This window comes from Amphiura filiformis, chromosome 11, assembly GCF_039555335.1.
Source record: "Amphiura filiformis chromosome 11, Afil_fr2py, whole genome shotgun sequence".
In the NCBI taxonomy this organism is placed as follows: Eukaryota; Metazoa; Echinodermata; class Ophiuroidea; order Amphilepidida; family Amphiuridae; genus Amphiura; species Amphiura filiformis.
Window position 1 is genome coordinate 66,344,639 of NC_092638.1, and position 72,089 is coordinate 66,416,727.

General features: G+C 38.5%; 1 protein-coding gene and 1 long non-coding RNA gene across 2 annotated transcripts; one reads left to right on the plus strand and one right to left on the minus strand.

Moving 5' to 3' along the window:
- Window positions 1-21,718: 21,718 nt before the first annotated feature.
- Window positions 21,719-22,090, minus strand: LOC140163874 (uncharacterized). The gene has a single exon (XM_072187188.1). The coding sequence runs from the start codon at window positions 22,088-22,090 to the stop codon at window positions 21,719-21,721; it is 372 nt and encodes a 123-aa protein (XP_072043289.1).
- An 8,233-nt stretch (window positions 22,091-30,323) lies between these two features.
- LOC140164093 (uncharacterized) lies at window positions 30,324-40,119 on the plus strand. The gene is made up of 2 exons (XR_011860492.1): window positions 30,324-30,629; window positions 38,954-40,119. It is a non-coding gene; the product is annotated as an uncharacterized lncRNA (long non-coding RNA).
- Window positions 40,120-72,089: the final 31,970 nt, after the last annotated feature.

The following is a 72,089-nucleotide window of genomic DNA, read 5'->3' on the forward strand; positions in this document are numbered from 1 at the left end:
TATTTTGCCCCCCCCCGACCAAGAAAGCTGGCTACGCCCCTGCTCTCATGACATTCTGCCAAGAACAAACTCACTTCTTCTTCCACTTTTGTATTCCTGAAAAAATCCATGATCTATTAATAGACCATTCTGTAACATTACAACACTTCCTGTGTGTGATTCCCCATGTCATCTACTTTATATTCTTGGGGTTTCCCAGGATTAATTATACACCTTTCACATTACATGGTGCAATACACTGAACTGGGGATTTCCAAGTTCCCAACATAGATCTGACTTTGTTTACAGCGATTGGGAGGGTCCCAAAATGACTTAACACACCAACTCTTGCAAGTGCAAGGGGGTTTCCCGTCTCATGAAAATAATACTTTCAGCTTGTAAACAAAGTTAAATAATTAAATTAAATTACTCATTTACAAATGTTAAAGAGGCATGATCGGGTTTTTCACGTTCTCTTATATGTGACCGTACACCACGAATGAGCCGTAAATGTCCTCAATTGTATTCTGAGTTACAGTGTAAAATGGGAATGAAGGTCGTATTCATAGGTACCTCAATTTGGTGCTACGTGTACCTCATTTAATGAGATACACGTAGCACCAAATTGAAATACCTATGAATATGACCTTCATGCCCATTTTACACTGTAACTCAGAATACAATTGAGGACATTTACGGCTCATTCGTGGTGTACGGTCACATATACCATTAAAACAATCTGTTTCCTATATAATTTGATTGTATTGCGCCAGTAGTTTTGATATAAAAAGCGAAGACGTGTACAACAATGCTCTATAGACGAATCCAATTTCACGCATTCCTACACCTCAATATCCCACCTAAAATGTGAAATGAAGCGACCACAGCGGGGATTTTAATCTGCATTCCATCACCCGTGTTGCACGTAGACAAAAGAATGATGAACGTTTATAACAAAATACAATATAACATCGATTTTAAGCTATCCACCAATTGTGCAGTCACAACACCAGTTTGGTGCGGACGGGACCCAGTAATGGCCGTATAAATTCTGACTATCACTTGGCTGGTAGGATTCGTCTATATCCAACGATAATGTGTGATTTGCTTCACAGCGACGCCCTCAATTTTACTCGGATTCCTACTTTGTGCATAATTATAATGCCCAGTGGTGTACTAAAATACCACGTAAAAGACTAAGCCTGAAGTGCTTTAATAACAGTAAAATTTAAAACTTTTTATATTAAAACCGGGGAGACCCGCTTTTATTCAGAGTTCATCGATCGAATGCTTGCTAACATGTACCAGCAGTGGATGTCAGCTTATGTTTACACACGTCGAGCGCGATGCTCCGTGCAGTACTATATATTATATATAATACGATCGGCGAGCGTAGTACACACATTGTAGGCGCTGGAATGAAATCGCAATTTTCTTCGTTATACTTCATTTGTTTGGCTTGAAATTAAAAGGTGATAATGTGATCAGTTAAGGAGCAGCAGAAAAGAAGTAGTTCACAGCATCTTGCGAATGGTAGTGAGCTATAACATTGCTCAATTCATAGCGAGCGCGCGTGTAGAAGAATTCAAATATCACAGATATACTTTTGTAGGTCCTCTGGTTCTTGAGTTATGTTGTAAAGAGGGCTGAAACAACAACACTTTTGTAAAACGTACATAACTCGTTAACAACAATAAATTAAGCAAGTTTTCAAAGTATATGATTTGTAGAATGAACTTTTGCAAAACACCAAAGTGTTATTTTTCAATAACGAGTTTTTGGCTGCTTCGACCAACAATACCTCGTATACCCTTAAATAGGAATATATTCTTTATACAAATCATACATTATTGCTTTAATACGCCTGTGAAGCGGTTTCCGGTAAAGGTTTATCACGCCTACAGTGTCCTGCCAACTTTACATACAAATTGTGCAAATTGGTAGCCTACAATATTAGCAATTTTAGTGTTGAAATCGTGTTTTACTAGAAGTTGTGAATGTGCATGTGATCTTTGAGTGATGTTTACGATTATGCGCTGCGCGCATGAAACACGACCTCAAAGCGCGGTTAGCAGTCGGATGTAAACACGGGAAAATCTGGCCTTTCAGTTTATATAGCGCTAATTTTCTCAAAAGGAAAACGGGAAATGTGTTATTTTCCAGATATATTATGGTGAAATCTGTTCTGATTATATATATTCGATAGTTTAAAGGGGCATTTCGTGATCCACAGCCTCATCCCCCCACTTTTCTCAAAACAAGTTGAGATTTTTATATCACTGAAAACCTCGGGATACATAATGTGTATGTACAAAATATTTCTTGCAGATTAATTCGTTTAGCAAAGATATCGTGAAATTTGAATTTCGTTCTGGTGCACCAGAACGAAATTACAACGCATTGTCTATGGAGCAGTGTAATACACATTATCATGCATAACTCGCGAACGCAAAATCGGAATCAACTGAAATTTTGGGAATAGGTTTTTTAACTTATGGCCTAAAACAGGACCCCCCCCCCCCCACTCTGCATGTAAAATCTATGGAAAGCTTGTGGTCTGTACCCTTTATTCATTTTCAAGGTGAATGTTGACTGATTACCACAACCTAAATCTGTTTGCATAATTATGATTTTTTGACTCGATCAGTCTTACTTTGTGTAGAAACTTCTATAATTTTCTGGTCATTAGTGTGGTTGGAACTTCAATAGTATTGAAATATTTTAAATCTCTTCACGCGGGTGTCGACTGCAGACGACATGTTTCAATTTTTTTTTAATTCAAAAATTTCTGAAATGTAAATTTTTATGACCATATTTGGAATCAGCATGAAAAATACATTAAAATGAGTACAAACAAGCCTAGTATTGGTTCAGTAGTTCTTAAGATAGCTCTTGATATTTTGAGAAAATATTTCAAAACTTTTTCCTTTAAAGCGCATGGCTAGCATTATGCACGGATTTTAATTCTCACCGCACTGATTTTTATTATCACTGCACGAACGTGCCAGGAGACTCGCTAAAATAGCCTGACTGGCTTATCAGTGCAATTAACAAATTTCAAGTTGCTGGTATGGTAGGCGGAGTTTGCGGTACTAGGTACACGCCTTTTACCGGGTATTCGAACATATAAAGCGGCACGCAATTGGAACGTGGAATCATTCTGACTGACTGCTGACTACTTTGTATCAAGCAATTGGAGTCTGAACAACGTCTACACTTGTTAACGAAAAGGTAGGAGCTTTTTTACTTGGAAATCTTAAATTTGTAGTTTGAAACAAAAATAGCCAACGCAGTTTATATTAGGAGGATGGAAGTCAAAAGTAAAAGAGGCAATTACAAATATATAGCTAGAATAGTACACGGACTTGTGTATTTGAGGTATGGTATAGCGCGGGCACATTCAGATTAGGTGTAATCATCATAAGGAATATATTATTTTTCACGAGTAATCTGTTAACAAACTTAAGGAGTCGGTCACCCATCTTAGTATTTCATCAGATTGCATTCTACGAAGAATGTCTTTCTGATATCAAATATTTATGAAGATATACATTTTTCCCCAAAAGACCTTAATTTTTAGGTGCATGTATTATCTTTAACACGAAAGCCTCCAAAGGCCAACATTTTCATATGATGGACGGCTTTTCATCCCAGTTACATACACTTAAAGTACATATCATTAGATTAATTTTATAAAGTTGACTTCCAGGACTCTCGTTATTTGGAGGGCATTGTGAAAAATCTAAACATTTTGCCTTTGGAACCGAGGAATATCCGAGGGGGGGGGCAGTTCGAGGATATTCGATGGGCTAAGCAAATGCAGATGGCGTTTATTTACCGAAAAAGTCGCCGTTCGAATTATTCGAAAATAGTAGTTATTTGAATTATTGATAATAATAATTACATTATTTCACAGGTATACGTACTCGGTGAAAAACATCATGGATCGAAGAATCATTTTCGTCACCGTACTCGCCTTGGCACTCATCGCTATGTCTACTGCAGCGCCAATGGAAAAGAAAGGTAATCAGAGATCAATAAAGCAATAATCCCAATCGGCATTGGAAGTTTGCAATGCATTGTGGGACAGTTTATGCAGTTTTGGGACACTTTGCCCTCTGACCCATTGGGAAAATTCAGACAAATTGGTTTTTGTGCGTATAATATATAATCTAAAATGTTTACAAGAACGAAAACAAACCCAAAAAATATTATTATTGAATAAAATTAATTATTTTATTTAAAAATAGTTTTAATGATATCATTATGACAATAATAGATAAATTAATAATAATTATAGCAATTTTCCCGATATGTAAGCGGTCAAAGTGTCCCAAAACTGCTCTCAAAAACCGGAAGTTATAATGGCGATTGGGCTTATTTCCAGCAAGTTTTAAGAATGGACGCCTAACTCGTAAAATGACTATAACCATGATAACATAAAAAATAGTAATGTCTCATCACGTCCGTATAACGTAAATTAGTCAACATAATAGAGAAATTGCAATGTTCCAAACGCAGCACTTTGAACGTACGTTTTCACGTACGTTTTTACGTACGTTAATACGGTGTTAAATATTGCTAGTCTCGGTTCCAAACTGGATTGTGCTCATTCGTCACGAAAGAGAACAAGTCAGCTAGAATAAAGACTATAATATTTGATCTAATCTAATCTAGGTCGATAGAGGGCATAGTGGTTGAAAAAATAACAGTAAGCTGAGTTTCTGCCTAATTCAAACAGGCTGCTTTTGATTTTGACTAAAATTTTGACTTAACATGCTGATTAAACTTAATTGGTTTTTTGTGCTCCCCAAATATTATAGTTGCCCAAAACATATATTTTGGTAGATTAAAGATCACTACATCCATACATCATGACTTTACTATCAAAATGAGACTTTTTCGTCCTGAAAATTGGGCGCGTTGCATGGACTTAGACATGAGGTAAAATCAGCATATTTCAACGTAGCATCTGCGTTTTCTTCTACGTTGGAATCCAAAATGGGAAATCGCAATGTCATTTTTTGTACGCAAAGTATCACACACATTTCAATGGGCAATCTCTGCGTATGAAATTGCGTTTCATTACTCGTTGATGGTCGATAAACGTCCCAATAAATCGGACTTAGTCACCGGTCAGTTCTACAGCATAGATATCCATGGCTAACGATGGTTAACTATGGAAACATGTTAAAGGACATCAAGAAAATTTTCTAAGTTATTTATTTTGAGCTCTTTCGAGACGAGTAATGGATATATTCTGTAGATTTAGGTTTTGTCTGTGACTGCTAATGTGAGGCCGTCGTAGGTCAATCGTACGGGGCTCAAACTCGGTGGGTGGGTGTAGTTCTGTCCTGGCAAGAAGAAGTTTATGTTAATTCGTTAAGTCATCCGACCCCGGGGCCCCCTCCAAGGGGTCATTTGAGGTCAAATGACTAAAAACTGCCATATGGGCATGAAACTAGGTCCTACGGGACTCAAACTCGGTGGGTAGGTGGGTGTAGTTCTGTCCTGGCAAGAAGATGTTCATGTTCGTTAAGTCATCCGACCCCGGGGCCCCTCCCAGGGGTCATTTGAGGTAAAATGACTAAAACTGTCATATGGGCATGAAACTAGGTCGTACAGGGCTCAAACTCGGTGGGTGGGTGTAGTTCTGTCCTGTCAAGAAGATGTTTATGTTCGTTTTAAAGTCATCTGACACCGGGGTCCGCTCCCAGGGGTCATCTGAGGTCAAATGACTAAAAAGTGTCGTATGGGCATGAAACTTGGTAGGTACAGTCAACATTTAAAACAACATTTTTGAAGGTCATTTTGGGGTCATCCAAGGTCACCACGGGTCATCTGAGGTCAAATTAGTAAAAACTCATATATGGGCATGAAACTTGGTGGGTACAGTCAACATTTAGAGTTATAAGTTTAGATCATTTTGGGGTCATCCAAGGTCACCCAGGGGTCATCTGAGGTCAAATTACTAAAACTGTCGTATGGGCATGAAACTTGGTGGGTACAGTCAACATTTAGAGCCAAATTTTTGGAAGGTCATTTTGGGGTCGCCAGGGGTCATCTGAGGTCAAATTAGTAAAAACTGTCATATGGACATGTCACCATCAGCCTGGTGATCGCGCCCAGCCGAGAACCGCCAAATATGGTAACCGCCTAGTCTATTTTAAAACTGATGCATCAATGATTATGTTCATCATGTCATTATTGTATCATTCTCACATACATTAGGAAATGAATTTGGAGAATAGAGGCCTTGCATGTGACATATCATCCCGTAAATATGGCGGACTACTCAAATGCATTCAACAAAAGCATGATTGCAATCAAATAGGTTGATGACAACATTTGATTGAATGGACTGCACTCCGCCATAACTACGGTGAAGGACACCGGCTCAAATCCTTTGTTTGGAGTCAATCGATAATTTCATGCAGGGCCTCTATACTTTCTGTTAATAAAATACTATGCTGACCTCACACTCCAGTAATTTCAGATCATTGAGCTCAGTAATACATCAAAGAATGTCTTCCAATTCATGAAAACAAATAGATAATCTGCATATCGGATTAAAAGCTTGAGGCATTTCAATTGCAAGGCCCATTACTTATAGACGAATCCAAGTAGCCAAGTCATGGTCAGGATTTGGTCGGACATCTTTGGGTAGCCGCTAGCACCAACCTGGTGCTTTGAGCGTCCAATTGTGCAAATAAAAGCCGCCTAATACCTAGAGAAGATGCAAGGACGAGGAGGGTTAATAGAATAATAGCTAATAATATATATTGGAGATAATTCCGCAGGTAATCCCGTCGCATCTATTCATACTTATAGCCCTTTTGTTCGCAAGTACATCAATGCATAGATACCGCGTGTATTAATCCGATTATTATGTCACTTCAACAGCGAATAGACCATGCTGTGTGTTTTGTCGAAGGGAACTGTATTGTGTTATTCTTTTGTCTGCCTGTGTTTTCGCGGAAGGTGTAAAACGGGTGATGGAATGCAGTTTAAAATTTCCGCCAAGGCCGAATCATTTCACATTTTGAGTGCATTGTAGCCGACGGCTACCCAACTAAAGGCTGCTAGTCAGGTGTAGGAATGCGTGTATTTGGATTCGTCTATACACCAACAACAACATAGGCCTACAAGTGTATATAATGTAGCATGTGCACACATTATCATGTTGTGGATGGTGAATCAAGCTGCAGTGCCTACCCATTCCCAAATAAATACAGTGACAAACGGTGTTCACTCATGATTGACGTACTGTCATTATGTATGATTTAAATTCATAGGTTTTGGCAATTTGGGAGGGAGTGGGTTCAAAATGACCCCATAGGATTATACGGGGGTAAAAATTTCAAATTGCTCAAATACCCCTTTCAAATATATCAAATTATTAAAATAAATAAATAAATAAATAAATAAATAAATAAATAGATAAATGAATGAATGAATGAATGAATGAATGAATGAATGAATGAACGAACGAATGAACGAATGAATGAATGAATGAATGAATGAATAAATAAATAAATAAATAAATGAAAAAAAATTGAACAAATTGTAGCGTAGCATTAAAATCATAATAACCATTGCTGGCAGGCGGATTCGAACCAACGATATTGACATTACCAGTCTGATGCTCTAACACTGAGCTATGCCATCATCTAGTAATGAGGGTCGAGTTTTAGCGTATACAGTGTTTGTCTGTGAAAATGCCGCCTTGTGAAATAAATAAATATAACGTCTCAATTTTTAATTTAATTTTATTTGATAATTTTCTAACCTATATTTTCTTTAGAGCAGGGACAAATATTTCCCTTTTATCCAATTTGGCCGCTAAATAAGAATCTACTTCTTTTATTACTGATTTAATTCCGCGATTTGTTCCATTCAGCAATATCAAAGATTAATGTCAAGCATCTCACGACAGATATTTAGTTGGCTTAGTGGTTTTGCACAGTGCTTTTTAACCGGGAGGTACCGAGATCGATTCCCACCTCTGCCTGCAATTTTTTTTTCAAGACTGGGAAATAATAACTTGACATTCGCCGCTGACATTCGTACTGCAGAAGCGGAGTTGTAACTTGTTAAACTTTGCTCCTTCCGTAAAAGGGTACATTATTTTGGCACTACATTATTTCTTTTTTTCCACATTGCTGGTAGGCCCCTATTAAATATCAAATGGTCATAATTGGCGGTCACTTCAAATCATCGCCAACTGAACGAGGATCAGGAATGTACTCTCATTGTTAATTGTTGGTTAATCCACCACTTGAACAGGACTTAACCAAAGCAAACAAAGACTTAAGCTTTTTACGAATGCTATACATAAGTATAAGCTTATTATCCTCTTCAACAATAGGATTAAAGATTGGTGCTTGACTGGAATTACGTGCTAGTGTCATTGGTTATTGTTAAAAGGCAATAAGGTGTGTAATTGCAATATTTCCTCTGAATAGGAACGACTCTCTACATCGAACCATGGATGCTGGTGGTTCGAATTAAGCCCGATCCTGACTCCACTTCGCAGCGGTATGCGATGCTGCGATGCTTTTCAAACATCTCAGCATCCCGCGATGAAATTAAAATGTACAGGTGGAGTCAGTATCGGGCTTTAGGAATAAAAACCCAACGCTTGAGAATTCAACAATATAATAATAATGGTAGCTCTATTATAATACACATTAATGATAAAATTCCAAAATATAATACGTTTTCTGTCTTTGCTTGTCACGTGGTAGCGATTATATTTTTAAATAAGTTTCAAATGAATAACAAGACAAGTGGCCGAGTGGTCTAAGGCGCTAGGCTCATAGAGTACTAAGCGTTGCGCCGTGAGTTCGAACCCCGCCTCTGCCAAACTTTAAAAGAAGTAAATTAAAATTTGACTTTTTTTAATTTCATATTTGGGAAATGTGACTGGGAGAATTTATGTATGGTGTGGAGTGGTGTGATAGGGCATGTACTTTAACTGGCCGGCGCGGTCCGGTGACTAAGTCTTTATTGGGCGTTTTATCGGCAGTCAACGAGTAATGTAAATTTAGTCCATTTTTAGCACATCGCTGTACCTTTATTATAATGATTTGTTTCAAACAAAAATGATCATAATAATAATTAGACTTTCCTTCGTATGTTCATTATATTTGACTGTCTTTAACATCTGAAATGGACAAATTTTGTGCATTTTCAACGATGTATCTACGTCGATTTCGCACGTGGAATATCTTCAAAAATAGCAAAATACGTGACCTCGCCTCGATACAGGAGAGTGGTTTTGAATAGATCGACGTACGTCCCATGTCTACGTTTGGAAATCGCAATGTCTCTATTAAGTTCTGAGTTTTAGGATTGGTGTTGGTTTTGGTCACGTGGTTTCCTATTATATCCTATCCAAGCTCTTGACTGACGTTATTCATGATACCTTTGTCTGTACCCTTTGTTAAAAACTTAAGATTGGTAGAAAGCAGTTTCAGTTCTCATTTCAGTTTATTACATAATCGTGTGACCGCAGAATCTCTTGGTTTGAAGTCACCTGATCAAAATATACAAAAGAAGTCGTTAACATGTGTATACATCACTTGAGTGTCTATTCTTTTGAAATCTCAGGAGGAAATATTTCGATGGTCTGTATTTTTTCACAGGGAAATAATCCTAGGATTATTTGACCATCTAAACCAAACTTTCAAAATGTAGATTGACTTGTTCGATTTCTCTGCTCGTTAATATGCCACTACGAATATTTAGAGATTCTGCAGTCACACGATTATGTAACAAATTAAAGCCATAATGTGTGATTTGCTTCACAGCGACGCCCTCAATTTTACTCGGATTTCCCATTTTGCACAATTATAATGCCCAGTGGTATACTAAAATACCACGTGCCCGAAGTGCTTCAATAACAGTAAAATTTAACTTTTTGTATTAAACCGGGTCGACCCGGTTTTATTCAGAGTTCAACGATCGAGTACTTGCTAACATGTACGCGTGGATGTCAGCTTGTATGTACACACGTCGAGCGCGATGCTCCGCGCAGTTACATGTAATACGATCGGTGAGCGTAGTACACGCATTGTAGGCGTTGGAATGAATCGCAAATTTCTTCGTTATACCTTATTTGTTTGGCTTGAAATTAAAAGGGGATAATGTGATCAGTGAAAACAAACATTTAAGAATCTATTCTTTATGCAAATCACACATTATTGCTTTAACTGAAATGAATACCGACACTGCTATCTACAAGTTTTATGTTTCTAACAAAGGGTTCAGACAAAGGTATCAGTAATAACGTCAATCAAGAGCTTAGTCAGGATAATAGGAAACCACATGACGAAAACCAATCCTAAAGCTCATAACTTGAAACGACCGAATGTGTGTGTGGCCAAAACGATAATGTCAAAATAAATACAGAAATATTTTCTTAAATAATGTCTGCACCGGCAGGTACACCTTTTAATAACTGGTTGTTTTATTTATTTTTTGTGTGCTGTCAGACAGTGTCAAAAGAATATTCGTGAGTGCTCCCGGGGTAACAGGAGATTAGTCTGCCGTTATCATGTTCCCGCTTCAACAACATGAACAATGGCGTAACTTTGGGGGGGTAAGTTCGCCTTTATTGATCATGGTCCCGCTTCAAATAGACATACTCGGAATATTAAGCGTGAAAATACACGTAGTGTTGCGTGTAGAAACCCCGACACACCGACATCGCCTGGCTAATAATTACTTTCTCTGCAGAGATACTAAAATCAATACCCGGGATCGATACAAGAGAATGTCCTATGCACGAGTTTGATATGAGACGAAAATCTTTGGATACCAGGGTAGAAAATGATGAATATCTCCCGTAAATGATTTCGTATAAAGAAACCATATATGGTTCCTTGCACTTGAATATATATTTTTAACAGATATGATAGTCGTTAGCTTGCGTCTTGAGATAGAAGCTTGCGTCTTGAGTCAAAAACTGACAATAATTCTGATTTATATGTGCCGAATTATATAGCGCAGTGTATAGGCCAATCGTGAAGGAAGTCTAAAAGCATATGACCTATAGCGTACATGTACCATGCTCGACTCGGCGAGGTCAGTCACCGGCCTAATCGGGGCTATTGTCAGTAGCCTTAGTCAGATGTCCTTCGGCCCATTCTGCGACTCAAAACTATTAAACAGGTCGATACATAATGGCCATGCGTGGCGGTGGATTCAACCTACCATGGCGATTTCTGCCATGAAGATATCGGGGCGATGACACTGTGCCCGGTGGATATAAATCCTGCTACACCGGTATAACTATGCCTGAATAAATGATTGGTTCTCAAAGAATAAGCGTGAAACTACATGTAGGGGTGCGTGTAGAGACCCCGGATCGGACCCCGGTCACTGTACATCCTGCTACACTGGTCATCATTATAATCATGATAAACGCCTAAATAATTGGTTGGTTCTCAAAAAATACCGTTTGTTTAGGGTTATTTAAATATATTTATGCATTCATTTTTTTTTTTTACATATTTGTTATTTTTTAGCTGACAAGGATACCGTGATATTTGAAGCCAAACGAATGTACAGAGGTGACGCATGGAAAGGATGTCATTCTCAATCCCTATGTGAAAGCACACTCGGCATGAGGTGCATCAGTACGTATCAGTGTGCATCCGATAATTGCGTTTGTGCTTTTATCACCAATGTATACTCCGAGGAGTAGATGAAACTCATCATAAAAAAACCCATCAGCAAGCTTTAAAGGACTATTAACATAATGACTGCTAAATGGTAGAATGGATGTGGTGTAGTTCTAGCTGTAAGACCTGTAAAGCAGTGATGATATTATTGGCAAACATTACTCACAATAATGGAAAGTGTACCTATCTAGCGTTACCGCCGCGCCATCACTGTATTAGTATATCAACAGACATTACTTCTATTAATTGATAATAATTGAAATAACGGGTAATTGACAATTAATACAATAACATAATAAAATAAATAAAAAAGGTCTAAATCAATATGAAGCCTGTATGAAGGGCCGGATTTATCATTGGGCCAGATTTGGGGGCCCCAAAAATTGCCCTGTGCGTCTTCCTTTTTAGCCCAAAAACACCATGTTTTTGGCCAAAATTGTACAATTTTGCCCGCTTCACGCGCACTGGCCAGGTATATAGCAAAATTCACCTTCATTTTGGGCTAAAATAGTCTGAAATTGAGAATTTTTCACGGGCTTCGCGCGCAAATGGCCTAGCTAAATATTTGTTCATCTCTCTCTTGAAATTGTAATGCTCCCGCCGACACCGTCGATCTATACCTAAACGAAAACTTGACCAGTTTAGTGCACATGCCTTCCTCACGGTGAGTTTGGGGCCTCCAAATTTTGGCCTGGCCCAGGCCCCCATAAAGGTAAGTCCGGCCCTGCCTGTATAGTGTGTTTATTTAGAGTGGACTGTCTACTATACTATATGGTATTTTATGACTCACTTGTTAGCCATCCAAAAATAGCTGTTATGTTGTTAAACATTATTTTATATCTCAGCAATCAGTTTTACAACTCGTATCTCCAAAACTGGAAGTTGACATTGCCTACATTTTTGTAATTCTTGTGAGAATACTTGGGTCAATCCAATTTACAGGGTCACAATAACCCAAATATAAATAACATTTGCATGAGCCCAATCGTAAAATATGTCTTGACCTCAGTCAATAGGGACCCAAATAATAAAGACATACATTTACAGGGGCTCTCTATCTATTTCTGTGTGTGTCAGGTGGCGCTTTGTAGCGCTGCTGTGGTCTTCACAAGAGTACGCCATCTTACTCGATCTGATGCCAAGTGCGTTACACCTTGCATTCTTTGGTTAGAAAACAGCTTCACGTCATTTGTCCAAGATGTTGGTGGAGGTCCTCTTCCTCGCCGGCATTCCATAGCCCCATGTTTTTCTATACCTTCGTGTTTCCTGACAATATGGCCAAAGTACTTCAGCTTTCTCTCCATTATACTGTTTCTGATGGTTAGACTTGTATCAATCTTGAGGAATTTGTTCTCCTGTCTTTCCATGTCACTTGTTGTAGAAGCCTCCTGTAACACCACATCTCAAAAGCATCTACTCTTTTCCTATCATTCTTGGTCATAGCCCAAGACTCGCATCCGTAAGTAGCAATGGAAAACATAGTTGCACGAAGTAGGCGTACCTTGAGGTCAATGGATAGGCCTCTGCTTTTCCATATGCTTGACATGCCCTGCACAGTTGTCCTTGCAATAGCCAGTCTTCTCTTCAGGGGCATTAAGGTAAATAAAGCCATATAAAATTGAATCTTGCCGATGATTAAAGAAGGAAGGAAATTCAACGTAAAATTAGCTATGTTCGCAGTTTACGGTCTTTTCCAATAGTGTTCGAGGAAAAGGCGGAGAGCCTTCTTCTTTTTCTCTTTTTTTTTAATGTGAGTTTCTGAGCTCCTTAGAGTACCACACAAAGACTTGGAAGTGATCATTGCATACAATAGGAAACGTAGATGTCATTTCATATCCTTTATATTTTATGTAACTATTTAGTTACAAACAACCAAGAACACGTGATTTTCGTCTTTAAATCATGCGCCATTTTAATTTTGAGAATTAGTGTATGGTTGTTGATGATACACACTATGGACCACAATGGCCTCATCCCAATGCCATAGTTCAATAACCTCAATTAAATAATCATAGAGCAAAATCTGACCTCAATTGCAGAGTATGAGTTTGTGTACCCACTTTCCAAAGGTTGTTCAATGAATGTGCAACTAAAGACCCCAGTAGATAAAGTAGTCAAGTGCCATTTTGACGAAATTGAGTTATTGGCAGATTATAAGTCACTGGGGGTCAAACATTTTTTCCTGAAAATTTGGGTCGATTTGACCCCTTCCAAGTAGGGGTCACGTGAGGGGTCAAGTGGGGTCAAAATTTCAAAATGGTCCGATTTGTTTCAAATTGGTCCCAAATTACTCCGTAGGGTATAAGGATTACAAAAATATATAATTTGCCATATCTAACGTGCTTAGTTTAGCAGTTAGGGTTAAGGCCAATCAAAGGTCAAACGAGGTCAAATTTTCAACAACAACCGATTTGCATAAATGATACACCAAATTGTTCCTCTCGATATGGGCATTTTAAAAATGTATACTTTTAACTATTATTAACTTTCAATTTTGTGAAAAATGCAATTGTATAAATCTGACCCATGGTTTTAGTGGAAAAAGTAGTCAAGTACAAAATACTGATTATTGATTATAGAAAATCAATAAATGACAAATCGTTGAATAATAGCTCCATTAAGTACAGTTTGTGGTCAATAGACACAATTCATAACTTTAAACCCACTTTTCTCGAAACTGTTATTTTGGCACTTAACTACTTTATCCACTAAGGTCTTTACTGTATTGGGGTTAAAGAAATTTGCCCTGATAGATGAGCAATGCTCATTGAGCATGTGTGGATCCTAGTGAGATAGAAATTATTTCTTCATATAATTTGCAATCTCACAATGGGTATTTATAGCACTTTCTCTGGCCTTGGTCATATAAAATGAAGCACCAAGTGAATGTCAACTTTGACATTTTAATCTTTAGAATATTGAATATTCGCTACTTGCAGTTCCGCCATTATGCACTATGTGCGGGAGAGCCTCGAACTGGCAGCATACATGAAAGGAAGAATTATGTAACCTTACACAGAACGTTATGACTAGTTCAATTCCCATTCATGTATGCTGCCAGTTCGAGGCTCTCCCGCACATAGTGCATAATGGCGGAACCTGCAAGTAGCGAATACCTAGACTTTGGAACGAAGGATGGATCTATGATTAGCTCAGGTCGTTTGGACGTAAACGCGTGCGTGAAAAATCTTCAAAAAATCACAATTATTTGATATCAGAAGGACATTCTTCGTATTCAGAATGCAACTCGATATGTCTGATGTGCTCTCATGTCCAGTGGGGGTCCTTTTTGACATGGGGGGGGGTTGGGTTTGGAAAAATTTCTTGAAGTATAATGGATCCAGCACCATTTGGTTACAGAATAAGTCAATGGAAGCTAAACTAATGAAATTTGGTGCAAAACTTGAATAAATTCGCGCGAAGCGCGCAAAAATTTGCACTTTGGGGGCTAAAATGGCCAAATATGAGGTTACTTTGGTCAGAAACACACATACAGGCGTCAACATTGGGGGATGATTGTATGGACCATCTCCCCTGACAAAACATTGGTGGATTTATCCCCCCATCCCCCGGGATCTACGCCTATGCTAATGTCCCACAAAAAATGCTGCCCAAACATACCTCACCTCTTAAGTGGAGGTGGATACTACGAGAGATGTGGTGTTAACTTATTGCCTGCTTTTGTATGTAATTTGCGGTGTGTATTTTATGTCAAATTTGGTTTAAAAATAATTGCACGTATTTTCTCTATGCAAAGATACCCTCATCTTTGTGGTCGGTTGATGAATACAAAAATTTTAAAACGGTAAAGGGACTTTATTTTCAGATTATTTTGAGGAATGTTTGATATTCATGCATGGTATGTGAACTCCTTTTCAATCTTTGAAGTAGCCAAACCTCTTCCATGGACAGAGTAAAAAACGGGTACATTTCTTTAAAAGAGCATATCTTCAAAAGTTGTGAGCCGATTGAAATATTTTTTCGGTCTATTAAAGCTAATGAATGAAGGTTTCTTTACGTGCCAAAATGTATTTGATTAACTTTCCAAAAATAGGAAAAAAGAGGGCGTAATGAGGGTTCTTTTTTTTTTTTCTGGGACACCCTGTATTTGGGAAAAATGAACGAAAAAGGGGAAAAGATGAAGAAAAAAGTCAATTGGTACCCCCGGGATTTGAACCTTAGACCCATCACGAGCCAGGTATATACAAGATCACCGACCGGTAGGCACGGGGGTTTGGACCGGCAAACGAACCCGTGCGTTTATATGACTTAGGATGATTGCGTACTAACATCACGTGTTATGCATGCATGCGCAGCGGTTTTCCTTGTAAGATTTTTTCGTGCTTTGGGTTAAGGGAAGGGGTATGAACGTTTGGACAGTATTTATTTTGGGACATTAGAGCACATCAGACATATCGAATTGAATTCTGAATACGAAGAATGTCCTTCTGATATCAAATAATTTTGATTTTTGAAATTCGCAATTTAATACACATTTTATGGCAAATCATTAAAATTGATATTTTGATATTTAACAGTACTCGAAGTAAACTTTACAAATCTGATGATTTATACTTAAAGTGTATGTAGGTGGGATGAAAAGCCGATGATCAATTGAAAATTTTGACCTTTCGTATTGAAGATATGGATTTTTTTTCTCAAAACACCAAAAAAAATTAGGTCTTTTGGGGAAAAAATCCATATCTTCAATATGAAAGGTCAAAATTTTCAATTGACCGTCGGCTTTTCCTCCCAACTACGTACACTTTAAGAATATATCATTAGATTTATATAATTTACTTATCAAATTTTTATAATTTGTCATAAAATTTGTATTATATTGTGATTTTCAAAAATGAAAATTATTTGATATCAGAAAGACATGCTTCGTATTCAGAATGCAATTCGATAGGTCTGAGGTGCTCTCATGTCCCACAAAAAATACTGTCGAAACGCAATAAACGCTCATTCTAGATCCCTTAAAGCACACTTTATTGTAGAAATTTGACTACTAGTATTCATATGTGACTATTACAAACGAATGTTAAAATCTGTTTAATATTTACAACAACATCCAAAATTTGGGTTTAAAAAGACAAAGCAACCGACGTTTGTCGTATTGCAAATGAAGTTGTTCTGGTATCAGTTTTGTAGTTCTATACCGTGTCAAAGGGCAAAGGGTGTACAGTAGACGCAAAATATTTCATCTGCATGAATTACAGCTCCGCGCGCGTATTATCTTTTGACTGAAATATTACCATTTCGTAAGCAAAATTAGTGCTATAGTTTGTTCTGTTTGTTTAGGGGTGGGTGGGTTTGGGTTTGTTTTCTTTCCCTGATATTAGAGATTTCAATTCTTTTTTACAACTACTATGTACAATTGATTATGTGTTGTTTTCTTATGAATAATGATTCCTCTTCATGATTTTGTTGTTTATTATGTCCATGCAACTATTGGGTTGATATGTGTCTGTCATTTCCCAACTTTTTGGCTGCCCGTGCTTCTTGCCATGTGCATTCACTTTCTTCTGGACACAGGTCATCTCCATGTATTTTTATTTTAAATAACTTCCATGGTGTGTGATTTGATTTTTTTAATTGTGTGAACAGCAGTTGAAGAGCAGGGGGCTGGTGGTTTTTCTCTTTGTACTAGTGACGTCAGTTTTCCGGAAATTTTCTGTTATTTTTAAAATTTTTACCTTCAATTTCATTATTTCAGGAATTCTATTCCTGTTCGGTTGTTTTGGTTTAGTATCTTTTCGGGACATTTTCATGCATTCAACAGGAGTACAGTGAATAAAAAAAATAGTGCTTAGTAAAGTTGGGTATAGATTAACTAAAAATAGATATTCCTATTCTTACCACATGTGGTATTATAATTTTTATAATTATATATTGCTCATATTTGAAAATTAGTTTTTATTTTTTTCAGTAGCCCGTTTAGTTGTGTTAGAAATAAAGCCACATCTAAATTATGGTGGTCTATGGAGATGTTAGTGGTTACGTTAAGGGATGTGAAGAGAGCGAACCGTGTGGTTTGGATTCCAGAGGGTGGGTGTCTGTAAGAGGCACAGCCATCAGAAAATGAATAACTGAGATCGCGCGCCAAATAAACTTACTGCCAGGGCCGTTCCGACCATTAGGTCAGTTAAGGCGGTCGCCTAGGGCGGCAAACGCTAAGGGGCGCAAAAAAGGGCAAAAAGAAAAGGGAAGAAAAAATGAGGGCGGATAAAAAGAAAAATGGGTGAAAAAATAAAAGGGGGCGAAAAGAGAAACAAAAAACAGGGCGAAAAAGGAAAAGGGGAACTGAGAAAAAGAAACTTTTTGGTATGCTTTGGTGGGGCGGCAGGGAGAGGCTTTGCCTAGGTAGCACTGATCAATATGCATGTTTACAATGTTCAAACACCCCTTACTGTAAATAGATTATCCCATTAAAAGTTTCAAGTGATTATGAATATTCGCCTGGACCCAGATATCCTGCTGTAAATCGGTCAGAATTGAATAAAAGTAGACAAGGAAAAATATTTTTTCATCGCTTTACTAAAAATTTCTGTTAGGTCTCACAGTGTTTAGCAACTTTTCTTTCATGACTTTTTGCCAAAGTGAAAATGTTTAGGAAATAAATCATAACAAGAAATGTCTTTAAAAAGACAACGCCATGGATGAAGATCATGTTTCATAATTTTGCATTGCAAGTACTTGGAAAGCTATTCAATTTGAATGTTTGGCACAACTAACCGGGTGCGAAATATTGGCATTTATTGGTAAATACCACCAATGACATACTAGGAAAATGTGTGCTAAATTGGTCTACATTTAATTCATACTTGTAACAAACGGCTCAATTGAAATCACATCCTCTGAGTTTTACATCAATCCAACAATCTATATTCAGATAACCTTAAGAATGTTTGCTGCTTAATTAAGGGATTTCATATCAACCAAATTTCATGACAATCCAACTATCTATTATCAGTAACTGTTAACCTTGATATGACCTTGATGGTTTTGACCCTTAGGGCCTAATTGTGATTACATGCACCACGTTTTATGAAAATCAGACTATCGATGCTCTGTTGACATCAAATGCGCTCGACACCACTTTGAACATTCTGACAATCCAACACAATATATACTTAGTCGACCTCAAATGACCTTTAACAATTTTGGGCAGAATTGTTATCCACAATCTGACAATCTATACTCAATTCACCTCGGATGACCTTGACCTGACCTTCAACATTTTCCGCTTACTAACCCACCATGTCCATAACAATCTAACTCCTTCGAATTCCTCTCAAATCTTTTATTCATATAAACTGCAAATTTCTGTCCTTTTACCTTTTCTGTGTTTTACTATTTACCAATATTTAGTATAAAATCCATTAAAAGCATGGTAATTAATTTTAGATATATTTATTCGCAATGTATAGTTTACTGGTAGTTACAATCACATTATAAGGCTACTAACAGTCAATTTTGAGTTTCCCGTCACATAATTTCTGAAAACAAGTGAGGTAACTTTTTCATTATTCATTATTTTTCTGCCTTTCATTATATGACCAACACGTATGTAAAATGTGTTGTTATTTGCCACTCACTCACTTGAAGATGGATGTTTAGCCCTAATGAGATTCAAAAGTATATTAAAAATAGTCACAATAATGAATTCAAGTGAGGGTCAGAAAATGAAGTGAGGGCGGTGACGGGAAACTCAAAATCGACTTTCATTGGCCTAATCAAAAAACTGATTACTCAAGCCCAGGGATTCCCGGTTGCTCTACATGTACCAAAAATGTATAAAACCAAAGCCACTATCTACCCCAATTACTGGTACCCCCCCCCCGCCTCGACGACTAGTGTCACTCCCAACATCAATTAGTGTTGGTAGTAGGCACCTGCACTATATATACCCAGCTCTGGTCAGATCAGGGAATGGTCAGATAATGCTCATTATTAATGTTTAATTAGTGGACACACTTTACTTGTCAATGCTTGTTGACAGCTTATCAGTAGTCGGATCAGCAGGGGTGCAATTCCGGGGTGCAATTGTATCCTTTTTCATAGAGCAAAATTGTTCAAAATGTTTATTGTCGAATGGTTCCTAAAAACCTTATTTGTGAACGGATTTTAATCGTTAACAAAGCAAAATGTATGTTTAATATATTAATTATTTCATTAATAGCAATTTACTAAGTTTCCATCCATAAATAACCACAGAGCATTATCTGTTTACAAAATAAGTGTTTATTTTCAATTAGCCATCTTATCAGTAAAACTGATAGGAGGCCAAATTATAGTCAAAAAACAGATTCTTTGTCTGGTAGTCCCGGCAACCCAGTCTGTATGTGGCTCAGTTGTAAACATACACAACATAAACCGGCTGTGAAGGAGCCTATATGCACGTAAACAACTTTCTAGTACCTGACCCTTGACCTATGGCGTTCACTCCAACTTGGGGTTGAGTGGTGCCATCTGCTTCATGATATCCTGCCACTTCCTTCTGTCTTGAGCTAGCCTGCTAGCGCTGACCAAGGAGCTGATGTGTACTTTATTACAGTCGGCTTTCAGGCAGTCACTCCATCTTTTTGGTGGTCTCCCTCTTGGGCGTTTGCCATGGATATGTGCCTCAAATGCTAGTTTTGGAAAACGTGATGGTGGCATTCTCTGTATATGGCCGAAGTACCGGAGCCTTTTTGTTGAGATTCTGTCCAGGATGGTAAATTCCATGTCGAGGGTTTTGCGAATGGTGGTGTTTCGGATCTTGTCGAGGCGTGACACTCCCATTATTTTGCGAAGGCACATCATTTCAAATGTTGAAAGTCTGTTTTCATCTTCCTTCCTTAGTGTCCAAGTTTCCGCTCCATACAATAGTATTGAGAGCGTAAGTACCTTATAGAGCTCGATCTTTGTGCTTCTCTGGGTGTCTTTGGCGCTCCAAATCTTATGGAGTTTTTGAACAGTCCCTATGGCTTTCCCAATGCGTAATTTTACGTCCTCGGTGCAGGATCCAGATTGACAGATCTTCCCTCCTAGGTATGTAAACTCCTCAACTTGGGCTAGTGGTGTTCCATTGATATTTATATTTATTTGTGTGTTCTTTTTGGTGATTGCCTGTACTTCAGTTTTTCCTATGTTGATTTTCAGACCCAGTGTTGTACTACTCTCATGCACAAGGTTTACCAGAGTTTGTAGGTCTTTTTCACTCCCAGCTACAAGTGCGATGTCATCCGCGAAGCGTAGGTTATTGATAAGCTGTCCCTGAATGTTTACTCCTATATTTGTGTCATGAAGCGCATATAACATGACCAGCTCAAGAAGGATGTTAAAAAGCTGAGGTGATATCACGCACCCTTGACGCACTCCAACTGCAGTAGTAAACCATTCTGTTAACTCTCCATTAACTCTTACAGCGCTTTCTGATTTCCGGTAGAGTGCTTCTAGCAGCTTTATGATTTTGTTGGGGAATCCAAAGAATCCCAGTGCCTGCCACAGGCCCTCCTGCCACACAGAATCAAAAGCCTTTTCGAAGTCAATGTAACAGCAAAAGAGTCCTTTGTCCTTTTCTAGGTGTTTTTCCATTACTTGTCTCAAGGTGAACAGTTGATCAATTGTTGACCGGCCTGGTCTAAACCCCGCTTGGGCTTCTGATAAAATTTCTTCAACCCTTTTCATGATACGTCTTTGAAGAATTAATGTGAGTACTTTGCATGAGTGACTAAGTAGGCTGATTCCTCTGTAATTGCCACAGTCTAGCTTGTCCTTTTTCTTGTAAATGGGGGTGATTTATTTATTTTATTTATTTATTTATAACATTCGGCCGAAGCCAGGCTAAACCCAATAGTGCTCAGAGGCTACTAAATTCAAGGGATGCCTCCAGATATGACGGGACAGGGATATGGGAAGAGGTCCGATTTTTAGAAGCAGGAGGAAAACCGGAGCACCCGGAGAAAAACCTGCGAGGACGAGCATGGATCGGCAACCAAACTCACATGTGGCACCGCGGGGAATTGAACCCGGGCCACAGTGGTGAGAAGCGAGTGAGAAGACCACTACACTAACCCGCCCTCCCTGATGATTGCCTTTCGCCAGTCGCTGGGGAACTCTTCTTCGTCCCATATTTTCTTACACAGTTTGTGAATAATATCCACTCCTCTGTCTCCTGCTGCTTTGAGTTCTTCACCAGTAATACTGTCATAGCCCGGTGCTTTTCCATCGGAAAGCTTCCTTATTGAGCTGACAATCTCGTCACGCAGGATATCTGGTTCCACAGCAGAGGTTGGCATTTGGGGAATATTATTTGTGAATTCTTTGTCAACAGGGTTCTGTCTGTTGTACAGGTCTTGGAAGTTCTCTTTCCATCTTTCTTTGACATCATTTGCTTCAGAGAGTATTTCTCCCTCCTTGCTTTTCACTGTTTGCATTTTGGTGGTTGCTTTCTTTGTAATTTTCTTGATTGTTGAGTAGACTTCTTTGGATTTTGCAGCTTGATGTGCTTGATCTACCTTGATGCATAGGTCTTTAAGCCACTTGTCACGCACGGTTGTTCGATGTATATAGAATTGGCTTCATTATTAAGAAAATGCAAACTATAGATGGCGCTATTTATCATAAATCATATTTCTTAATTTGCAAGGGATAGGTAATCAATACTGCCATTCAAACAGATGGAATAGGTGAAACAAGCAACAAAGAAATTTTATAAACATATTTCATCAAAAAAATAAAAGGAATTATTTTTATTAAAAACCTGAAAGAGTAATTTCCAGTATCTAAATAGCGCCACCAATCTTGTCATAAATAGATACATTTATATCCGAAAAAGCTTTAAATAATGCTGTGAAAGTGAATAATGTTGTAAATAAGGGGAAAGTAAAGTTGAAAATGACTCAAAAGCATCTGTATACATTAGTATGAAACGGTTTTAAGCTGTTTAAGCCTAAAAATTGTGTTGTACATGATGTCTTGTTTGAAAAACTAATAAATGATCACATCAAACAACCGTGCACGGCATCCTTTGGTTTTTCTCTTAATTTCACGATTTAGGAAGTTATATCTGCTTCGTTTGGTTGGATCAGTAAGTTTCTCTTGTTTGACTTTGCTTCTTTCCTGGGCAAGCTGGATAACTTCTTCGCTTATCCAAGGTTTTTCCTTTTGGCTCTTTTGTATCCAAGTATTTCCCCTGATGTTTCGCTGAAGGCGTTTTTAATTTCTGTCCACATGCTTTCTAGTACATGTATAATAAAATCCGTTTTTGAGTATAATAAAGAAAGTCATGCATTGGCAACATGAAGGAAATACCTATTGCTAACTTGGTAAAATGCATACTCGTAGCCCAATCTTGTACATCATAGCACCCAGTTTGGGTTTGTAGTTTCGAAATGTTGCAATTAAACATTAGTTCTTTCAAATATGAAACGCTAAAACACAAAATAATCTAGAACAAACAATCATTATATTTAGAAAGATATAGCAAACTTTCCATGATAGAGATTGGACCCAAGACAAAGAACACCCAAATTAGGTTACAATTCAGAATTAAGCCATGGCTGAAAAAAACGGGTCTCTAAGTTAATTGGACAGACAGTAATAAGAGGCACATTCATTGAGCAGGGATACTGCTGCAGCGCCGAGAGGCGCTTTCACAGATCTCTCTAATACCATAGTCATTGCTGCTGATTCAGGCCATGATATGTTATCAACTTTTTACTGATGGAAGTGTTTTGCCTCTAGAACATCACTATGGGCAAGACAGACAGAAATAGATGGCTATTTTTCTGTATTTTGTGCCTGTTTTGGGTAACATTTCTGTATTATTATGAGCCTACATGGACAGTATACAGAGTATCATGCAGTTACCTGTTGATTGATCTGCCTACTCAACCAAGTCAGCCTGGAAACATCTTATTGACTACAACTTACTACCAGTGGGGTGATCATTATTATCATCTTGATCATCCACTTATCATCGTACCAAGTGGAAGTGATTATCCTCCACTACCAGTGACCAATCAATTTATTTTCAATATGGAGTGTGATCAGCCCTCATCCAAATCATCTCAATCAAAGAAGAAAGGCAAGTGCGTAGAAAGTTAGGACGTAAATGGCGCAAGACCGGATCTGATGAGGATAAGCGAGCTTATCTTGATCAAAAGAATGCTGTTAATAATCTTATTGATTCTGAGAAAGCTAAATTCTACCAGAACAAATTTGCCAATAGCGATGTCAAGGGTATGTTTCAGAATGTAAAAACCCTTCTCAACCAAAATACGCGTACCCTCCCTTCCTCAGACTCCACTGTGCAACCAGTTTGCCACTTTCTTTAATGATAAGGTCATCACAATCAGAGAATGTCTTGATTTGCATCCTGGTACCCAATCTCAATATGTTGACTACCGCACTGAACACGAGTTCAGTGATTTCATCTCTGAGGAAGCTGTTTGCAAACTTGTCAATGCTTCCTCCACCAGTACTTGTATCCTTGATCCAATCCCTACTTGGTTGATGAAAGACCACATTGAGCGTTTTATTCCATCAATTACTCATATCATTAATGTGTCTCTCTCATCTGGTATTTTCCCAGAACCTCTTGGCAAAGCTGTTATATCTCCTATCATTAAGAAATCTTCTCATGATCATGATGAACTTAAAAATTACAGGCCGGTATCAAATGTGTCTTTTATATCCAAACTCATTGAAAAGGTTGTAACTCAGCAAATAACAAATCATATCAATGACTGTAATTTAGGTGAAATCTGTCAATCGGCATACAAAGCCAACACAAGTACTGAAACCGCTTTGTGAAAAGTGATGTGTTGAATGCCGTAGACAGAGGGGAAGTAGTCCTTCTTGCACTTTTAGATCTGTCTGCGGCATTCGATACCATCGACCACGGTATCGATCATGCTCAAACGTTTACAGGATAGAATTGGTTTGTCTGGTAATGTATTGCAATGGGTTCGTACATATCTTAATTGTAGAAGTAGTCGTGTATTTATTGATGGTTGTTTTTCCAATTCAAGTCCTCTTGTATTTGGTGTTCCACAGGGTTCTGTGATTGGGCCAATGATGTTTGTTATTTATACCTTGCCAGGGGGGGACATAATTCGTAAACATAATGTCTCATTTCATAATATGCAGACGATACACAATTGTATGTTTCCTTTTGTCCTAACATCCCGGGTGCTGCTGAGAAGGCGTTACAAACACTTGAAGCCTGTATCCACGAACTGCAAAACTGGATGAATATAAATAAACTCAAACTGAACAGTGACAAAACGGAATTTTTCATCCCATTATCGCCTTCAAAATCTTCCAAATCTTGAACTCAAAGTTGGCCAAAGCATTATAAAACCATCTCCAAATGTTCGTAACCTCGGGGTGATTTTGACAGTCATATGTCTATGACAAAACAGGTGAACTCCATTGTTTCCTCTGTCAACCTCCAGCTTCGCAACATCAGACGAATACAGCATCATTTGGATACGGACACTAAACATCATGTTGTCCGGGCCCTTATACTTTCGGGTTTGGACTATGGTAACAGCCTTCTCTATGACCTCAAGTCTCAAGATCTTCGCCGCCTCCGTTCCTAGACGTACTGATCCAAAACCTCTCATGAACAATCTTCATTGGCTTCCGATTAGCAACCGCATCCAATTCAAACTCTGTCTTCTGATTTATAAGTGCCTGACTGACTCTGCTCCGCGATACCTCATCGATTCAATTAGTCTTAAGCCAACACCCTGTTACAAGATCTGCCCTGGACAGAACTCTACTAAACATTCCCATGTGCAAGTTAACCTGTGGTGATAAGTATAAATAACCAGCTGCTGGAACGTCCATCTGGAACAGCCTGCCACGGAACATACGGGAAGCTTCTTCTCTCACACAATTCAAAAAGCTGCTGAAAACTCACTTGTACAATTTGTAGTATGTTTCATTTTGTCTTTACATTGACTTTTCTTGTTTTCCACTGGCTGGTTATTGTTTGTTGTTGGTAATATAGTTTTGTGCGTTTAGATCAATTTTTTTGCATAAGCGCCTTAAAACACCTTTATGTATGTATGTATGTATGTATGTATGTATGTATGTATGTAATCATGGTATAGGCCTAAAAATGAATTTTCAATTAAAAGCTTCAGCATAAATACCAATTAAGTAATCCGTATTTTTTTGGTCGGCGTTCTAAAATGTGTTTTGAAAACGAACTGTCTGGTTGACATGTTGACATTTCAGAGCACTTGAAAACATAAAGCAGAAGATTAAAAAGAATTTGGTCCTGGATAGGAAGTCGATGCAATTGAATGAGAAGGTTGGAGGTACCACTTGAGCAAGAAACAGAGAATATCAAACGCACAGCACGATTTTGCAGCTTCTGCAGTATATTTCTTTCACCTTGAGTGACACCATGGAGGATGGCATTGCCATAATCAAATAAGATGTGCCTTTTTAAAAGCATCGCCGCAACGACGCGAAGCCCGACCTCTTTACGAACAGTAGCAACTTCGTCATCGCGAAGCTGTCCCTTTGTCAACAAGAACACCGATTGCGTGAAGAGTCAGGTAATCAACATATAGATGAATCAAGGTGTCTCATTTTTCAAGCGCGCAAAACGACACAAAGCTCGACCTCTGTACGAACTGTGGTAACTTCGAAACCGAGAAGCAGCGCCTTTGTCCATAAGAACATTGACATGGCGAAGATTAAGAAGTGGACCATGAATATGGGGAATCAAACTGTCCCCCTTCAAGCAACGTCAAACATAACTGTTTATAATTGAAAATCAAGCTAGGGGGTTGCAACAAATGTGGCGGGACGGCCGAAAAAGGGATGACGAACAAACAGGACGAACCTTTGTTTTCGTTGAACTGTCTCAATGTGTATTTTAAAATGAAACCTGGTTAGACTGGAATTTGATTATGAAAGTCAGGTGGCCGGGTTGACACCAGTTCCTAGTTCCTTAACAGGAACACGAAAAGTTTTGTATTGAGACGTGGGCAAGTCGTGGGGGCAGAACCCCACCTTTGATACCTTTTACAAACAGAAGTGCATCTAAATAATTCTTCAAGTAGGTCGTTCCAATTTAACTTCAACAGTATTTTATTTACTTATTTCCAGACTACAACATACAAGACTCGGTCACACCCCTATCCTATACTTTAGCTTCCTACTCCTACCACTACCTCTGCAATACTATACAGCTAGCACCCTCTCTCATCTGCACAGCAAGGACGAGAATATCAAATAGGAAAAATGACACTTGCAAACAAATGGCACGCATGTATTGGCAAGGTATCATCATAATCTTTATCAAATATTATAAAACACAACTAATTTTTGCCAAATGAAAATTTGGGCAGCATGGCTCCGCTTAGCGCATGCTAAAAGTAACGACACTTGCAAACACATGGCAAGCATGTACTGGCAAGGTATCATCATAAAATGTATCAAATATCATATAAAACACAACTACTTTTTGCCAAATGAAAATTTGGGCAGCATGGCTCCGCTTAGCGCATGCTAATAGTAACGACACTTGCAAACACATGGCAAGCATGTACTGGCAAGGTATCATCATAAAATGTATCAAATATCATATAAAACACAACTACTTTTGGCCAACTGAAAATTTGGGCAGCATGGCTCCGGTCAGCGCATGCTAATGGTAACGACACTTGCAAACACATGGCAAGCATGTATTGGCAAGGTATCATCATAACATTGATCAAATATCATCTAAAACAACTACTTTTTGCCAAATGAAAATTTAGGTGCTGACCGGATTTTCAATAATACATAAAAAATGTCACACATGCGGTATGCATCTTTATGTATCATCACCATTTTAAAATTACAACATAATAAGACAATATGATTCCAACAGACTGTGTTATAACAAAATATAATATACAAACCATTAGGCCCCCATCATCAGGCCTCGATCCGGTTGGTCACTCCTCTGTACTACAAATAATAACTCGCCAAAATAATATCCTCTCTAATACCACAGTACTCCTCAGACTTAGTTGATGTATCTCTAAGGAATACTACTCTATATTAGTTGACACTCCACACAGGATTAACCCCGGGAGCTCGCAGGTGCCGGCGTTAATCCCTACTACTCCATATTAGTTGATACTCCACTCAGGATTAACCCCGGGAACCGCAGGGCCGGCGTTAATCCATACTACTCCATATTAGTTGATAATCCACTCAGGATTAACCCCGGGAACCGCAGGGCCGGCGTTAATCCCTACTACTCCATGATAATCCACTCAGGATTAACTCCGGGAACCGCAGGGCCGGCGTTAATCCCTACTACTCCATATTAATTGATAATCCACTCAGGATTAACTCCGGGAACCGCAGGGCCAGCGTTAATCCCTACTACTCCATATTAGTTGATAATCCACTCAGGATTAACTCCGGGAACCGCAGGGCCAGCGTTAATCCCTACTACTCCATATTAATTGATAATCCACTCAGGATTAACTCCGGGAACCGCAGGGCCGGCGTTAATCCATACTACTCCATATTAGTTGATAATCCACTCAGGATTAACCCCGGGAACCGCAGGGCCGGCGTTAATCCCTACTACTCCATGATAATCCACTCAGGATTAACTCCGGGAACCGCAGGGCCGGCGTTAATCCCTACTACTCCATATTAATTGATAATCCACTCAGGATTAACTCCGGGAACCGCAGGGCCAGCGTTAATCCCTACTACTCCATATTAGTTGATAATCCACTCAGGATTAACTCCGGGAACCGCAGGGCCAGCGTTAATCCCTACTACTCCATATTAATTGATAATCCACTCAGGATTAACTCCGGGAACCGCAGGGCCAGCGTTAATCCCTACTACTCCATATTAGTTGATAATCCACTCAGGATTAACTCCGGGAACCGCAGGGCCAGCGTTAATCCCTACTACTCCATATTAGTTGATAATCCACTCAGGATTAACCCCGGGAACCGCAGGGCCGGCGTTAATCCCTACTACTCCATATTAGTTGCTACTCCACTCAGGATTAACTCCGGGAACCGCAGGGCCAGCGTTAATCCCTACTACTCCATATTAGTTGATAATCCACTCAGGATTAACCCCGGGAACCGCAGGGCCGGCGTTAATCCATACTACTCCATATTAGTTGCTACTCCACTCAGGATTAACCCCGGGAACCGCAGGGCCAGCGTTAATCCATACTACTCCATATTAGTTGCTACTCCACTCAGGATTAACCCCGGGAACCGCAGGGCCGGCGTTAATCCCTACTACTCCATATTAGTTGATAATCCACTCAGGATTAACTCCGGGAACCGCAGGGCCGGCGTTAATCCCTACTACTCCATATTAGTTGATAATCCACTCAGGATTAACTCCGGGAACCGCAGGGCCGGCGTTAATCCCTACTACTCCATATTAATTGATACTCAGGCCTGTAGGCCTATGTATATCTTACTAAAAGCAAACACATGCACAAAGTCCGTTGGAATCAATAAAATAAAATAAAATAAAAAAATAATAAATACTGCCCATCACTTACCACGTCTTTCCGTGAACGCTTAATATTCACATAAATAGATATATAAATATTTAAATATACCTTTTCACACAATGCATAGGCCTAAATAAAATCATAGGCCCTGTACATGACAATCTCATAATAAAAACCTAACTATTTTGAAGTAGCATTTGGGTGTGACTTGTACATAAATACTATGATCTAAATGTTAAATCCTCTATGATTTGAAACAATTTGTAATTTCGTTACAAGACTACTTTTGGTTGAGGCCTATGTTTGTATATTAGATAATAAGCATGAATAATGTCAAAGGTCAGGCAACATTGCAAACACATAATAATTTGTGAAAAGTGAGAGAGAGAGAGAGAGTGTGAGTATTATTTTCCAAACGAAAATATCACAACGCGAAAATATAATGACCCCTATTAATTATGCACAACATGTCACGTCTAAAATAATTAATTAAATTCAAGATCCGAAAATATAAAACGGTGAACCCCCGTATTGACGCAATTAGCACATGTACATTGTATATGCACTCCCAGTAATGCACCTGTACTGTACACGCACCTTTGACCTCGAAGACATAAACCTGCACGTAATCCAAATCGCCGAGTAAGCAAGTACACAGTAATGGAAACCATATTTAATTACACAAATAAAATAATTCACAACACCAAACTAATCCAGCTCTTTCTCACTTCCCACTTTACCTAGAAAGCTGAATTGCACACCACAATAAGGGCAAAGGTATGCTGTCTTGTTTAGGACCTACGATTATAAAATACTATAATGACAAATCATAATTTTGGAGGTGCATTTGAAACCATAAACGACAAGAAATTCGGATGCAGGCGCTATGCATACCGCATACACGTGCGAAACAACATGACCAATCACTCAACTTACGTATGATGAAAATCGTCCAAAACACATTTTAAAATTAATCTCACGATCTCAAAACCACCTCAATGCGTTCTATACACAATATCCTAACGTAATTTGGAACGATTTAATTCCGAAACAATTTTAATACTCTAAAAATAATGAAATTAAAACATGACTAAGAAAAACTGTATATAATTACCTACACAGCAAGGACGAGAATGACATGCGGGAGCCTAGTCTCGGTACCAGCCGGTTTGTGCTCCTCCGTCCCTAAACAAACCGTCTGGCGACAGCCTGAAATTGACAATCGCTGATTGGTTAATGAATTTTAATGAATATTCAAAAGCGTAGATATAAAAACATTTTCAATTGGCTGAGCAGAGTCACGTGAACGGAACCAGGAAGCGACTCACAACAGGGACTTCCGGGTTCAGTCATGTGCGGAGAATGTAAACAACGTTGGTGTATGCTGTGGAGTTGTGGAAATTCGAGTAGAACTACAATATGGATTGAATCTGTATGCCAGTTTTGAGTGCTGTAATAAAGTGAGTATATTAAAAATGGTCCCGGGTAAGCTAAAGTAAGCTAGTAACAGCCAAATCAGTCAACGAGTTCAAGAAATGGTGTTGACACGGCACACCGTCATCATCCCTATATCTTCGTGTTAAAAATTGCCGTGATAGTACGATGAATCCTCACGTTTTTCAACAACTACGCATGGTGATTTTATTCGAGATAGGCCGTGCAACTCAGGCTAAGCATACAATTTGAGATTTTGAGCGCCTGCCACACTGTTTCTATTCTATGTTTTACGATTTTCGCATGATCAATATATGGCTGGCCGTAACCGCCACAACGTGGAGCTGCTACGCGTAGCTTACTTTTCGCTTCGCGGAGCTAAATTGACCAATCATGTTAGATCTTTTCATTACGCGGAGCCAGTGGATGCATCCTCGTTCCAGAGAGAGAAAACTCTTGCCAAAATTAATGTTTACTATGGGGATTTTAAATGAATCGATTGTAAATAAACCACGACCAGTTGTACAATACCATTGTTTGATTAGTGTATAGTCAATGTTACCTTGCATGCATGTGTCATGTGTGTGGCGTGTTTGTTTGTTTGTTTGTCTACTGTGTCAGGCCAGGATCACTGACACCCACGGTACTGATACTCTCATACTATCACGGTGATCATATTGTTGAATGTTGTTGACTTAAAATAATCATGATGCAGTCATGTCTACAGTAGAACTCACCACGACCTTTGAAGGACTTAAACCCTATTAAAAGCTATTAAACCAAGATAACACTCAATGAAAACGGCTCAACTATGTTACATCAGATCTTCTCTGGTTAAATACACACTGCACTTGTGTCTGTTTTACCTGTGCAATGAGCAATGAGCTGGTATTATAGTTTCAGTTGGGTGAACGATTATAAAGCGAACGTAAGGTAACAATACTGTGGGCTTTTGTTTACGAAATGAGACAATAGTCTGCTTATTGTTAACCAGCGTTCTTGAAAATGAGAAGCTTAATGACTTAACACGGTTTAGAAATAATTTCTTCATATTTTTTGGTACAAAAGTACCAATATTTCCAAACACCTAAATTAGCTAAAAATTTAGGACATGTTACAAAACTATATTTTCTAGAATTTCAGAGAATACTTTAAATATTGGTCGATTATTTTTTACACAGTAGTGACGTCAACTAGGCAATGGCCTATACTTCTAACATACACTATTTGTAGAGGTCACGCGTCAATGGTGAGCGCACTGAGTATTGTGTATAGGAAAACGGACAGTAACTACAGTATGTCACAAGTGTTTCATAGCATAGGTCCTACAGCGATAATCTTTCTGGGTTTGGAATGTCTCCCTCTATATATAATATCCCAGGAACAACCCATGGCGCTGAGTTTATACTTACTGGTCGCTTAAGATTATTGCGATTTCAACTGCGAGACAGGACTAGAAGCTTTTGTTATTGTAGGAAAGTGCTTTTACTTGATTGATTGCTAATCAATAACTCACAGCTTGGCGACTGATTGTAGATCACTATAAATCGGATGTACTGTTGACCCCGCAGTTACGGTTAAGAATAATAGACATACACCGGTTAGTCCATGCTGAGCCAAATAAAAAAATCATTTGTTGTACGCCCACCTCCTTCCTCACTTTCTGGGATCAGTCTATATTTTTTCATTTTTCAATTTTCATATTACATTAAAAGGTTTCAATACATGAGTGAAATGTTAATGCGTATAAACAAGATTATTAGTCAGCATGAATCACTTGCTAGTGTTTTTGTGGAACTCTAAGGGATCTTACCCCTCATTAATGATGGTTTCGTCGTTTTCATGGCATATGCTGAAATGCCCGAAAACGGCTAGCAATGTCAATTTTACATGAAAACTGCTTTATTTGGTCAATTCAGCAAAAAAAAAAAAATCAATCAACAGCCCCTCCCTCCTCACTTTTCCAACTGGGATGCGAAACGGATTAAAAAATTTATGTGGCCATATAGCCGGGTGCTATGTTGGTATGTTATCAGACCAAAAGGATGTATGCTACGTGTCGGATGTATGTACTGTACTTCTTTTGTCGTGTTACAATAATCGTGATAAAAAGTCCCGAACATTTCTTTTAAAATTAGAGATAACACGCATTCTGCTGTTTTGCTTTTTTGAACAAGAACTATTGTGTGAGCAAAATAACACGGACAGTTTTTTCTTTCGGGTGGTAGAATTGGTTGTAAATTGACAGATTTGCCGAGGTTTTTTGGAACTTTTGTTTCCATAAAAATGTTACTAGAAAATGCCAAAAATATCACATTTTGGCCAGTAAATTTTAATTTTTTCTGCCTATAAATTAGTTCCGACTTTAAAGTAAACATATATATGGGACATATCATATTTCATTGAGGTGTTCTATGAATGCAACCTTCGCAAAGATCATGGTGCGTCACAACAAATTCCCAAAAATATGGCCACTTGCATGATTTATTTAGGTATTTACGTTTAAAACGATCCCTGCAGCATAGTCTTTACCCAAGACGAAACTTTAATGTGTGCGCTGAATTTATGCGTGACCCTATCATAATTATAGGGTGCTTGCACGGAAGGTCATTCGTTCAAATCATCCTCCAGACACGCTCCAGAAGACATGCAAATGCATGGAGTACAATACCAATTGCCTGTTTAACTGGTATTGATCAAAGTAATTCTTTTGTACTCCATGCATTTGCATATCTTCTGGAGCGTGTCTGGATGATGATTTGAACTAATGACTTTTCGTGCAAGCACTCTATATTCGGGATCACAGCGGCCTTCGCCGTCCAGCCAAAGTGTTTTTAAAATGCATAAAAACAACTTGGTTTTAATGCTAATTATTGCATGTTCCAAGGAAGTCTGATTATCATTATAAAATAGCCGAGTGGGCGGGTTTTCGCTGAAATATTTTGTGTGTAAAAACTGCAGCATTCTATTTATAAAGGAATATATGAATTCGTGATACCCAATTGTGGTACAGTTGGTGTTGTTTAGCAGGGGGAGAATTTTATTTCAATTTTATATACGTCAAAATATTTTTTGAATTTACTGAAAATAAACGCTCAAAAAATGATGAAAAATCTAATGTAATTTTTACATAGAACCCCGATAAAGATTACTGTGTCGTTTTTATGGTAATCTAATCTTCTATTTTCTAAAAAACATCTTGGGGTTCTATGTGAAAATCTTGAATAAACTGGGGAAAACCCAACGTCTATACTCCGGGGACTATAGGCCTACAAGAAAATGGCAGATTCCTATAGGCCTACATTGTACGGACCGATATATCAATACCATGATGCACGATGCAGTCAAAGTTGATATTATCTATTGTGCTCAGCACAATACACGCCGGGAATACACGTATTGTTGTATTTCTATTCTATACCCAGAAATGTTGGAGTTGCTATATGTTTAAAATTCAATATGGCTACCAGCAACTCATGTGGTCCAATGGATTAGCGCGCTGGACTTGGCGATACTGTATGCAGCTGCGGCGTATGTTCGAGTCCCACCTCTGCCAAACTGAAATTCACTTTTTTTTTTCACTTTCATATTTGGGAAATGGGACTGGGCGAATTTATGTGTGATTCGGGATCATATTCTTTAGGATAGGTGCTTTTAAATCGGAAAGATAATATGACAAGTTTTGAGTTGAAATGCCAATAGGCCATTTTTTTCCCGGGAATTTTCTAAATCCGGGTGGTGTCGCGTAAGCCGGAAATTAATCTTTTCTAAAACAAGAGAGACTTGTGCCAGTCTAGGAAGTGTTCATAAATACTTTGGTGGGGAGGGATGGTTGGAAAAGTTGGAACCTCGTACGTCAAATTTTTTTGATCGCCCCCTAAAAAAAGGTGGATTTTTATATTCCCCCTTTGTATGGTCTAAAATTTTTTTGAGCCCCCCTTCATGTCCGAAAAAAGAAACCAAAAATATACATCACTAACAGTAGCATAGATTTCTTTTTGGGGTTGGAGAAAATTTCTTAAAGTCTAGTGAATGCAGCACCTTTTGCCGACAAAATAAGTTTATGGTACAAATGCGCGAAGGGCGCAAAAAATTGCTATATTGAAGCTAAACTGGTGAAATATAGTACAAAACCTGAATTAATTTGCGCGAAGCGCAAAAATTGGCACTTTTAGTTTAAAATTAATAATAATAACAATAATAATAATATTAAATAAATATTAAAACTTTAAAACTTAATGTTATAAAGTTAAAATATTCCCACTTTTATGTTAAATCATTGGCCATTTATTTATATAGCCTATAGTATAAAGATACCACATAATCTACATTTTAATGTGAAAGTCTGAAAGACCATAGTTGAACCAGAGAAGGTGAGATTTTGAACATATATAGTTCAAAATTTAATAAAACAATATAAAATAATAACAATACTATTCAATGTTGCTACACTAAATATATGAAAATAAATAAAACGTATTACTAAAATGATTTTCGAGATCATTCGCAAACGGTTAGAAAAGGTTGTCAGAAAATGTTTAAATGTCGGGTTATATAAAGGGTATACAGACGATATATAAAACGTTTTTCATAACATTCAAAAATATTCTAACATTATGTTATTTAAGTGTTGACAAAATATTTCACAAAAGAAATGTTTGGAAATTTTTATTAAAAATAACATTTTGAAAACATTTTAAAAATATTGTTGTTGTGTGTTTTCATAACAAAACATTTTAAAACGTTTTAATGACTTTGATATAATCCGACATTTAAAGGGCATTTCGTGATCCACAGCATCATCTCCCCCACTTTTTTTCAAAAAAAAGTTGAGACTTTACATAATGTTTATGTACAAAAAAATTCTTGCAGATTAATTCGTTTAGCAAAGATATGAATTTCATTCTGGTATACCAGAACGAAATTACAACACAGTCTATGGAGCAGTATAATCATGCATAACTCGCAAACGCAAAATTGGAATCAACTGAAATTTTGGGAATAAGCTTTTTTCGTGGATATCTATACTGAAAATTGTCATAAAAAGAGGATCATCAGTGCTATGATCACGAAATACTCCTTTAATGTTATTAAAAGGTTTTTACCCAAACCAAAACCCAAAATACAACCTGCTTCCAACGTTTTAAAAATTAATGTTTTGTGTTCGCTGGGTTAGGGCCTACTACAAAAATGTATTTGTATACATTGGAAAACACTTCAGATTTATTGTCCTGCTTTTTTAACCAAAAATAAAATAAAATAATAATAATAATAATTTCATTGTAGGCTGAAAAAGTTTCTCTCTCAGCCTATACCAACCGCGTGCAGTTAGGCCTATATGGCGTTTTAATTGAATTTAGGGCCTACAAATATCGCAAAGCGCATTTTAATATAACATTTTTCTGCTAAATTGGATTGGTAGGCTATTGTTTTGTTAAAATAATTACACAAAAACAAATGATACGAGAAGCAATATTGTATAAATAAAGACAAAATGACAAACGTTTTCAACTGAGTGTTTTTAAGTTATTTGACAAGTTTATAATATTCATCATGTTCATGCTGTTTGTGTGGCCTATAAGATGTTGCGAAATGATATATAGGCCTAGGCCTATATTTAACATGTTAAATTAGGCCTATGATAAAAAAATGTTTATAATTTCTTTAATTTAAAACAAAATCCTATACATTATAGTATATAATATTATCATCGTTTAATTATAATTATTATTTCGTTGTTATTTTTTAAATCGTAATCATAAAGAATAAATTAAGTCATGACATCCTGCTGCTGAATCATACTATCAGATATCTGACTTTTGCAGTTCTGAGTTTGATCATGCTAATTATCGATTATCATGTCATCATTTTTGAGAGCTATTCAGCTATGATAGGCCTACATGTATGTTTCCAGTGCGTAAATTCTTATCCATGACAATCGTCGAACGATTTTACTTTGTATGAACTTTGAACTTTATTAAATCCTATGGTACCGGTATCTGATTTGTTGAGCCAGTCCCATAATCGTTGCTATGCATTGTTATAATGCAGGCAGACGCAAAACTGCTGATAGCCTATAATGTTGGCAACGTCGAATTTGCGACGGCGTTTTACAATATACTTTAATACAATCACCACCATGCGTACACATTCTCAGAATCACGTATTGACTTTATCCCTTTTTACATCAAGCGCACGTCCTTTTTCAGGTTGGATAGTAGCTGGATTTTGATTGGTTCACATGCCATGAGGTCATCGCGAGATGGCGTGTTTCTCACAAGAAGCCTAAAAAGTTTATTACGGGACGCTAAAGACGTGATGTATGGCCTACTACTAGTATATAAAGTAAATCCGAACTGGTTTGCAGTTTGCTGAAGGTCGAATTCCGCAGGGACACCGCGCAAGTTATACAAATTAGCTCCCGGCGATACACTGCAGATCGCAGAACCCCTGCGCAGAACTGTGTGCATAGTTTACCACCACTCTGCCTAGCTATATAGTTATGTACAATACTGTATTAGTTTCTTATGAGTGCATGTCCATCTTAATAATAAGTCAGTTCGTACTTTTCATAAACTACTTTTTGAATCATAACTTTCGTGACCGATGATATCTTGCAACTACGTGACGCTCGTCTGGCAAATTCTTAATGAATAAATTCGCTTCACGTAATGAGTAAGTCGTACCGGTACTTAATTAGTCAGTTTTACCTCCGAGTAATGAAAAACTCTAACATGATCATGATTGGTCAATTTGGCTCCACGGAGCAAAAAGTCAGCTACGCGTATATCCAGCTCCACGTTGTGGCGGTTGCGGCCTACCATATCAGTATCCCATATGGTATTTCTATTGCAAGAAAATTTTATTTGTTGTCAGGTTTTATCTTAAATACACTAACTGGAAATTAAATACACTAATTAGTGAGGACCGATATTTTGCTGTGGATATGTTTAACTGCAATTTGCGGGTAAAAAAATTGAAATCCTGAGTAAAAATTTTGATCATATTCAACTCTTTGAGAAAAAATTTATATAAAAGAATGCATGTAAAATCCAGCTGCAATACAATGTACATTATTGACACACTATCACCCTCTTTATCTACGGCAATAATAGAATATCGATTTCAATCGAATTGAATACGATGCTCAGTTTTGAGTTTGTAGTTGACTACTAAGCGACCTAAGCGATCGATTGCTAGCCAATCAGATATAACTCCCGGGTATAACTCCTTTTCTTGCGTTCGGTGAAATACCAGTCGCCCGTCGCTCACCAACGGAGTATTAAATTTATATTTATCGAATAGGAAGTCGACACTGTGCACGGTTCTCTCCAAGTGGTACAACAAGTACACACATGGAATTGGACCCGATTGGCAGCAGAAGTCTTCTAACTCCTACTCATTTATTAGATTATGCAGTGTAATTTAGGTGTTTAAGGTGTTTAAGGTGGGCATTTTATAGCCTCCATCAGAGCCCAAGAAGACAGTTGAATAAGTTACGACACGTAATGATGAAATAGCTATACGTACGTTTAATACGTACAATGTATGCAAAGCTGCACTTTGTTCGAGCAAATTCGTGGCTAGTGTTTCTCGAGCAAGCTGCACTGTTTGAATAGTGTAGTAAGCCCGGGGTAGATTGTTGGTATTACTAAATCAAGTCAGTAACAAATTCCCCCGGCCAAATTCCCTTTTATTTTTACAGTACAAACTTAATTAAAAGGTCATTCCGTGATCCACAGCCTCATCCGGATCCCTCACTTTTCTCAAAAAATTAAATGTACCGGTACCAAATATTTCTTGCAGATTAATTCCTTTAGCAAAAATATCATCAAATTTGAATTGTGGCCTATGGAGCAGTGTACATAATCATTTATAATATGTAGCCTGAGGTTTCCAGTGGTATAAAAATCTCAACCTTTTTTTGAAAAAAGTGGGGCCATGAGGCTATGGATTGTCATGAAATGCCCTTTTAACTAATTTAATATCAGTAATTGGTATGCCAGTGCAACATAGCTCACAGTGAATGAAGCTTAGTGACTGGCATCGGGGCCAGCACTGATCAGAATCGTTAAGCCTTCTCAACTGGCGGCGTGCTCGCCACTTGTGGCGCTTGGAGACAGTCGAAGTGGCGCACGAAGTAGCGCACAGTAATTTTAATAATTTTTTCACATAAATCTTGAACAAAAAAGGGGGAAATACCCAATCTGGCCCTTTGAAAAACCTTAAAATCCATGAGCTTTTGGGGGCGCTGCCCCCTGGAACCCCCGATAAGGCATCACTGCACCTTACCAACTTGTTCGATGTGAAACAATAAAATATTTTATTCTATTTCTTTTAAAATTTACAGAAAGATTGACCAAGGCCTGGAAACTCAGTCACCTGGTTGTCGATATAAGGACCCACATTCAGCATATTGTGATAAACATTCCTCTGCAAGTCTGTTTAGCGGTGTACTGCAGTGCCATGTGTGATAACAAGCACTCCACAAGTAACTTTTTGATTACCGGTAATACATTCCAATCAAGAAATTAAATCTAAGCAGTGGGCTGTGACAACAAGTGTTTAAGGATTAATATTATGAAGAGAAGACCACTTCCAATAATCAAGTGAACAATTTTACTGTCAGCCTTTGGGCCAAGAGAAAGGAGATGCGTAATCCAATTTCAACTGGACACAGAGCGACCGTTTAAACAAACAAGCTTAGTAACAGTACCAGATTCCTGCACAGGTACACCATCGCCAAAGGTACTTGGCTGGTACTGTGCAGTACCAGGGAGTACTACCAGTGTAGGACCAGTGCAGTACCACTGCTGGTAGATCCTGTGCAGTAGCAGTATTGGTACTGTGTAGGTACTTTGTGTGTACCAGCCTGGTACCTTGGCAATGATGTACCTACCTGTGCCCGTAGAAATGGCCCAGTCAAGGACACATTTTGAAAAATTGGTGCACCTTCGGTATGTAATTGGTAAAAATAAAAGTCACAGCAAAACAATCTGGCTATCATTACGGTGGCATCTGCAAGTTTTTTTAAGTGGTGGAGGATAGGTCTGGATTCCCAAATTTTTCAAAATGTGTCCTTGACTGGGCCATTTCTCCTGACTTTTCAGCAATAGTGGGGGTATGGTCCCCCCCTTTGCGCACGCCACTGTCGTTACATCTGTTTACAGCTCCAAGTTATTTCTATTATTGTCAGGGAAATCCAAGTATTTTGAAACACTCCCAACTTACTTAGTCGAGTCATGTGGCAATAGATGGCCTTATGGTCAGCGAACTGAGCTAGTTTTACATGAAATGTATAATTTCTTATGACTACAATCACTCTAAGTAGAACCATCAATCATGCTATATAAAAGGAACATTTTATTAAACCTCTTTACATAGTATCTGAAGATTTGCTTACTTTATTGAAGAAAAATTTGGTAACTTTTAACACAAACATTGTACATTACAGATGATGTTAACAATCATGACTTTGTTGTGAACAATGAAAAGAATAATAAATTACAAACATAATTATTTGCTTTGCTTGAATTTTCTTCAGTGTTAAATTTGATATCAAATAATTTTGATTTTTTGAAATTCGCAATGTAATACACATTATATGGCAAATGATTAAAATTGATATTTTTATATTTAACAGTACTCGAAGTAAACTTTATAAATCTGATGATTTATACTTATAGTGTATGTAGGTGGGATGAAAAGCCTGCGATCAATTGGAAATTTTTACCTTTCGTATTGAAGATATGGATTTCCCCAAAACACCAAAAAAAATTATGTCTTTTGCGGGGAAAAATCCATATCTTCAATATGAAAGGTCAAAATTTTCAATTGATCGACACCTTTTTCTACCAGCTACATACACTTTAAGAATATATCATTTGATTTATAAAATTTACTTCGAGGACTGTTATATATCAAAAATGTGAAAATGTCAAAATATTAATTTGTCATAAAATTTCTATTACTATGATATCATGAATTTCAAAAATGAAAATTATGTCTGATGTGCTCTCATGTCCCACAAAAATGGCTTTCATTCCAGTTTATGTGTACGAGCCAAAAAGGACCAAGGTTAATAAATGTTGGGCACCATGAATGATCAAGTAGATGTAATGCCCCACATTTGATAACACTGGTCTCTAATTGTTTTACATGTCATTACCACTCTAATAAAGAATAGTTTTACCAAGAATGGCTTGTTACCTGGACAACACTAGGTATTAAGGTTGGTCTTAACCCTGGAATAATGGAAACTTTTGAGCCCCATAACTGCTAAATTGTTGGTCTGAGGTATATAAAAGTATACAAATTTAGAATAAAATAAAAAATAAATAAATTTTGGATTTATATAGCACTCTTTCCTAGGTCTTACTATTTTAGAGGATTTTAATCCTCTAAATTTTTTTTATTTTTAATTTAATTTTTTTTTTTTTAAAGCACTGTAATTTCGCTGCCATGGTGAATCATCACAATCAGATCGCATCAACTAGGCCACAGCCGTTTGCAGCGCAAACCTATCAGCACTTCCACCAATTATATGTGCAGCTCCCCAAATTCCATTGGGTGAAGAATGGCAAAAAATTGACAAATCCATCTGTGAGGTCAAATTTGTGAAAAAATGCTCAGTTTTGAACAAAACGTTTTTTCATCCAAATTATTTGGGAAATGTAACAATTTTTTTTAATTTTCAAAAACTAGATATAGATATCTAGGACCCTTGAAAAAAAATGGAATTTTGACCAACTTTGAGAAATGTTCACCAAAAAAAGGTTGAAAAATGCTAAATTTTGCTCAAAAATAATTTTTAAAAGCCTGACTTTCAGGGAGAATTTCGCCCAAATTTCAAATATTTTTGGTGAAGTTGAAAAAAAAAAAGTCCTAGATATATCTATTTTTTTTAAATTAAAAAAATAAAAATTTTATGAGGTTCAAAAGTTTCCATAATTCTGCAGGGTTAAGACCACCCCTACGTCATACTCATGACCACTTCTACTTCCTTTGTTACATAGTTACAGAGTCATTCCAGGTGATGCAACATTTTCTTTTAATAATAAACAATTTGAAATCAAGCTGTGAGATCAGTTTCATCAAAACTGTAGCATTTGTTGATTACTATCACCATTACTGCATAGGCGGAAATTTTCACTAGGTTTTTATTTTTGCTGTTAATTTCAGAAGCGTAAATTTTATAGCTTGCAAAAATATTTTTGAACCATATGTTGTAATAACCAAAACTTGAATACAAGAAACCGCAAAACAGTTCAAATCATGAAAAAAAAGTATACCGCTAAAATAACCTGCTTTGCAGTATACAGGGCGTCTCTGAAGAACTGTACCGTTGGAAATTGAATTTGTGTTCCTATTCATGCATCATAATTTGACTTGTGGAAACGATTACATTTTGAGGTGTAATTTTCAAATTGTTGTCATTCCAGACCCGATGGGTCAATTTTTAAAATTCAAAAAAATATGTGGCAGATGCTTTACCAAGCAACATCATTTTTGTTGTGGCATTATATATTACGGTTCTCACAAATTAAATTTTCTGACTGCACAGCTCTTTCAAAGACCCTGTATCATATCGGTTTCCTGTGTTATGATCTTGGCGCAATTATTCCCTTGTTTATGCAATCTTTTGTGTAATTCTGGAGCCCTAAATATTTTTTGTTCTGTTTTTCTTCACAATTCATTTATTGTACAGGTCTAACCTTTATCATTGGAGTTCTTTTGAAGCATCAAACAGGGAAACAGTGCAATGTTTCACAAATTAGTCACAAAGATAGCCAGACTTCGACATGTCATTAACTTAATTCAACCGTACTGATTTTGTTCTCAATTGCTGAATGCTGGTACTTTACATCCATTAACTGCATTATAATGTTATGTGAGAAGTTTGTGACAAATCCGTAGGTTGAATAATCCATTGAGCTCCAACAAGAATAGTTCCCTCCGTTGATTCAAAAATTAATTTTCATGCTTGTAATAGCATCTGGATGATTAATGTCTACATTGTACAGTTATTGCATGGATGAAATCTACCAGCATGAATATTCAACAGATGAATTTGCTGAATGAAAGAAGATTTGAACATTACAAGCTTCTTATTTCAGTGTCCAACACTTAACTTTGCTATGGAAGTACTCACAATGAAACACACCCATTTTTAGAAGTCATGGCATATTGAAATATACATGGCATGTACTGGTACATGGTAGTGTTACTGGTCTCTATACCAAGATCCTAATAATCTTCATTTTGTTATATAGATAAACTAAAGCCATATTAAAGCAAGAAAGCTTGAGCTGTGGATTAAAATGGACTTGATACTGAAATACAGTAAAGCAATGGAAGAAACCCCTGTTCTATGGGCTGACTGACTGACCCGAACAGTTCTGTGTCCTTTTGCTGTTGGCACTATTCTAAATAAAGAAGAAAAAAAAGCCGAGTTGACCTAGCGCATGTTTCTACTTACCGGTACTTGTAAGTATCAGGTCAATTGTCACAGAAATCCCACATTCATCTCTAATCTCCATTAATGTTGATATCTTGGTCAACTGCAAACTAAATACAAATGACAAGCATTGATGAGTGATGAGTAAAAAAAGATAATTACTGATGATACATATCTCAAGATAATTTGTTATCAATTATCTTAAGATATAAATTTATTATCTCAAGATATTTTATCTGGACAAAAATATATAGAGTACGGTATATGTAATATGTAATTTTTTAGAGTTATTTATCTTGAGATAATTATCTCAGGATAAATGATTATCTCAGGATAATTGATTATCTCGAGATAATTGATTGTCTCAAGATAATTGATTATCTGAAGATAAGTGATAAGGTGATTATATAAGATAATATATGATCTCCAGATAAAAAATATTTTCTTGAAATAATTCATTATCTCGAGATAATTTATTATTTTGAGATAATTTACCTTATTATCTCAAAATAATTTATCATCTCAAGATAATTTATTATCAAGATTATTTATTATATCAAGATAACTTTAATATCTTAAGAAAATATATATTATTTCAAGATAACTTACCATCTCGCCTTTTTGCCTAGTAAAATTGTGAATTGATGACCTTAATTTTTTAACCAGAACAATTAAAGCTCAAGAATCTAAAAAGTGAGTGGGGGAGGATAAAATTTTTCCTCAACATTTTTTTGTCATCGTTTATTTTTCATTAGTTACTTTACATAAAAATATTGTATAACAGCCCAAGTTGGTAAAAACCACACACTTTAATTTTTATATGACTCTTGTATTAAATTTGCCTATGGTTTTGCCGGCAACAGTCAATTTTTGCCGACAAAATTAAGAATTATTAGGGGGTGTCACACCCCATTATACTCGATACTCCCCCAGCTACAGCTGCGACCGCCCTGCATGCATATTGGATGTGTGCAAAACAAATGTGCAGAATTCATGCTGCATGATTACACATAGTACAGGGAACTCTGCAGCATGCAATTGATACGTCATGCCGATAAATGATATGCGTCTGTTTTGCCCGGCTGTTTTGCACTGTCATGACTGTTTTTATTTTTGCGTTGCGAACTAGATCATACGTACTGCACTCACTGTTCATGTGTTCTGCATGTTCTGTATAAGCTTTCTGAATGTCCTGTACATACTAATCATGTTTTAAATAAATTTTATACATGCATGTCATGAATCAATCATCATGTTGACTCGACGTACTCACTACTGACTCTACTCTACTGTTGAGTATAAAACAGTGAGCTCGAGAAAACGACTCCATGAAATTACTATACCAATTACTCCGCACACTCACCTTTCTAACGCATTTGGTTTGTCTTGACAGAAACGTAGAGTCGAAAAAAGTGAAGAAAACTACCGATTTTATTACACAAATAATATAATGTTTATCCCCGGTGCAGTGTTTATCAATGTTGCATACAGGCTGTAAGTTACGTATTCTGGGCTGTCACTAGTACTGGGATGCGTGCGCATCACATTCCTTATTTGTAAACCCAGTTTGTGAGCGGGTTAGGGTTCAGCCAATCAGAAAAGACGTACTATGAGGCTGTCGCCAGACGGTTTGTTTAGGGACGGAGGAGCACAAACCGGCTGGTACCGAGACTAGCGGGAGCCCAGCCAGCTAGCACGTACGGCGCGCTGATTGGCTGACGGTTAATTGATTGATTGAATCGCACATGGGCAGAAGCGCCCATTAAATGACGTAATGCAGAAATGAAATTTAAAGGAGTACTACGCGATTTGGGTAGGAGAAAGAAATGGGGATTGCCTAAAAATAATATTATGTGTTGGCTTGATTTACCAATACCGTTTCACAAATATGGCTCAGTAGTAGGGTTATACCATGACACACTTTAAAAACAAACGTGTAGGTAAAAACAACAGATGTTGCTAAGTATCTATCCGTTCCATTAGCATGGCTTTGTTTATAACACACAATTATTATCATGATTCAAGTATTATCGACATTAAGTTTTCCATTCGCAGAGCTATGCGGAATATTATTTAGTTGGCTCTCAAAGTATAGCAGGATGTACTAGACGATAAAGTTACGGCACCGGGAACTGGTTCCCGAATTATTGTCTAGCATGCGATCTCACTAATTTACATCTGGAGAACCATCTAAATACCACCCCGCATAGCGGTGAGCATTGAAACTTAATCTCGATACTTTCCAAACCTATTGTTTGCCAATTAATGGTGCACATGTTACCATCTCTTTCTGCATCGGCATGGCTTTTTGTGATACTCAATTATATTTGCCAGTTAATTTTCATTCATTCATTTTACCCATTATATTATACCATACCATGCGTATGTAGCGTATGCGTATAAAACATGCGTTCCTGCAGGCTATCGTATATTGGTGCTGTTAAGAAAGAAAGAAAGAAAGAAAGAAAGAAAGAAAGAAAGAAAGAAAGAAAAGAAATAAATTCGTTCGTATGTACGCTCGTTCATTCGTTAGTTTCATTCATAAATATCCATTCGTTCGTTTATTAATTCATCCATCCATTAATTTATTCGTTCATTCATTCATTCGTTCATTCATTCACTCACTCACTCACTCACTCACTCACTCACACTCACTCACTCACTCACTCACTCACTCACTCACTCACTCACTCACTCATTCACTCACCCCACTCACTCACTCACTCACTCCCTCACTCACTCACTCACTCACTCACTCACTCACTCACCCAGTCACCCAAACACGCCCCAAACTCACTCACCCCTCTCTCACTCACCCTTTCTCTAACACTTTAAATAAAGAAAAAAAACTAAATACTAAATACATGCACTATTAAGCAAGAAATACAAAACTGAGGCTAAGTGCCACCAAGTGATGCTATAAACGAAGCAACTTCAATCAAACTTTTGTAGAATCCCGATTCCATAGCTTAACCATATACTACTAGTAATCTGTCCTCATAAAAGTAACGCTACTGGATTAAATTGCCATAAACATGTTACATTTAATGGTATGTTGGTTCACCTTTAAGTTGGCAGCAGGGGGGGGGGGCGGCCAAGATTGACTGAATTTTGACATCGTCATTGGTTTTACACGTAAACATGAAAATGTCTCAAAAATTCCAAAAGTGTAACGGAGCCAATAGAGCTAAAAACGCACCTTGGCTCGGGGGAAAATAATTGCGTCCAACGTCCAGGCAGTGTTGCCGTCAAATTGTCTGTTTTGTTTACGCTATTGGCTGTTGCCACATTTAAGGTTATTAATTATTTTAAACTGTTGCGATTTGGTAGTTCACAGCATCTTACGAATGGTAGTGAGCTTTAGCAAAAAACTGCATTGCTCAATTCATAGCGAGCGTGTAGAAGAATTAAAATATCACATATATACTTTTACAGATGCTGCGGTTCTTCTGTTACGTTGTTAAGAGGGCTGAAACAACAACACTTTTGTAAAACGTACATAACTCATTACCAACAATAAATTAAGCAACTTTGCAAAGTATACGATTTGTAGAATGGACTTTTGTAAAACACCAAGGTGTTAATTTTCAATAATATATTGAACTAGATAATGAAAATCGATTTTAGGTTGCTTCGACCAACAATACCTCGTCTACCCTTAAGCTGGCAGCTTGAATTTGAGAGATCTCAGTTTGCTTCCGATTGGGCTATTCCAGTTGAAATCCATACGCCCCCTATGGAAAACATGACCTTAATATCCTACAGGAGATGTGAATTTCAAATGAGGTTACCTGAATGGGTGACCCCATTTGAAATCTACACTCCCTGTGTGGGATATTTAATTAAGGTTATGTCCTCCATATAGATGGTGTATGGATTTCAACTGGAATATATCGAATCGAAGGTATCAAGTGTAATATGTTTTCCATCTGCTTTGCATACACAGGGTCGTTTTGGTGGAATGAAGAAGAAACACTTCCAAGGTGACTCAGAAGAAAGCTTAGCAAGAAGCAGCACCTCTTCCCCGTCCCTCCCGGACTCCACAGATCTGCTAGCCAAGATGAGAGCACGTAATCACGTCATATTGAACAATGGTGAAGACGAAGATGAAAACACTTCCAGCACTGCACCCGCTGGCAGCGGTCAGGAAGGGGGTGATCTGTTAGCAGATATACACCAGTTTGTGTCCTTCCAAGGGGAGGTGGATGGCCAAGCTACTATAGCGGAATTGCTGAGGCATTTTAAGAACCACTTGCCCAAGAACAGTACGGCGGTGTTCAAATCTATGCTCAGTAAGATATGTGACTTTCATAGAAACTCGGCAGGTTTAGGTGTGTGGAAACTTAAACAAGAGTATGGTTCAGGAACTTACTACCGTATTCATTTCAATAAGCGCCCCGGGTGCTTAACAAAGTCATTTTGGTGGGCGCTTATTTTTTACCTTGTTTACCTAATTTGTTTTGTAAGGGGCGTTTATTAGAGACAAATTTACGTATGTTATAAAAGGGTCCTGAGACGTTCTAGTAGCTTTTCTGATGCAGGAAATGTATTGCAAGTTTACGCAGGACTTGTAATCCTGCAGCTATTTCACTGTATCGACATCTATCTGTCACTTCAACATTAATGGTACCCTTTGGCAAATTGAAAATACCCTGGGTGGGCGCTTATTGTGGCATGGGCGCTTATTGGAATGAATAGGGTACTAGTATATCTGTGAATTGGTATGCTTACAGTTTGTCCACTCTGAAGTTCAAAGTGACAACGTGCGCGTATACAGCGCGTTAACAGTGCGTAGTGCTGCGTCTCTGCTGCAGGTATGCGTGCCTTCAAAGTCGGCACAATGTGTGCGTCCGCACTTTGTACTTCAGAGTAGACAGACTGTGTAGTAGGCACATCCGTTTCACCATAGACTCTGCAAGGTATTTAATAAACATTTGTGATGTATCATGTCAAAAGCAGACACTTTTGGGCAGGATTGTAAATGGAGAAATAGCCAAAAATTTGCCCGGGATGATTTTTTCACAATTTGGGTTTGTTGCGAATTTGTGATGTTATTAATGTTAAAAATATTATCTGATAGTTTCAGACCCAAATATAACTGGCATCTTGTATTTTTTGAGACATTTTTCAAGGTAATGCCTACTCTCAACATTGTCAATAATATTTTTAAAGGCCGATATATCAATTTCCAAGTTTATAATACCATAACTTACGAACTCAATATCTTCGCTTAGGAATGTCTGATTACATTGGGAAAAATGGCATTGTGGAGCAAAATATCTCTATATTTAAGATATGTAAAAACCTCAAAATTGATAACCTGCCCAAAAGTGTCTGCTTTTGACATGACACGTCACAAATATTAATACAGGAAACATGGTATAAGAACTATTCTATTAGTAAATCGGTTATACCAAGTAACTGATGAGGCATACTGGATATTAATCCCTGAATAGCCAGACTGTGCATTTGGTGATACTAGCACCAAAATTGGCACACATGCTTCTGTTGGGTCACTAAATACAAAAATAACGTTAGCCAAATTAAAATCCAACATGGCCGCCATATTTCAAGATGGCCACCATCGAATGATGGATATTAATGTTGTGGTGGATAAAGTTGCAATACAAGCACAAAAAATTGGATTTAACTGTTCTTTGGGCCTTCCTATGGGTCGATAACAACATGTCAGCCACTTAAAAATCCAAGATGGCCGCCATTTTAAAAGATGGCCGTCATTGAAGGCCACATATTAATATAACCGAAGATCAAAAGGATATACAAGGACCAAAATGAGAAATGAACATCGCTTTGGGTCCATCATCATGAACATTACAAATAATCATTAGCCACTTGATAATTCAAGATGGCCGCCATTTTTCAAAATGGCCGTCACAATGTGACACATACAATGTATGCATAATCATATTACAAAGTATCTAAGGGCCATACAGAAGCAAATGTTGCAGTTCATATCTCCTTTGAACATATCGAGACAAGATTCAACAACTAGTATCTACAAGGTGGGTCCCATTTTCAAGATGGCTGTCATTATCAAGATGGCCGCCATTTTCAAGATGGCCGACACCATGCATCACAGCTTAGAAGTAAGCAGTTTGAAGTTAGTATCACATCACTCTTGCCGTTGCTTCGTGATCAACCCCATTCTGTTGCCACTATCAAACATGGCCTGGACAAAGTTAGAGACACAGTGGCATTATTGAATCCAGGACTGTCATTGCTGCAGACCAACCACTCGCTACATTAGCTAAGCAAATTCAATGGTCCTGATCTGAGAATTACGGTGAATACAAGTTTGTGATCCATGATGCAGTCATGTCTACAGTAGAATTCATCTCGACCTTTGCAGGACTTAACCCCATTAAAAGTTATTAAACCAAGATAACACTCATTGAAACAGCTCAACTGATTAAATCGGATCTTCTCTGGTTGTGCACAAGTGACTGTTTTCATGTGCGATATCGCAATAAAGCTGGTATTCATAGCTTCAGTTGGGTAACCGATTATAAAGGAAACGAAAGGAAACAATGTTATGTGTGGCTTTGTTCACGAAATCAGACAATGTCGTGCTTTTTGTAAACCAGCATTCTTGAAAATGAGCAACATAATGATTTTTGACTTAACACGGTTTGGAAATAATTTCTTCATATTTTTGGTGTTATCTGTCGTTTACATGTCCTTCCTAAAACACAAAAGTACGACCCTCTCCAAACACCTAAATTAGCTAAAAATTTAGGACATGTTACAAAACTTTATTTTCTAGAACCTATTTAGAATAATTTAAATGTAGCTTTTACCGGTTTTTGTGGCATCCTTCAGAAGTGAGCGGTCCGATACCAATATTTTCGGTCAAATCTCCATTCAATTAACACGGGGAGTTGGCTAGCTATGCCTTGCCCTCACTCATATTTTACAAAAGTACGACCATTTCTGAACATCTAACCTAGCTGTAATTTTAGGTCATGTTAGAGAAATATATTTGCTAGAAGTTTTGGAGAATAAATAAAATATTGGCTGGTTATTTTTCACACAGTGATGTTAACTAGGCAAGTGTCCATTCTCCCAACATACATCATTTGTACAGGTCACGCGTCAATGGTGAGAGCACTGTGTATTGTGTATAGGAAAACGGACAGTAACTGCAGTATGCATGTTCGAAGCATTACACATCGAGATGGCTGCATTCCGATCCATTGGATCTCTTCTTAAAGATAGTGGTTGAACAAGTGCACTTACTAAAGCTGGGTGGCATCGCCTGGTACTTCAGGGTCTTTCTTGTCAGCTTCAAGCATCACAAGAACGCGCCACACACATCAAATAATAGCTGTCGGTCTTACGAAGACAGCATACAATGACTATATACTCTAGTGAAACACTTGAGAACAGAAAATAGGTAATCAGTTTCGGAGACTGGCAAGAGGGAAATGCCTGAGCCCAGACAGTACTGATACCATACTTCTTTGCTAACAATAATTTTAATTATGCATGTTGGATACAGTTTATGATTATGATATATGGTGACCCGAACGCCGTCCTGAAGTAGCCAATGAGTTTCGGAATGGAAATCATATCGGAACTTCTCAGCAATGGCTATAGAAGAAGCTCATGAACAAGTCAATGCTGCTATTGAAGGTGACGATGAGCAATTGGTGTGACTGAGGATCCATCAGCCCTCAGAAGGTGGATGGTCGCTAACACTGAAGTCAGTCACCTGGTTTCTGAATATGAAGCAACATCAGAGGCTAAAAATGCAACAGTAAACACCAACCACCATGAGCAAACAATGAAAGTGCAACAAGAGTTCCTTGACAAAGCTTGGAACCTAACCGAAGTTCTTCAAGACATGAGCAATCCTTTCCAGGAGGAGTCAAGCGACTGGTTCTTAACATAAAGGACATTGCACAACCTAGTGTTCATGAACTACTTGGCAAACATGAAAGGGGCACTGAGAGATTTTGTGAGTTTATAAATCGACTAGAGAGCCAAGAACAAGACTTGTTCTATACATCCATCACAAAGAACACAATTAGCTTTTTCACTCAACGAACGTGCTGCCACTGATTTTTTTTTCTGTTTTGAGGGTCATAGGTCAAAGGTCATGGGTCAACCCACGCTAAAAGACACTTTTGGAGGATTTGCAACTTTTTTTTTATTGCATTCTGGAATCAGTGTTGTATTTTGATTTTTTTTTCTGTTTTGGGGGGTCATAGGTCGGAGGTCATAGGTCAACCCACGCTACTATCTATACTACTGCTTTCCCGAGATAAACGCACGCGAAACGCGTATCAATAATGGCATTTTAATACTAAATGGGTCAAATAGGGTTAATTTTGGGTCTAAATAGACCAAAAGGAAGATGCAAATCGTAAAGTTTGTCACAATATATCTCCAGAATTGCGACAATATTCTCCGGGATTATTCTCAGTGTCAAATATTAGGAACTTTAAAATTTAAAACACCCAAATATTTTAAAGAAATAAATAGAACACCTAAATAAATAAATAAGATTGTAGGCCTCCTACTTGTATTGTACTAGGTATTTATTTTTAAGCAACGGGATTAAAAAAGAAAGAAAGGTATTAATTAATTCATTCATTCATTCATTCATTCATTCATTCATTCATTCATTCAATCATTCATTCATTCATTCATTCATTCATTCATTCATTCATTCAATCATTCATTCATTCATTCATTCAATCATTCATTCATTCATTTATTTATTTATTTATTTATTTGTTTATTTATTTATTTATTTATTTATTTATTTATTTATTTATTTATTTATTTATTTATTTATTTATTTATTTATTTATTTATTTATTTGATTTTGTAGTTGTAGGAATTGTAACATGTTTGGAATTTTGACAATAAAACTGTAAACTTCCTGAAGTAGGAACATTAAGATATTTCTCTGGCACGTCACCACCACCAGCTGGGTTTGGTTCAAGAATCCAAAGATCTGACACACCAATCTACTTTCAGAATGGCAAGAATGACAGCATCTCCGCACCGCGCCCTCCATCAACATTGGCGTAGATGATAGATCCCGGTGGGATTGGGGGGGTAAATATTATATTTTGCTAGGGGAATGATCCATACAATCATCCCCCAGTGTTGACGCCGGTATCAAGGCTGCATGGTATGTAGGTTTCTGACCAAATGAACCTCATATTTGGACATTTTAGCCACAAAAGTGCCAATTTTTGCGGGCTTCACGCGAATTTATTCCACTTTTGTACCATATTTCACCAGTTTAGCTTTAACATGGCAAATTTTTCGCGCGCTTCGCGCGCATTTGTACCATAAGCTTATTCTGTCTCCGAAAGGTGCTGAATTCAATATACCTCAACACCCCCTCAATGTCAAAAAGAAATCTACGCCACTGTTCATCAGCACCAATTGAGATTAGCTATAGAGCAGGGTGGCAAGTCGGTCCCCTTCCCTGCTCAGGCGAAAGATATACTGTGACAAACTTTACGTCTAAACCAGGTGGACGAAACGGGGAACATCAAGTTTACGTACTCTCCCGACGAAATGTCTTTCCGCACCCCCTATAACCGCAGAAAACGTTAAATTGTAATGATACTACGAATGGAAAACTGAACTGTCACTAAAATATAAACCCTTTAATCAATAATAGTCATAATTACAGGAACCTGGAACCCTCATTTATTACAAAAATAAAGAAAGACAAAATATCCTTATTTTGCAGTAAATTACACAGTAAAATTGCATTGGAAAAAGTGGCGGCGCTGTTTAATGAAGCTCATTATGACGTAAATACACTGTTTCTTTCAAAAAGTTATCATGATCGACTTGCAGTTATCCCGACTGCACTGCTGGTCATCATCAACAATGTTTGATACAAACGCTCTTTGGGTTCGGCTGTTATTATTATCTTGGTGGGTTTTTTTCGGCCGTCCAGATTTCGGGCGATTGTCCGCTGAGCCATGAATCTCCTTTTTCTCAAATTATATCGATCAGATCCTCGTCAATATTCAATAATCTTGCAATTTCACGGTTAGATTTTCCTTCACTATGATATGCTTCTATCATTCCCTTCTGGTGATCGGTAATTTTTGGCGTTTTGAGCCTGATCTGATGTTAAAACTGAACAATTTAAACTATAATGCGCTGCTACATGTAGATAGGGAATCCCTGTAGTGAGGCTGCACGATATTAACTGAATGGAAGTTATCTCTTTTTCATCGTGGCAAATAACATAATCCCATAACAATTACTAATCCGTTGTAATCGGGGATACCTTTATTCCTCTAGTATCATAATTCATAACCTTGATCATTTTGTTATGCATCACATGGTTTAAAAAAGAGTTCAAATACCCCGGGCGTCATCTGTTGTTATGGTGGTCGTCAAGGACTGACGTCATAATTAGCTAATTAAGCACAGCGCCGCCACTTTTCCTATGGGGATTGTGTACAGGTTTTTCATGAGATCATAAGAAAGTTTGTTTCGTTATTTTCCAGCAATGTTTTGATGTTGAAAAGTTGATTAAAACTGATTAAAGGTATTATAGATGATATTGAATTAAATAAATAGGTTTCAAGTCAGTATTATTAAAAATTCAACAATTGTTACTGCGGAAAGACATTTCGTCGGGAGAGTATGAGGAGGAGAAGGATTGTAGCATACCGTTCCTTGATACATTAGTGGTTCGTAAACAAGATGGCACACACCGACATCGCCCGGTTAATAATTACATTATACAGCAGAGACACTGAAATGAATACCCGGGATCGATACACGTGAATGTGCTATGCACGATTTGATATTCAGACGATAAATCATTGGATACCGGGGTAGAAAATGATGAATATCTCCCGTAATTGATTTAACCAGATTTTGTTCCTTGCACTTGAATATGTGTTCAACGGATATGATAGTCGTTAGCTAGCGTCTTGAGAAAAAAGCGTGCGTCTTGAACTCAAAAACTGACAAAAATATTCTGATTTTATATGTGCCGAACTATAGCGCAATGATAGCGGGATATAGACCACACGTCTAATATACTGTGCATACCTTGTGGTTAAATACCACTAATTATGTATTACACGGGTTTCAATGGGAAAATGGCTAATTTCGGGTGGAATTTTCTCATATTCAGAACTCTCGCAGTTAAAAGTCACTAATATCAGGTGAAACTATATGATTTAGATGCCAAATGATCAAAAACTCAACATAGGTTGACCTGAGACTTTTCTTGTTTTAACGCACTGAAGCGTAAACACCTTAAAATGGCAGTGCGCCCTCGAAGCTGAAAGTTACAATATGGTAGGGCGAATATTTACTAAAAACTGAAGCCGTGCGTATGAATTTTGGTACTATTACAACAAAAATGTCATATAATGAGAGAAAATATACCATTTTGAAGCATCAAACCCTAATAAGTACTTTTTTGGCTATATAACTTTCAGCGATTTTAATGCAGTCTTTTCAGACCTATTAGTGGTATGTAACCTTGTGTAGTCGTGCATTGTGTGAGAATAATTCCCTCCCCATCCCCGACTGACTGATAAAGGTGGGGGACATGGCCCCGCCCCCTGTAACTGTTTCGTATGCACGTGTAGTTTTCAACACATTAATCCTAATTTTCAGGTCTGCTTTAATAAATGTAGTAAAAAGTAAAGCTAAATAGGCATTATTTGCATAATAAAATGGCAAACTGGGAAAACATTTCAACACATTTTCTTCTTGAAATTTCTGAAGGGTGAATTTGCATTATTATTATTATTATTATTTTTAATATATTGTTTATATTATTATTATATTTTCCCCCCTTTGAATATTTTGCCCTTCATGTACATGTATGCTGCACGCAGCCTAGTGCCACTTCCCTAGTCCTTGTGTGCATCTGTGAGTTACATGTACGAGGGGCGGTCAGTAATTAATGAGAGTTGACTTGTAACCCCATATATGGATTATTTTCATGGCATTTCTCTATGATCACATAAACACTGTACCTTTGTCTTTCAAACAACACATGTAAAAATTAAAGTATGGAGAGTGCTGCTTTTAGCAGTAGACTGCTTTTTCATTTTCGCCATTTTTGCAGAAAAAAGTACTTTCTTTCAAGTCCTAAAGTTGTTGAAATTCAAAGATGTCCCATTTCCACCCAAGTTTAATGGCAAGTCTCAGACATGGACTCTGATCGATTCCGGACTCGAGCCGGATTCGAGCTCGGACTTGGTACTCCAGACTTTGATTCGGGCCCGGACTCGGACATAAAAGGACTCGGACTTGGCTCGGACTCGGGTCCAACTGGACTCGGCTCGGCTCGGACTCGAACAAGCTGGATTCGGGTACAAGTCTGCTAAGTATATGATTCGTCTCTTTGCTAATTCATTAATCGCAGTTTGGGGCGATTAGTTCAAATCCAAAGTTCTATAGCTACATTGGGGAGTAATATTTTCCATTAATTTTTGGTGGAAATGAAAGAACACATAAAAACAAGTCAAAAGCATGCATTAACTCAATTTGCTCAAAATTCTCGATTCGTCACTCTGCCAAATTCATAATGATATTACTTAGTGCAAACAACACATGCTAATTCAGTTCCATCTGGATACTGATCGCAAGGTAAAGCTCCATGGTAGGTTCCTGGATTGAGACATCTTGCTTCCACCAAATAGATATAACCACCACCTTGGTTTTCTTTGCTACCTTTAGCTGATCCCAGATGTTCTTCAACACAGATAAATTCGGATTTTTAAGAAAGTACTCGGAGCTCATTAGATAACCAATATATTCACGTGTCCACCCAGTTGGGCATGTCAGTTTTGCAGGAATCATTAGCATCATGTTTCGACTCTTGGTTTGACACACTGCACATACAACGTCTTTGTGATCTCTTGATGACAACGGATCGAAGTCGTGGATGCGGTATTCTACACCGTCAATGAACGCTCTTCCATCTTGAAAGCCTGGATTGGTGCTCATGTATTCAGGATCTTGAGGTAAGCAGAGATAATTTGAGCCGCCGCCTGCAAGATTCCAGTGAGTAGTACCAACATAACCTTGGTTTAAAAAGGATATATCAAAGTACAAGAATTCTTTATATTTATTTATTTATTTATTTATTTATTTATTTATTTATTATGGACATCATTAAATTACTATAAATAACATAGATTAATTATAGTACAAAATGAATGTTATCGTGCCGTGTTTTGCTGAACTCATAATACGAGGGTTGGAAAAAGCACACTTTATCGAAATGTATTTATGATGATGGCTAATATATACCTTTGTCTTTCAAAATATACAATAGTTTGATTTAAGGGTATTACGAGGTATTGTTGGTCGAAGCAGCCAAAAAAAAAATCGATCTTCATTATCTGAATCAATATATTATTGAAAAATAACACTTTCGTGTTTTGCAAAAGTTCATTCTACAAATCATATACTTTGAAAACTTGTTTAATTTATTGTTGTTAATGAGTTATGTACGTTTTACAAAAGTGTTGTTGTTTCAGCCCTCTTTACAACATAACTCAAGAAAAACAGGACCTACAAAAGTATATCTGTGATATTTGACTTCTACACGCTCGCTATGAATTGAGCAATGCAATTTTTACTAAAGCTCACTACCATTCGCAAGATGCTGTGAACTAAACAAATTTCTGCTGCTACGACCAACAATACATCGTATACCCTTAAGTGTTTGATTTAGTTTCGTTTTTTTAAATAATTTTTTGATATGACTGTGATGTGCTTTGTATCTTACGTAAGTCCTCTGATCAACATTTGTGTGTGTGCTATTCAGAATTCATACACTCTTAGATAGCGAGAACCAACTTAGATACGGTGGCTCAGTGGTTACGGCCTTGGACTCATAATCTTAGAGCTTGCTCGACGTGCGCGGGTTCGAGTCCCCGTCCCACCACCGTGTTGCACCCTTGGGCAAGGCGCTTTGCCTCGCTTGCCTCACCCCACCCAGGTGCAATGGGAAGCTGTTAGGGGTAGTCACAGTCGTCGTACTGATGAACCCTGCGCCATTTGTAGGCTGCAAACGTGGTTCCGACATATTCTAATGACGGCGGAATAAATGTAAAGCGCTTTGAGGCTGTTTACGGCATAAAGAGCTATATAGATATCTACATTTCTACATTTTAATCAGCGCAAGCGTTAGAAAAATCCAAACCATGCATTGATTGTGTATAATGTGCACTCCACGTATTACACGCAGTGCTTTCGCACACGTTCGCGTCGCGTAGTCTTGATTCATTTTTCGGGCGGGTTGATGCATTTATATTTGGTTCTATTTTCCAATATTTTTGGTGATAATTTTGTTACAAAAACAGCAAATATCACATGTTTTTTTCTTCTTCTCGTGTATGAAATAGGTTAATGAACGCGTATTACTAGTTGCTCGAGAAATTAGACAAAATATTGCACTTGGGCTGATGTTGGTGCGTCTACTGCACTCCCCCTTCTGGGCTCGTGCATTAGACGCATCAACATCAGCGCGCGTGCATTATTATGTTGGACGACACTTCCGTAAATCATGTCAAAAGTCGAATTTAGAGTGCACCGGTGCATCCTTAACTTTGTTTATGCCCGGCTATCGACCACACACTTTTCCAAGGTTCAGACAAACGCAACAATGTAGGAACGGTAGTCCTCACGGACGTCTCCGAGGCATTTGACCCGGTAAATCAAAATATAGCTGTTGAAAAGTTTATTGCTTTGGGGGTCCGGGGGGGCTATCGTTCCTTGGGTTTGCAGTTTCCTCAATAATCGCACTCAGTGTGTGAGATATAACCAAACCATGACCATGATGACTGATTGTGTCTTGTGTGCTGGTGTGCCGCAAGGTACCAAACTTGGTCCCATCATTTTCCAGGCTGTCATCAACGATGCTGCTCAAGGTTGCAGTTCTCACTACTGGAAATATGTTGACGATCTCACATTCGTTGAGAACCGTGCGTGTAGTGAGAAAGGCAACCTTCAGTCTGATCTTGATGACTTCCTGGACTGGTCTGTAAGTAACCATCTGAAACTCAACCCTGACAAATGTCAAGCCATTCAAATCTGTTTCACGAGAAACCCACCTTCTCATCCCATTCTGAAGATAGGCCATTCATTGCTTTCTTTTGTTTCATCTGCCAGGGGGAGGAGTCGGCGACCTTCACGTGGTCTCCCCTGTTAACTCGCTAAAACGAGAACCAACGCCGACAATGAGTCAAGGAAGAAAGCGACATATCGCTAGTCAACGCAGTGTTACCCAGGAGCAGCGCCGTGACTCTGAGCCCTGCTTCGCGCCCTTTTTAGGACGGACAGCTACTGCTGTCGAAGGTTACGGTGTAACTGAACGTAGAAGGCCTCACCCCTGCCAAGATGAACATCATTGAGCAGCTGGCAGTCAACAACAAAGCCATTGTGATCCTTCTCCAAGAAACACACCGTGAAACCAATGAAAAGCTAACTCTACCTAACTTCTCACTGGCAGGCTACATCCCAAGCAAACACCATGGACTAGCAACCTTCATCAGCCAAGACACAGATGACTGGTCTCTTGAGGCCCAGTCCTCACCCGACTCTGATACTGAATGGATCGCTGTGAAAGTGCTTGGCATCAACAGCATCAATTGTTGTACAAACCACCTCCAGTACGCCTGACCAACGCACCCCTACCTCATTATCCAGCACCATGTGTATACGCAGGAGACTTTAACTGCCAGCACACTGACTGGGGCTACTCTCGCTGCAATAGTGATGGGACTTGCCTCGCGGAATGGGCTTCTACCAACAACCTGACCCTCTTGTTCAATCCTAAGGAACCTGACAGCTTCTTCTCAGGACGGTGGAATACTAGCACCAACCCAGACCTGGCATTTGCTGAACCCAGCCAAGGAAACCAACTCCCTCTGCGTAAAATCCTGGACAAGTTCCCAAGATCTCAGCACCGACCATCTCTGATAACCCAACCTGCTCTGGTGTCTCCAACAGCTAGCAAACCAGTAAAGCGGTGGAACTTCCGGAAAGCAAAGTGGGACAAGTTCTCTGCCGAGGTCGACCAGTGTGTTACCAAACTACCACCACCAGAGAGTGATGATATTAACACCACATACTCAGCCTACTGTAACTTGCTCATAGATGCAGCCAAGTTGTCGATCCCAAGGGGTACCAGAAGAGCTACATCCCATGCTGGGACGATGAGTGCCAAGCTCTGTACGAAGACTTTACCTCGGCTCCATCGAAGGAAGAATCTGACTCCTGCGCTTCCACTCTCCTCACAAGACTGGATGAGAAACGCAAAGAACGCTGGATCGAGACTGTGGAATCAATCGACTTCACCTACTCAAGCAGAAGGGCCTGGCAAACCGTCAACCGCCTGACAGGCAGATCAACACCAAATGCCGGAAAGTGTCCAGTAACTGCGAACGCCATCGCCAGCGTACTTGTGAACAACGGCCGCTTCACCAACCCTGACCGTGATCACTCCAGGCGGGTTAAGAAGGAAGTGTCCGATCTTTGGAAGATGCCATCCACCTCCGATCTCTGCAGCGATTACACCATGCAGGAAGTAGAAGATGCTTTGAAACTACTCAAAGCAGGTAAGGCACCTGGACCAGACAGTATCCACCCAGAATTCCTCCATCATGCTGGCTCTGCTGCAACCAACTGGCTATGCAAGTTCCTGTCATCCTGTATGAAACGATGCAAGATACCAAAGATCTGGCGCAAGGCAACTGTCATCGCACTGCCCAAACCTAATAAGCCAAAGGATGACCCTAAGAGCTACCGTCCAATCTCTCTACTCTGCATCCCCTACAAGCTACTGGAGCGCCTGATCCATAGCCGTATCAACCCGATTGTAGACACAGCTTCCTCACGAGCAGGCCGGTTTTCGTCGGGGCAGATCAACAGTGGACCAGGTCACCCTCCTCACCCAAGACATCGAAGACAGCTTTGAAGGGAACCAGAAGACTGGTGCTGTATTTGTAGATCTGACAGCAGCATACGACACCGTGTGGCATAGAGGCTTGATATGCAAACTCCTCAAGCTCATACCAGACAGACGGATGGTGTCCTTCATCGTGCAGCTAATCTCGAACCGCAACTTCATTCTTAAGACCAGCGACGGCCAAGCTAGCAGACCACACAGTCTGAGGAACGGTGTGCCACAGGGCTCCGTCCTAGCACCTCTCTTATTCAACATCTACATCCATGACCTGCCCAATACCATTGCTAAGAAGTATGGATACGCAGATGACCTGGCAATCCTGAAGTCGGGCAACTCTTGGGACACAATTGAGAGAGCGCTCAGCCTAGACATGGACACCCTAGATACTTACCTCTACCAATGGCGGCTCAAGCTGAGTGTTGCTAAGACTGTCTCCTCTGCCTTCCATCTGAACAACAGGGAAGCCAACCGAGAACTCAATGTAACCATCAAGTCAAAGCGACTGAACTTCGAGGCTTGCCCCACATACCTAGGAGTGAAACTGGACAGAGCCCTCACCTACCGGCAGCACTTGGTTAATCTAAGGGACAAGGTCACAGCAAGATGCGCATTGATTCGTCACCTAGCCGGCACCAGCTGGGGAGCAAGCGCCAAGACCCTCAGAACATCAACCCTGGCCTTGGTATACGCACCAGCAGAATACTGTGCACCAGTATGGAGCAGGAGCCACCACACCCACCAGGTAGACACGGGTCTAAATGAAGCTATGCGCACTGTGTCAGGATGTCTGCGACCAACTCCAACTGAACAGCTTCCGGTTTTAGCAGGAATCCCTCCGCCGGACATCAGAAGGAAAGCAGCCTCCGTAGCTATAGCACTCCGGTCTGAAGAACCAGGACACCTCCTTCACGACACCCTGTCAAGAGCTAGGAACAGTGAGGGGGAAAGCAGGAGATTGGTATCCAGGAAGCCGTTTGCTCAACAAGCAATAGTCTTGATGAAGACAACACAGACTAACCAGACAGTCAAGGACTGGACAGCTAAGGTATGGAAAGACCAATGGCTTCAGTCTTCCTCACCACTCCAGCGCTTTGTCACAGACCCAACAGACACCATCCCAGGCTTCAATCTACCCAGGTCTGCTTGGACAAAATTAAACCGCCTGAGAAGTGGAGTTGGACGCTTCAATGCCAACCTGTTCCAATGGGGCTTAAAGGAAAGCCCAGCTTGCGAGTGTGGTAGTGAGGAACAAACAGCCGACTACATCATCTCATCCTGTCATCTCCATAGACCACCGAATGGTATCTCCGGCCTGATTGAAGTCGACGAAGCCACCAGGGAATGGTTGATGCGTACTGGGCTTGAAATTTAATGAAATTGATGTTTTGGCTTTTATATCTTGTTCCTTCCTGACATACGCAAGAAGAAGATCTGCCAAAGTCCTGGGCATCTTCATACAGCAAGATCTTTTAAAAATGGGATGCCCAGGTGGATCACACGTGCAAGTGTGCTAACAAACGCCTCTTCATGCTCCGTTCTCTGAAACGTTTTGGTTTCAACGTTTCGAAGCTGACCACAGTTTACGTTGGTTACATACGTCCCCTTTTGGAATACTCTGATGCCATTTGGCATTCATCGCTCACTGTTAAACAATCAAGTACACTTGAGCGTGTCCAAAAAAAGGCATGCAGAATCATTTTGGGTGCTAATTATATTTCGTATGATAATGCAGTTAGTGTATGTAAGCTAGATTCTCTCTCTGCCAGGAGGGAACAACACTCGCTTAAGTTCGCGCAATCGCTTGCTAATCAGAGCGTACCAACATGTTACTCCTTCCTAGTAGAAGTGAAGTCCATGGAAGACAGATTTGCCGAAAGCACCATTCCTACTACATTAATCTGCTGAATAAGCAGTAGTAGCTTGCGTGCTGGTGGCTTCCCATTGTGCCCTTTGCATCTCTCTGCTGTCCTCCATGCCAAGTTGCCTTTTTCTTTTTTTTTGCTTTATAATTATGTGTAATTAGTTTCTTTCGTAATATTTGTTGTGTTTCTTGTATTACGCAATTCGGCCGTTTGGCCGCGATGTTGTGCAGGTTAATAAAATCATATCATATCATATCACTATTGGACCCTACAAATTAAATTAAGCGAGCGAAAAATAGAGGTTTTTTTATACCTTTTTGGTCCAAAATGTCCAAATCCGCCTCCCAGTCCAAAAGGTCAACATTTTGAAAAAAAAGGTCCTCTTTCAAAATCAGCACCCACCCAAATAAATCCTGGCTACGGGCCTGCAGTACCCCCTATGTGTTAGGTTAGAGCTAGAGTCAGGCTTAAGGTTAATGTTAGGATTATTGCGAAGTATGTATTCCAGAATTATTCCCAGTGAAAGTATGTCAGTGCTTCTTGCTAAAATTATCAAAAGGAATAACTATAACTGTTCATATCGGTATGAATTTGACTGACGGCCGAATCCGGATTCGCCGTTTTGTTCAATTCATGTTACGCATGAATTATGTTGAATTAGAGAACAAGGGACCAGCGCTTTTCATAGCTAACACTGTATGCTGTCACCATAAGATCTATGCGTTGATCCCTTGTTTGTTTTTGGTTTGTTTGTTTGTTTGTTTGCATGTTTTTGGGAGGGGGGTCTTTGAAAAATACGGGGATGTGCCAAGCAGACTTTCGGATGCTGACTTTCTCTACACCTACTTTTTGCTGTTTTTGGAACCCATCAGTGTACCGATTTGTGCCCAATTGTGCCCAATTGGGCGCATTGGTCTCAAATGAAAACCCACCCATCGATATACCGAAATCGCTGAAAAGGTAGCCTACCCCAAACCGTGGCACATCCCCGTACACTTTCAACCAGGGAGACCCCCACGGGTCAAAATAATCCATTGTGGTGTGCCCTGAGTAATTTAATTTAATTATTTAACTTTGTTTACTGCTTACTTACTAAGACAAAGGGGAAACCCCGTGGAAGTAATCATGCAAGAGTTTGTAAGTTAATGGCGCGTTTAGGGAAAATCCCTTTGAGTAGAGTAATCAAAATATAAAGATGACATCATGGGGAATCACCCAAAGAAAGTGTTGTAATGTGAAAGACTGGTCTATTAATAATTTGGGTTTTCTGGAGTATAAAAGTGGAAGCAATTGAATTTGCTTTCTTACTTGCTTGCTTAAAGACTCTCTACACGAGTGTTGGTCGTCATTGTGCTTCAAAAAGAGGTACATTTTAACCAGTTTACATAGCCAATAATGTGCTATTTTAATACAGCAACGAAGGAGATTTTGGAGTCTGGTTTATAAAACAACACATTTATCACGTGCAGCAGTGCAGAAAGCAGCCTGTTTCATGGAGGAGTAAAGTGCTTGGAGAACTGTGCAAGGAGTTATATGTTTGGAGAACGGCGCAAGGAGTTACATGTTTGGAGAACGACGCAAGGAGTTTTAAAAGTGTTTGGAGAACGACACAAGGAGTTTAGTATTTGGAGAAAGCAGCACCATTTCTGTGTAAGGATTTTATACACAAGGATATATGAATGCAAGTGTACAATGGACTTCGCTGATTTTCGCAAGACAAGTGAATAAGGATATATACATCAGCCGTCCAAAACATTGCAAGAACTCTATGATCACCTAGAAGAAGACTGCTGGTTAAGTACTGAGTAGTTAAAATTGTGATTGTGTGAATATTTTGTATGTGCATTTGTTGTCATATATTGTACCAATCATATTTTACTTTCAATTAAAGACTTAGATTCTCTTAACTTAATCAAACAGTGTATTTTTGTTGTGCATTCGTGTGAGTTCGGGTAAAAGGTGATTTTGGCCTTGAGTCAGCACGACTCGTAACACCATGCGTATAACAGGAATTTAACAAACAGAGTCGGCCATTTGGCAATTCCAAACTCATAACGCCTACAAATACTTACCCGTGTACACCAGCTCAGCGGTATCAGGACACTCTTGACTTCCCCAACGAATATACACACTTCCTGATGTTTCTTGTGAATCCCCACCTTCTCTACTTGTTTGAACACGTAGGTTCGTCAGCTCAAGATCTACTTCAGCATTGTTCAGCATTATATCATCGGTTTGGTCCACTAGGATGCTCAGATCGTTTTGCATTTCACCTGACGCAAAAAGAAACAAGAAAAATAAAGGGTCTTTGGGTGATATAACAACCCTACATACGCGTTAAGGTGGAAGTGGCCCTTCCAGTTCGTAGCTAGGAGGCAAGGGAGGGCTCGCGCCCTGTGTGCCGTCTTAGGGGTCACCGAATCGACCAATTCAGTGCCCCTATATCGATACTGCGCCCCTCCAAGCGGTGAAAGTCAAAACATACACTCTCAGAAAAAGTGTTCCTTAAGGGTTCTTGGATTCGACAAAGGGTTCCTTTTAGAACCATGTATGTCCAACGAACTTTTAAAAGTTCTATACATTACAACAAGTTACCACAGACCTAGTGACAAACTATAAAGAGCTGTGACATCATCACCCAATTTACATATCGCCGTCCACAGCCAATGCAATTGGAGCACCATTGGAAATATTCATGAGAACCGTATACATTGCCACGAGAGGATGATCATTTAAATGTACACAATGACCTGCGCATACACAGCTATAGAGATTGTGCATATGACATATCATACATGTACTGTAAAAATATGGCAGACTACTCAAATGCATTCAACAAAAGCATAATTGCAATCTACCGCGACAGTTCGTCTCACACACATAACAAATGCACTACCAGTATCATCAAATAGGTTGATGACAACATTTGATTGAATGGACTGTACTGCGTTACTGATTACGGTGAAGGACATCGGTTCAAATCCTTTGTTGAAATGTGTACATGCTATGCAATATCGATCAGCCAAACAGAGCCATGAGTCATGCATGATCAATTTGCATAAAGTGGTGGCAGGGCTACGACACTCAACTCATTTGCATAGCAAAATGACCCGTCTCCTCTGCAGCCAATTTGGTTCCGCTCCATCGAAATCAAGCTGGTCACGGAGGAGACTACCCTCCTTTGTGTTTGTTCATTTGTGTATGGAGAGCCCTTCTTGGAGTCCGTAATGACTTAGGCTACGCTCTCAGCTAGAGTCCGACGCTGCATTGCACTAGAAATACCTTTTCTGTGAAATCGCTATAGAGCCAACCAGGAACACGTATTCGTTTTGAAAATATAGCATTAAAATTAGTATCACCCTTGGGGCCCCCGTGCAGTGAAAAACCTTAATGCTTTCATTAAAAGGAAATGAAAATAAAAAAAAAAAACACGGATCTACCTGTGCACCAATAAAATGTAACAAAGCAATTTTCTCAAATATGAATGAATTTTAAGAAACATACGGGATATGATGAACATTGACCTGACACCATGATAGTAGGATCTATTAGTCGTTTTATATTCAATGTATATACTGTATTGTCATAATACCAATATTTGTCATTATATATAATGAGTAATATTTGCAACGTAAATGTGCAGTTCATATGCACAAACGAATACTGATCTTTATGATCATATTCAGGTTTTTGTACATCACATATAACATGTCACATAGGAGGTCATACGTGTTGACCTTCATCTATTGTATTTGTTCATCTGTGTATGGAGAGGATTAACGCCATTAAACGCCATTAAAACTCCATCAGTATTAGGGCGTAGTTCAGTGAACTCACCGTATTGCTATTCCAATTACTTTGATAATACAGATAATATGTATTAATGGGTCGAGGCGATTGCATTGAAAAACCTAATAAATTATTCATAACAGTTACGAATCAATCGATAGTGCGGACACTTTTCATTTGCAAACCACCAAAATTCGTGATCTTTTAGCGTTGGAAAAGAAACCACGTGAATCCGAGCAACATTTATGAATATTGCAAGGTCATACAGGAAAAATACCCGAATGATGTCAAAATTTGGCTCAAATATACGTTATGGTTCATACACATCTGTTTTGTCCCGTAATAAACTTGTTAGGCTGCGTCTTAAATGCAGCGCCTCTAGCGGTGACCTGTTTTCAATTAATATCGTAGCGGCTCTGTCATTGGTTACTAGCAAACAAAGCTATAGCCTCAATTCTATACAAACCACGATTAGGGGCACACTTAGAAACTTGCTTGATAAAACTACGAAATTCTTTTGATATGGTAATCTACAGAAGATCTTATCTGATAACACATAGGCCTATCCATGATTCTACTACACTATGTTAAATTTTATAAGACGGATTCAATTATTATTATTCTTCACGAAAGAAAAAGAAAATTATCTGAATTAAAATTCTGCCGGGGTTCGAACCCTCAACCTCCGGTTTCACAGTCGAGCGCTTATACTACTGTGCTATCCGTCGTTCTGTCAGAAATGATTTTGTTCAATATACTTATTAGCTCTTATTGATTACGGAATTTTAAAAGCGCATGCACCGTAATGCTATTACCGTACTTGTCTCTTTATAGACGAATCCAACGAGCCAAGTCATGGTCAGGATTTGGTCGGCCGTCTTTGGTTTCCCGCTAGCACCAACCTGGGGTTTTGAGCACCCGATTGTGCAAATAAAAGCCGCCTAACACCTAGAGAAGATGCAAAGAGGAGGATGGTTGATAGAATAATAATATACAATTATAGAGGTAATCCTGTCGCATCTATTCATACATAGTCCTTTTGTTCATCCATTTGTACATCTATGAATAGATACGACGGGATTACCTGTGGAATTATCTCTATTGCATTATTCTATTAACCCTCCTCGACCTTCTCTAGGTGTAAGGCGGCTTTTATTTGCACAACTGTTGGAACTGTATTGTGTTGTAAACTTCTTTTGTCTACCTGTGTTTTCGCGGAAGGTGTAAAACGGGTGATGGAATGCAGTTTAAAATTTCCGCCAAGGCCGAATCATTACACATTTTGGATGCATTGTAGCCGGCGGGGACCCAACTAAAGGCTGCTAGTCAGGTGTAGGAAGGCGTGAATTTGGATTCCTCTATAGGGTCTACTGAATCTCCAATCAATAATGAACCTTGCCTCTTACTATGCAGTTCCTTTCGGAAGTGGCAAATGCATTATAATCACGGGTGGGGGGGGGGGAGGGCACTTAACACAAATGACCATACGGGTATGCTCCCCGGAGAGACCCCCCTTTTAGGATTTCGCAGCTCCGAAAGACCTTCCATATTTTACCAAAATAGAACTCCGAAAGACCCTTGATTTTGATAGTTAGCTCTAAAAGACCTCAAAATTGCTCACTCCTCATATTTCTGGGATTTTCAACCAAAATGCCAAGAAAGACCCTTGATTTTGACTGTTCGCAACTCCAAAAGTCCCCATTTTACTTGTTCCAGCCTGGTTCGCAATTATTAAATTCGGCAAAAATGGCATTTTTTAGTATTTCCGAAGCTACAACTTTCGTTAATCAAAACGATTTTTTCAAACATAGTGACCCAAAAACAGTTCCTTTTGGTTTTAATAGGTAAAGATCATTCATGGCTACTATTAGGCCTATGCATCAAAAAAATTTTGACATGCCAAAAATATTCCCCCTTATACCATTTGAATTTAGGCCTATCCTGACATGTTTCTACATCACATTTTAGGTCGCAATATCGAAACGGTGCAAATAGTACCTATACCTGTGCCAATATTTGCTCCCCCCTTGTCCCACCAAAAAGGCTCGCCCTATAATTCAACACCCTGGGATAAGTATTGCATCACATCACCCCCTCCCCTGCACCTCATCCCGGTGCGGCACTGGTCTTTGGGTGACAGATCGAATGGAACAATAGGGTGTCTTCGGGTGACAGAGCATGTGCTCGTAAAAAATATAGGGTCTTTGGGTGACAGCGATGCTGAAAAGGGGGGGGGGTCTTAACAGCCCTACATACTAGTACGCGTCACCTCCAAAGTGGGAGTGGTCTCCCCCCGGAATTAGTCTGACTAAACTTCTTTGATTGATGCAACGAACGCCCGGCCGTGACCCAAGTTATGTAATCAATTCGATGTCGAATAAAAAAAATACAACACAATACATGTCTTGTATAAACCTATATAAGGGACGCACCATTAGATACCAAGGTGGGGGGGCTGGGTAGTTTTTTGGAAAAAAATTTGTCACGCCGCGCCGTCTGATCAAAAAAAAAATTGCTTCACCTCAGACCCCCCCCACAAAAAAATTGCTCCACCTCGGACCAGAAAAAAGATTTGGTGGCAAGGGTGCTCCATTTTTCATCAGATATATTTATTTTAGCTTCAAACTGGCAAGTATTTTGTTCGCATTTGTTTGTGAAAAGTTATTCTGTGAGCGAAAATTCACCCACTTCAAAGATTTTCACCAGAGTCCACCCCAAAGTCAAAAAGAAATCTATGCCACGTGATGATGGGAGCCATATGTGGGGATGGATCCGAGTATGGTTTTGGTGAGATATCCTCACATGAATCTATTATTTTGAAGAAAATAATCCTTTGAAAAAAATTCATGAAAAAAAACATGCTAAAACTCACCATTTGAACCAGAAGCGTACTAACCAGCGGGGGCAGAGTGCTCCCTAAGAGTGCCCGCATATCAAAAAATGAAAGAAATCGGGAAGGCATAGGAAAAGAAAGGGGGCAAGGAGTCTGTTTCCACCAAAATTACCCCGATCATGCACCAAATGACCAAAAGGAATGTAAAATACCAAATTTTTGCGCGCGCATTGTCTCAATAAAAACGTTTTGGCCCGGTTTTTGGAGGCCCTACAGTCTCGCTAAAAAAATCGGTATATGTACATATCCCATCAATAATACCGGTTCAAATTGATGATTATTTTTGTCTTTTCCCAAAAAACCTTTATTTTTCACCTCTGACCACGAAAGCTGACTACGCCCATGATATCGTTATGAATTCGGCAGAAGGCCGAATCCGGATTCGTCTTTTGGTAAATTCATTTTACGCATGCATTACTTTTGAATTTGAGAACAAGGGATCAATAAGAGGGCGGTATACATGGTTAGCTAACTGTGCATCGCAGTACGGTCAACGACGATAACCGTTAAAAAGTCAATAATGCTGCCCTCTATGGGTTAAGTATTGATCCCTTGTTCTCAAATTCAAAAGTAATGCATGCATAAAATGAATTTACCAAAAGCCGAATGCGGATTCGGCCATCTGCCGAATTCATAACGATATGAACTCATTTTAACATAAGAAGTTCGTTTTTCGTGCTACGCGAAATTTAGGTGCTACAAAATGTAAAACTATATTTGCTTTATCGAGGTGCTAAAAATTGCTTCACCGAGGTAGGCCTACTAAAAAAAAATTGTCACGACCTAGCCCCCCCAACCTTGATATCAAATGGTGCGTCCCTAATGCATTGAAAAAAATAAAATTATAGACTGAAACAAGTCTCTCTTCGTTTTTGAAAAGATTTAATGTGAAATGTTTGCAAAACTGCCACATAAAACTTGACTATTTGAAAATAAGCCCGATAAGAATAACATATGTTTACTAAACACCTTGAAATAAAATATATAGTAAGCAGGAATCCGAAGAACAACTTTCTTGCCCTGTTTGTATCCCATTTGTATGAACATAAATAAAGCAACTTTAATAGATATTTATCGTCTCGGACAGAGACTAGCTGCCTGCACCCATGTATGCATGCATGCAGGGACCGTCTTCAAAATAAATGATATCAAGTTGGCAAGTGAATATTTTTGGTGATTGTTTTGTATTGAACCATGATCTTTTTGACATAAATATTCAGAAAACTCCTCAAAGAAATATGAAATGTCCCACATATATCTTTACTTTAAAGTCGAAGCTGCAAGATAGCCTGAATAAAATTTTAATTTGCCGGCCAAAAATGTGATATTTTTGAACTTTTTCTTGACCACTTTCATGGAAACGAAAAATTACAACAAACCTCGGTAAAACTGACGATTTACAAGGAATTTAAAGTCTCAAAAGAAAATCTATCTGTGTTATCTTGCACACAAAATAGTTCTTGTCTCAAAAATCCAATAGAAGAGTGCGTTTTATCTGTACTTTTTATAATAAAGCTTCGGGACTTTTGGTCTCTAATTTCATACCACGACAAAAGAAGTACAGTACATACATCTGACACAAAGCATACATCCTTTTTGCCTGATATGGAAACGTAATCAGAAGGTAGCTATTGTATTCTAACAATAAGATCGGGGTCAAATAGCTTACAAAAGGCTCCTCCGATTCATAGTGATCTACAATCAGCCGCGAATTATCGATTTGCAATCAATCACATAGGCCTATAGAGCACTTTCCTTAAGTAACAAAAGGTTCTACGCGGTTATAATCATGAACGACCACTAACTATAGATTGAAGGCAATTAGACGTAAATCGTTTATACCGATAGATGGCGATGTTTAAAGAGCGAAAAGATTAATCCTATAGAGCGTATTACAGGGAAAAACCTGTGCATACTTTATTTTATTTATTTATTTAATGACATCTTTAACGAGGGTAAACCCTGATCAGTGCAAGCACTGCTTTCCACAGGGGCCCTCGATACAATAAAACATAAACAAATGATTTACAAGGAAATAAATGTAAAATACACTTAGAAAGTCATTGCACCAATAATACAAGATATAAAACAAATAAATATTATAAAATTACAAACTACATAATATATACAGAGTAATACCATAAAATATTTAAAAGATTAAAACACATGAGACTATAAACAGAATATACTAGTTAGGTTTGTAAAATGTGCTCCTTGAGCGACTTTTTAAAGTTAATAATATTGCTTATTTGTTTTAAATTGTCAGGGAGGTTATTCCATGCTGTTGTTCCAGAGTACCTGAAGGAACGTTTACCAGTTTCAGTATGAACAGAAGAATGAAAAACATTTTTATTTGCAACAAATCTAGTGTTGTATGAGTGAATGTTTATTTGTGAATGAATGTTGTCCCTCAGGTACTCAGGAGCCACATTATTAATACACTTATGCATAAGAATAATTCTAAAATAATCAGCCCGCTGATTTACCTTCATCCAATTGAGTTGTTTGTACAAATCCTTCACATGTAAATCCCTAACTTTACACCCAAGAGTCAGTCTGGCTGCTCTGTTCTGTAAGACTTGAATCTGATTAATATATTTACTTGCGGCAGTTGACCAAATTGTACAACAGTAGTCGATGTGAGGCAAGATGATAGCATTACATAAAATATTACGAGTGTATTGATCAATATACCAACTTAACCTTTTAAAACACCAAGTTTTTGTGATATTTTGCCAGCCATTTTTTCAATATGCTTATCCCATTTAAGTTGCGGGTCAAACCACATACCAAGATATTTAAATTCATTCACATTCTCAAGAGTTTCATTATTGATTTTTATTTCCAAGTCACCCATTTTTCTAGTTCTTTGGTGTGTTCCAAAAGTCATAACCTTTGTTTTAGAGGCATTAAGTGTTAATTTGTTGGTGTTCATCCATTTAGAAATATGGTCTAGATCTTGGTTTAAACCATGCTCAATTTCAGACTTATTGTTTGAACTAAACAAAACTGCAGTGTCGTCAGCATATAAGACAACCTTACTTTTGTTGATTGCGTTGGGAAGATCGTTTATGAATAAAATAAAAAGAAGGGGCCCCAATATTGAGCCTTGAGGCACACCGACTGTTACTGGTTGCGGATCAGATTGCACACCATCAATTTGAGTTGTTTGCTCACGACCTTTCAAATAATTTGAAAACCATCCCAACTCAGTGTCTTTGATTCCATACCAGGAGAGTTTGCGAAGGAGAACAGTATGAGACACCGTATCGAATGCTTTTTTTTAAATCTAAAAATACAGCCCCAGTAACTTCACCTTTATCCATGTTGTTAAAAATATAGTCAGTAACATCAGTTATTGCAGTAAGTGTAGAATGTTTGGGTCTGAAGCCAGATTGCGCAGTTGTTAAGAGCCCATTATGTTGAAGATATTCGTACACTTGGGTGTGGACAGCACGCTCAAGAATTTTAGAGATGACAGGAAGGACCGAAATAGGTCTGTAATTGCTGCAATCTGACTTCTTCCCGCTTTAA

What these genes read in the sequence shown, in the direction of transcription:
- LOC140163874 (XM_072187188.1), bottom strand. Translation starts at nt 22,090, where the DNA reads ATGCAAACAGTGAAAAGCAAGGAGGGAGAAATACTCTCTGAAGCAAAT.